The sequence below is a fragment of the Danio rerio genome, chromosome 5, assembly GCF_052040795.2.
Source record: "Danio rerio strain M-AB ecotype USA chromosome 5, GRCz13ab, whole genome shotgun sequence".
Classification (NCBI taxonomy): domain Eukaryota; kingdom Metazoa; phylum Chordata; class Actinopteri; order Cypriniformes; family Danionidae; genus Danio; species Danio rerio.
In genome coordinates, this window is record NC_141025.1 from 57,250,581 (window position 1) to 57,311,528 (window position 60,948).

The window sequence follows — 60,948 nt, forward strand, 5'->3', positions numbered from 1 at the left end:
GGTGCTTTTTTACTGATGTGGATGGATGTTTTTTTTTACATCTATGGTTCCACAAGAAGCCTTGGATTATTCATTGAAAAAATATCACTATAAAAGTAGTTTGTTTGTTTTTAAAGCTTCTCAGATTATGCTTTTTTACAACTACACTGAAAAAATTATGAAAAGATGATTGCTTTGATTTACTACATTATTTTAATTAGTTGTAAACAATGTATTTGGGCTGAGTTTAAACAAATAAACTACGTTGAACTTTAATAATTTTAGGGGGTGTCATGTTGGCACAGTGGGTAGCATGATGGCCTCAGCAAGAAGGTCACTGGTTCCAGTTGGCATTTCTGTGTGGAGTTTGCATGTTCTCCCTGTGTTCGCATGGGTTTCCTCCAGGTCCTCTGGTTTCCCCCACTGTCATGTGGTAGGTGAATTGGGTAAGCTAAATCGTCCATAGTTTGTAAGTGTGAATTAGTGTGTATGGATATTTTCCAGTGATGGGTTGCAGCTGGAAGGGCATCCACTGTGTAAAACATATACATATATATATTATAAACTTTACTTGAATAAAGTATAAAAAACAATGGTTATTTTGACAAAAATGTCCTTGATCAGGATGCAGAGGATATTATGATTTTTAAAAATAAGCTCAAAATCAGATTTTGTATCATGTTTATATTAGCAGTATGATATGCAATCTATTGAATTAAATAAAGGAAAAAAATATATACACACACACACACACGCACGCACGTATACACACATCATTTTTTGTATATGTTTTTTTTAATATTCTGTTCATCAAGGCAACATTTAATAAATGTAAAAAATGTTACATTTTATTAAACTTTTAAATACCGCTTTCTTATTGTATGTGTAGTTTCAAATGGAATTATTACTCCAGTCTTTATTGCTTTTATTACTATTACCAAAAATAATAATAATAATAATAATAATAATAATACTGTTAATAAAAATAATACCTAATATTAGAGATTATTTCTGAAAGATCAAGTGACTCTGAAGACTGGAATAATAAAGCTGAAAATTCACCTTTAAAAACACTGGAATAAAATATCAAATAAAATTATAAACTACTTCTGAACAGTTGTTTTGTAGTGCAATAACATATACTAACCAGTTACCCTACCTTACTTAATTAAGTTTTGTAAAAAAAAAATGTACAGGGTTGAATACAACTGAGAAATACGGTAACTAGTTCATTTAAATATGCATATAAGCCCAATGTAAAAATGACACAAGGGTAACTAAGTAAAGTTTAGAGAACACATTGGATTTGTTGGAAACGTATATCAATTTATACCAATAATAAGTCTAAAATTACATTTATAAAGAAGAGAGAGAGGTCTTCTCTGTTTTGTGATTAATAAAAATGTTTAGAGCTTGAGGTTGCATTAAAACAAACCTTGTTTAGTGTTTGACCCACTAGGATGTCATGCCAAATCCAGACAAAAATAGAAAGTCTTATCACATGTTGACTAAGCATTGCCATGAAGCCAGTTTGATCTGTCACACCACTGCTGTAAAGAAACCAGGTAGATCCTTTTCTTATGTATATTTTTACCGTTCTGTCACATACAGATATTTGTATTTCCTGCAGTGGCTGTTTAAATCTATTAGACATTGTTTATCTTGTATTAAGCAGTGCATTATAAGCCACTGAGGAATTTTTCATCTAGTTTTACAGGCAGACTATTTATGAACTAAATGACATTTTGGATTTTATATGGCATGTTCTGAATGAAGTATATCACTCAAAAGGGTCAATAATTGTTAGTATAGGCATATTATAATGTAAACAATTTGTGCTTCCTAACAAAACTTATTATGATTCATATTAAAAAAGACTTATTGTCCTGAGTTGCTTTAAAGTAAAGTAGAAAAAAATAAGTTTAATGGCATATACTGTTTGATGAGAGAACAAACTATCTACAAGCTGCTTGTTTTTTTTTTTTTTTTTTTTTTTTTTTGCTTTATATTATGTTAAATATAACAGCAGTGAGTGGTGTTAACCACCACACCTTTCATCAAAGCCATTTCAAGAAATCCGTTCATTGTTTGAGTTAATGCGCTTTGACATTCCAGAGTTGAATATTAGAAATGATGAATATACACTCACTACTGATCCCATCACTGAAACATGGATTGTAGTGTCCGACATTTTGTAGAAGTAACACTTAAATTAGATACAGAACCACCAAAAGTTTGGGTCATCAATTTATTTTATTTAAAGTAAATACTTTTTTTTCAGCAAATATGCAAGATCAAAATGACAGATGTTACAAATAAATGTCCTTTCTTTTCATTGATGACTTCAGAAACGTATCCACAAAAATGTTAAGCAGCACAACAATTTTATTATACAAGTATCACAGGTTATGATTCCAACGAAAACATTAGACACTGACATTTGTATAAGATCAACATTCAACATGAAGCAGAAAGGATCAGTTATACGTATATGTGCAGTAAAACACATTTATTCAGCACACTCCAAAAATATTTAGAGCTAATAAATAAGATTTATGTATTTTGATTGCATTTATAATTACCATCTATTTAGAAGACATACTTTTTTCAAGACTGAATTACAGTCTTGAATTAAATTATATGTGATTGATAATGGTTAGTTAAACATAATATAAAAAAAGAAAAATAACAACATTTATATAATAATGTCATTAATAAATCCAATGTGCTTTCTTTTTTTTCTACAGCAAAATATGTTCATACATTATTCATATCTTTAAACAGATTAAATATTACAGTATTCGATTTTAACAGATTTTGATTAAGGATTTTGTCAACATACATTAAAAAAACCTGACAAATAAAATAAAAAATTACAAACAGTTACTGATAAATTTCTTTGTGATTAGGTTTTTTGAGTGCAAGGATAACAACTTTATAACTTTCTAAAAAACAAAAATTAAATAAATAAATAAATAAATAAATAAATAAATAAATAAATAAATAAATAAATAAATAAATAAATACAAAATCCAAATCTGTCATTGACAAAATTTCCACAACAAATTATTGAGCAAAAAATCAGCATATTAAATCAATAACTAAAACTCCTGTGACATAGAAGACTAGATTAAATATCCTGAAATCAACTTGACACCTTAAAACAAATCAAAGTTATTTAAACAAAGCAGAATTTATTTTAAATTATAGTAACATGCATAACCTTATGTTTCACCATCTGTTGTCCTTGGTAAACATAAAAGACTAAAAACAAAAACACTTTATAATAACTACACACAGGGCCGGAGCAAGCTGAACTGCCGCTCTAGGCAAAGGACGGTCACGCCGCCCTCGCGGGTGGCGAGGGTAGATTAGGGGACTCCGCCCTCTCTATTCTGCCGCCCTAGACGCGGATATAACTGAGGCGCGGGTGGCGAGGGTAGTTTAGGGGACGCCACCCTCTCTATTCTGCCGCGCTAGACGCGGAAATAACTGAGGCGCGGGTGGCGAGGGTAGTTTCGGGGACGCCGCTCTCTATATTCTGCCACTCTAGACGCGGATATAATTGTGGGCGCGGGTGGCGTGGATAGTTTCGGGGACGCCGCTCTCTCTATTCTGCCACCCTAGACGCGGATGTGGGCGCGGGTAGTTTCGGGGACGCCGCCCTCTCTATTTTGCCGCCCTAGGCGGCCGCCTAGGTCGCCTCTATGGAAGCGCTGGCCCTGACTACACACTATGAATCATTTACTACGCATTAGCATCTAGTGAATTCATTATCTGTTAAGCATTAACTCTACTTTAACAAACGTACGCAGTTTATAATTGCAGCTACAAATGTTGTACTCTTGACTTACAACCACATTTATAATGTGCCTCAATAATAATAAGAATTATAAATGTTAATTTCAATAGTTTATAAATCATTTACTAACTTATTCTGAATCTTAAAAACAACCAACTATGCTTAAATAACTGGTTTGTAAATAATGCAATACTTCATTTAGTAATAAAAAATAAATCATTAACTAAGTATGAAAGTAACATTATTAGCTACATTATAAATGTGGTTATAAGTCAAGAATAGAGCATTTGTAGCTGCAGTTATAAACTGCTTACTAACATTTATTAATGTAGAGTTATAGCTTAACAGATGAATTCAATATTTGCTAATGCTTAATAAATGGTAAACAATCTTCCAGAACATTTAAATGTACCACAAATATAAAAAGAACAGAGTAACAGGTCTACTGTTTGACACAGTTTTGTTTTACTAATGGATTCGTAGAACAGAGGCCCTTTTGTGTTTTTCCAACTCAAATAATTGACTACTAATTCAAGTACTAAAATGTTAATCCATATGCAGTCTATGTTATCTGCTTTTTTTTTTTTAATTTTGAGAAGAACGTGTTACAGTTATTTGGTAATTGCATACAAAGTTTCAAAAACCATAGAACATTTTTTAATGCTTTTTAACAGCTTATCAGAATGAAAAAGCAAAGTGATTAGCAGAAACCTGCTCAAGCAACTTAGAATAGGACCAAACTAAGTCAGAGGAATGCAAAGTAAGATTTGAACTGCATGAATAGAGGTGGAGCAACGCAAACAGACCGGCACTATAAAACCATCAGATCTGTGGCTTCATGGACTTCATTGATTCTTTCTGTAACTGGCCTCATATATGCCTGGAACACATCTAACGAAGGTAGATACACTCCTTTTTTCTCTCTCTCTGAATGTTATGTCAATTGAGTATGATAGTATCAAAACTTGAATTAAATTGAATAAAGTCAATGTTTTAATAGAAAAGTGACCCGCTGAATGTCACACATCTCTGCAAAACGTCTACTTCTACACAATATTCCAGTGCTCAAAACACAAAGGTGAGATTTTTCCTGTTCTCTTGTCTTTTGAAAAATTCCAGGAGGCAGAACACAGACGGATCCCTGCAAAGAATATTAAGTGTTTGTGTCTGTGAACATTTACAGGAGCTGCAACCACTCATGGCAAATCCAGTCCACAAAATTACAGATGAGAAGAAACAGCAGGGACTCGAGAAGATCAATTCGGGCCAGAGGTTTAAAGCAAATCTCATAAAATGGGTCTCGTTTATTTCTGGAGACATGGCTGCGTTCGGAGAATGGATGAAAGGTACAGGAGTTTAAGCTTAATTGAAGCTCGATCAAGAGCCAAGCTTGAAAAAAACAACAAGAGCATTAATTCTGCAGTGAATAGTTGGCAGAAGAGTGTTTGCAAGTCTACTTTACGTTTAGATTGACAATGGAAAAGCCTAAGCATTCCTGTTTTCTTTATCTTAAAGATAAAAATGCAGCTTTAACACTTTCTTTTTCAACTTTTGTACTTTGTAAACAAGTGGAAATATGTTAAACGTCATACATTTAATAATGTGTGATCCACACCTAATTAAAAACATACTCTTTCTAAGACGGAAATATATGCAGTCTTTTTATCATGATTTTTTTTAACTCTTAAATGCTTAAATGTTTTTCTAATAAATGGATCTATAACTGCTGCAATGTGTAAATAACTATAGTAAAAAAAAAAACAGACATCATTGAGAATTGATGTGAACTGCTCTTACTGTGTTGTCCGGCCATTAGTGACCATGTTTATAATTTTACAAACAATTGAAACTACAGTTTTAAACCTGTGGGCATTACAGGTGTTTCTAAATCCTGCATTAAAGACCCAAGCTAGTCATTTAATGGTTGATTACTTTTGATACTTAACTACAAAATGCATTCACAGACACACAGATTAGTAGCAGTTATTAATTGTTTGGTTATTATTGTTATTAGTAATTGTTTTCACTGCAGGACATTTTTCATGGCATACACACATATCTCTTTAAACCTCTGCCCTCTGCAGACATCTGCAAAGACTTTATTGGTATCAACTATGTGCTTTCTCATGTTTACCCTGTTCAGGCCAGTTTATCTTGCTCCAAATTATGGACTGGGTGTTGCGTGGAGCGGCTCAGGTGATGTTTGTGAACAACCCTCTCAGTGGTCTGATCATCTTTGCTGGACTGATCCTCCAGAATAGATGGTGGGCACTCAATGGTTTTGTTGGAACCGTGTTTGCTACGATTTCTGCACTCATCCTCTGTCAGAACAGGTATTAACACAACTGGTTCATTATGAATGTCTAAATGTTTGAGCAAGGTTTAAGTGTTGTGTTCCCTCAGAGGTGCAATTGCTGCTGGTCTGTATGGATATAACGGCATTTTGGTTGGTCTCCTGATGGCAGTTTTCTCAAATGCTGGAGATTGGTATTGGTGGCTTCTTCTTCCCAACATCTTCATGTCAATGGCATGGTGAGTTTGTGTCATGGCTCCTTCCAAGACTTATTTTAACTTGTAAGAAAGGAAATAGCTTAGAGCTGGAATGCACTTTGCAAGATTTGTAGTCTGTATGAGTTGATGCTGCTTAAAGTCAGAGCCACTCTGCAGATTCAGGGCAGAAAATTGTGTTGCATAATGATGAGTACAGACATTTTGGTTGACTAATATCGAACAATTTAAAAGATTTCTTTACTAAATGTAAATTTTATTTGTGATTCATGTTGCGGTTTGAAACTTTTTTGAACGTTTTTGTCAGTTTCTTAGTATGTGTTCATTTCTAAATTATCTGTAACAGCCTACAAATTTAGCAAGTGCGGGATGCTTAGTTTTTGTCAGAAAGATTTTAAAGACATCTAGTCTAGGAAGAACTGAAATGCTAGGAATTTGGAATCTTCATCTAGAATGTTCCTTCAGTCAGTCACTGTCATATGATTGAGTTATTAAAGTTCACACGTCACATGGTAACGGAATGTGCAAAAAATGAAATGTTCAAAGGTTTTACCACTTTATTTTTAGCATAGGGTTACATAGGGGCAAACAGATTTATCAGATCGCATTTGTATAAATATTGGTGAGTCCCACTGGTACACATTTATACAGAACACCTTTTGCAGTTCAGTTTCATTGCTAGTTTAGATCAGTGGTTCTCAACTGGTTTGGGTATTTTACAAAATATCAACTTTTTTTTACACAAGACCAAAATATGTAATCAAAACAATCTATTTAGCCTTTTTTTACTTTTATAATTTTGACCTAAATATAGACGCATATATTTTATAATTAATAATTAATAAATAAATAAATTATTTTTTTTTGTCTATTTGTTTTTTTTTTTCTTTTCCATGTTTTCCAACGTCTCTAGGAAAGTTAGAGTTAGGGTTGGGGTTAGGGTAAGAGAAGTGTGTAAATGAAGAAAACAGATTTATATTGAATGAGGCATGTGTGTTCTGTGTGGTGTTAAAATTGTGTTTTGTAATAGTGTTGTAAAGTTTTGGATGAAGTGTTTCATTTTGCAAAAGTTCTGATGTGTTCTGCTATTTGTGTGAGTGGATGTGTAAATTGTATGTAGTGTTTTGACAAAATGAGCCTTAATTTCAAAATTGTGCTTAAGCAGTCAGAAAAAAATGTAAATGTATCTGTTTACAAATCACGCACTATGGTAAAAGTGTTTTGCTGCGATGGTATTGTTCTAGGAACTGTGCAAATCTTCTTTCACTGATAATTTGTCCTGTACTCATATTTTGAAAAAGAAGGAATACAAGTTATTGGTGTTGTATAGTTTTATGCAGAGTTATGCAACAGAGAACAGAGTTATGCAAAAAAAAAAAAAAAATGTTGGTAGAGTCACATTTTCTCAATGAGGCATAGCAGTGTGCAAATTAGCCATCTGCCAGCTTTTTGATAGGACACTCACCCTCACACACCTCCATGACACTGGAAGCATTGCTTCTCCCTTTAAAAAGTATGCATGTAACAAGCTATTCACAATTAAAAGTTGCATTTTATTATTTAAAATTAAGATTCATTTCACATTCACATTACATTCGTGAATTTAACAATTCCCTCCAACTGACAATTAAAAGTCAGCAGTTTAGTGGTGCTGATTTACAGGATCCTAACACTGTGGTTTTCTTCAGTCCTATAGTATCCAGTGCCTTGGCCTCCATCAACAGCCGCTGGGATCTGCCTGTCTTCACCTTGCCGTTTAACATACTGGTGTGTCTCCATATGGTGGCTACAGGACACTACAATCAATACTTCCCTCAGATTCTCATCCAGCCAACTACATCCATGTCTAACCTGACATGGTCTGAGCTGGATTATGCACAGGTAAAAGCTAACAAGAGAACATGAGGCTATCAAAGAAGTAAAGGCTGTCTCAAATGTGGGTTTTATTGCCACTTCCCCAGAGCAAGACAGTGTTTAGTGACAGCTCTTTGCAGGAGAAGTATAGATTGACATCACATACACTAAAAAGAGCTGTTTATCTGAAACTGACAAAATGGAATTCCATCTAGCATTTTTGATCAAATGTAAAGAAAGGAAAAGGAAAGTCTGAAGAAAAATCTGAATTTTATACACACATACTGTAAAATATGACATTGCATAACATTCATTCATTCATTCATCTTCCTTTGGCTTAGTCTCTGATTTAGTTCATCTAATTCACCTATAGCGCATGTCTTTGGACTGTGGGGGAAACCAGAGCAACCAAAGGAAACTCACACTAACAAGGGGAGAACATGCGAACTCCACACAGAAATGCCAACTGACCCAGCTCGGACTCCAACCAGCGACCTTCTTGCTGTGAGGCAACAGTGTTAACCACTGAGCCACCATAACATAACATAACATGACATGACATGACATGACATGACATGACATACCATAACATAACATAACAACATATCATAACATAACATAACATAACATAACATAACATAACATAACATAACATAACAACAACATAACATAACATAACATAACATAACATAACATAACATAACAACATAACATAACATAACATAACAACATGACATAACATAACAACAACATAACAACAACATAACATAACATAACATAACATAACATAACAACAACATAACAACAACATAACATAACATAACATAACAACAACATAACATAACATAACAACAACATAACAACAACATAACATAACATAACATAACAACAACATAACATAACATAACATAACATAACATAACATAACATAACATAACATAACATAAACATAAATGTAGTTAACATGCATTTTAGATATAAAATCCAGTGTGAATTTGTAATCAAAGGCTTTAGATGAATACATTTTTTTTATTTTATAAAATTAATGTTTGATATTTTGGTGGTCATTTAGGCAGCAATGTGTGGATGTCAAATGGACATTAAGGTTTTACCTCATACCTATTTGTACACTATAAAAAGTGCTGGGTTCCACACAAATCCTTTATGTTTTACCAACACAAATCATAAAATATGACATTGCATAACATTCATTCATTCATTCATCTTCCTTTGGCTTAGTCTCTGATTTAGTTAATCTAATTCACCTATAGCGCATGTCTTTGGACTGTGGGGGAAACCAGAGCAACCAAAGGAAACTCACACTAACAAGGGGAGAACATGCGAACTCCACACAGAAATGCCAACTGACCCAGCTCGGACTCCAACCAGCGACCTTCTTGCTGTGAGGCAACAGTGTTACCCACTGAGCCACCATAACATAACATGACATAACATAACATAACATAACATAACATAACATAACATAACATAACATAACATAACATAACAACATGACATAACATGACATGACATAACATAACATAACATAACATAACATAACATAACAACATAACATAACATAACAACATAACATAACATAACCTAACATAACCTAACATAACATAACAACATGACATAACATAACATAACATAACATAACATAACATAACATAACATAACATAACAACATGACATAACATACCATAACATAACATAACATAACATAACATAACATAACATAACATAACATGACATAACATAACATAACATAACAACATAACATAACATAACATAACATAACATAACATAACATAACATAACATAACAACATGACATAACATGACATAACATAACATAACATAACATAACATAACATAACATAACAACATGACATAACATAACAACATAACAACATAACATAACATAACATAACATAACATAACATAACATAACAACATGACATAACATGACATAACATAACATAACATAACATAACATAACATAACATAACATAACATAACAACATGACATAACATAACATAACATAACATAACATAACATAACAACATGACATAACATAACATAACATAACATAACATAACATAACAACATGACATAACATAACATAACATAACATAACATAACATAACATAACATGACATAACATAACATAACATAACAACATAACATAACATAACATAACATAACATAACATAACAACATGACATAACATGACATAACATAACATAACATAACATAACATAACATAACATAACATAACATAACATAACATAACAACATGACATAACATGACATAACATAACATAACATGACATAACATAACATAACATAACATAACATAACAAAACATAACATAACATATAACAACATAACATAACAACAACATAACATAACTTAACATAACATAACATAACTTAACATAACATAACATAACATAACATAACATAACATAACATAACAACATGACATAACATAACATAACATAACATAACATAACATAACATAACATAACATAACATAAACATAAATGTAGTTAACATGCATTTTAGATATGAAAATTTGTAATCAAAGGCTTTAGATGAATACATTTTTTTATGTTATAAAATTTATGTTTGATATTTTGGTGGTCATTTAGGCAGCAATGTGTGGATGTCAAATGGACATTAAGGTTTTACCTCATACCTATTTGTACACTATAAAAAGTGCTGGGTTCCACACAAATCCTTCATGTTTTACCAACACAAATCGATATACCAACTTAATTGATTTTACAAATTTAAGTGGATTAAACATAAAACAATTAAGTCATCTCCACAAAAATCTCAATAATTGTGATGTTTCAGCTCATTTTAAATAAGGTAAAAAAGTATAGTTTAGATATTGTTTTGATATCAGTGTGCCCACTGGGATGGTTCGTTAGTGGTAAAATGCCACTGGAAGTCGAACTCACTTACTAAAGAACAATTTAAAACAATTGTTTTTAAACCTATAGTGTTAAAATATTAGAGATATGTGTAAATCATCCTGCCAGTTTCTAAAATGCAAGTTATGTTATCTTATGCAATGTTTTGACACTTAAAACATATACATAGCCTATTGAACCTATTCTGCAATGCGGAAGTGCACTTGTTTTTGCGATTCTTTTAGAACTTTCGATTCAGTTGCCTGTGGCAGAAATGACTAATAAACGTCAAAAAACTGTCAAACGAGTTGCTCTACAAACAAGTGTTTGCATAACCAGACAAAGTAAAATAATGTAATATGAATGTATTAGTTTGCGACAAGCAGCAAAACAAGCTGTTTTTAACATCTAAAAATGAATGGAGGTGAATGAGACCACGTCTCAAGCCAAAAAGATTCAAATGGCTGCGCCCGCTCGTACACGGAGAATAAGCTGAATAAATCAAATAAAAACATACAATGGTATAAAATGTATACATAATCATAATCAAGTGTAAAAATTAAGAAAAGTAAGAAATTCAGAAACAACTTTTGATATGGTTGCTAAAAATTTATATGCAAATGTAATTATACAAATTATCTGTTAGTATTTTTTGCATTTATAAACAGATAAATAAAACAAACAAAAAATGGCATGAATTATCACAAAAAATTAATTTTAAAAATTATTCTTTAAAATAAAATGATTTTATCACATTTAATGTGAAATAAATAAATGAAAGGTATGAATTGCAGTAAAAGTAACATTTAAATCTGTTAGTGTTACATAAGATTTCCTTATCTGTTACCTTATGCGTGACTGCAAAATTCCTGCTAGACTGAATTCTGGAATGTTCTTTGCTTGCTTGAATTGAGCTTAAAAAAGCAATTCATTTAACAAATTCATACTCTGAAAAAAGGTTCAAGATGATTCCTTGGATTTACTCATTTTTGAAGTGGTTGTAAATAATTTATTTAGGCTGAATTTATACAAATAAATTAAGCTCAACCCATCACTGTAAAGCATCCATACACTCTCATTGACACATACTGTATACACTACGGACAATTTAGCTTACCCAATTCACCTAGAGCACATGTCTTTGGACTGTGGGGGAAACCAGAGCACCTGGAGGAAATCCATGCAAACGCAGAGAAAACATGCAAATTCCACACCCAGGCGAGACACAAACCAGCAACCTTCTTGCTGTGAGGCGACATTGCTACCCACTACGCCACTGCGCTGCCTTAAGCTGAACATTACTATATTTAATTTGTTTGTTTAAATGTAACCCATATATGTTGTTTGCAACACTTTTGCAGAAATCTTTTTTTTTTCAGTGTCTGGTTTGTGACTCTTTTTGTGTATGGGCAGAATTTTAATGCAGTTGAATTTTTATTTATGTTTCGTTGAAACAGCTCTTCCGCTCAATCCCTGTGGGCATTGGACAGGTATACGGATGTGACAACGCTTGGACAGGGGGAATATTCATGATTGCTCTGTTCATCTCCTCACCCATAACATTTGCGCATGCAACTATTGGATCAGCAGTTGGTATGGTGTCAGGTAAGAAGAGGTCACAAGTCAATATTTAATTCTAAACATATCAAGCTTTAAAACATTGATGATTAAGGTGTAACTTTATTTTCAGGTCTAGCTCTTGCAGCCCCATTCAAAAACATCTACATGGGCCTGTGGGGCTATAACTGTGTTTTAGCCTGCATTGCCATTGGTGGGATGTTCTATGCTCTCACGTGGCAGACACATCTGCTGGCTGTGGCTTGTGGTAGGTTCAGATCTGATATTCCCTCTCCTTCCTTCCTGATTGTGTAACTAACTGCAGTTTCCTTTATCATTAAGGTGTGGTCACATTGCATTCACTGTGGTCAGATATTCAGGAAAAAAGTCCATTGTCTATTGTCAATAGTGTAGCAATGTAAATAAAAACCCAGATCACTCTTAAAAATAAAGATCAATTAATGGTTGCATTAACAAACTGTAGCATACAAGTAAAAAAAAGAAAAAAAAGAGAGTTATTTAGATGTTTTTCAAGTGTTTTGATTACATATCATTTTTATATTTTTAATGTAATTTTTTGTGATCATTTTGACAATTTGTGTTAATTTGGTTTTTATTGACCTTTTTCTTTTTTCACTTTTACTTACTGGAAGACTTTCATTAATAAATCCAGGTACGAAAAAAAATCCTCTTAAGGCTTTTAGAACAAAATGTCCCATTGAAACCTATTAAAACAGAAATATATCATCCCAGTGCCATTTAAGCAAAATAAATAAATAAATAAATAAAAAATCCCAAGTTACATGTGAAGGAAGTTTCAAAAATGATACTGGATGCAACATAAAATTTCTAAAAACCTAAGTAGACAATTCAAACACAAAGAAGAGAAAGACATATACTAATATAGACGGGATCATACAATGAATTAAGGCAAAAGGGACAGTTTGAGTCGAAAAGAATAGCTGTGCAAGAACATCAAATAATTACATAAATGGAAATATGTAGATACATGAAACCTTTATCATATGCAATATAATAAATTTTACTGTTTCATCTTTCATTTATAAAACCAATTTTGGCATTACTGTAAGCAAAAAAAACTGTAATTTAAAGTGTTAACATTTTTCAGATGGTAGATGGTGAGGAATGATGCTGATTAAGAAATCTATGTCAGTGAAAGTACAATAAAATGTAAAAGTCGGATAAATTTGTGATGATTTTTAGTCAAATTATTATTATTTTTTACATTTACTGTACACACAAACGTAAATAAACCTAAAAAAAATTTTTAGGCATTATTCCATGGAACATTTATTTTTAAGAGTTCACTCTTCTTTCTTTTGATCAACATTCCAGATTCATAACTGTTTTAAACCAGCTTTAAAATGACTAAAATCCTTTAAATGCTCATGTTTATATGACTCCTATTGAACTAAAAGTTTTCCCAGAGATGGGTTGCGGCTGGAAGGGTATCCGTTGCGTAAAAATGTGCTGGACATGAATGAATGAATGAATGAATGAATGAATGAATGAATGAACTGACAGTCATACTGTTACACTGAGTAAAACAAAGGTTTTCCAAACTGACCAAGAATTATTGTTATTATAAAGAGTTATTGCCCAGCAGGAACACAATGTCATAAGATGATAATATTAGGTTAGATTAAGATTTCTAGGTTGTGATGTCAACTGACCAAAATTCAGTGAGTAGCCAGTGTCTAAGAGCAATGCTATTTTGATGTCCAATAACGACAACAAATAATGTTGATATTTGGTCAATTTTCAGTTGTTAGAAAGTGACCAAAATCCAAATGGGAACCAACATCTTAAACCAGCGTCATATTGACGTCAGATACATTTATTTGTCAGTTATGGCAACCAAAATTCAATATCTGATAGACGTCATAGATGTAATGTTCACACAATGTCAAGCTGTAACATCATTAGACGTTGATATTTGGTTGGTGTAAGGTTGGACATTTAGGTTGGCCTGACATTGAGTTTTGACGTCAACCCAATTTTCATTTCCAAACAAAATGCAACGTCCCCATGACGTTAAGGTAAAACGTCAATCTGGCATCATGTTGACGTCTTGTGCCTTAAGGCCATGTCAGTCTTCATACAGTACAGTAAACATCTGTCACCTTCTCATTAGTGACATGCATCTACGTAAACAGTCTCTGGGTCAATGTATGTAAAGATTTTGGACATCTTCTTGGACACTTTTAATGCTTCCAAACTGTTTACTGCAATTATAAATCGCCCATGTCTTGGGGTAGATCGTTATGATGCAATTTACCTTCTATGTGCGATTTGATTGGACAGGAATTAGATTTTTCTAATCCCCATAGACAAGAAAAAAAAAGTAGTGACTGCAGGTTGATCTACAGATACTACACAAAAAATGTGCTCAAGGGAGAGTGAAAGTACACAAATTAAAAACTACTTAGTAAATTATAATTTCTGAGAAAAACGACTCAATTACAGTCATTTAAATATTTGTAATTCGTTATTTTACACCACTGGCAATTATAAGTAAAATTGTTTTTACAACAAATTATAAGCAAATCCCTAACATTCTTGTTTATTTTTCACAGCATTTTTCTGTGCATACCTTGGCTCTGCAATTGGAAATGTGATGTCTAATGTACGTATTTTAAACCTTGAAAACATCAAATATTCAGAATTTTTTTTTTTTTTAAACATAGATTTTAATACATTTGACATATTTTAACAGTTTGGACTCCCAGCATGCACCTGGCCCTTCTGTCTCTCTGCCCTCACTTTCCTGTTGATCACAACGGAAACCAAATTCATCCATAAACTGCCTCTCGCTAAAGTTGCCTACCCTGAACAAAACCTGAGATACTACTGGAAAATGAAGAAAGAGGAGAAAACACAGAAGGGAATTCAGGCCAAAGACACAGAATCACAGCTGGAGAAAGAGCAAATATCCATTTCAATGGAAAAGAAAGATCTGGATATTTGCACGGTGGATGTTCAGCAAGAGGAAAACACACTATGAGTAGATCAGATAGGACCTCAGAGGAAACTCAAATTCATTTACCTCAATTACATGTTTCCCTCACATGATGTTTGAAAATTCCTCACAATAATAGCTAAGAGACACTGTTTTGGACATTGCCCTCAATGCACTACTTTCAAAAGGTCTGACAAACACTTTTACTAGCAGAAATGCAAAAACAAAATATTATTAAAACATGCCTATATTCATGAATGTGCGTAAGCCAAACTGAAAGAACACAAAAAAGTGCTCTGAACACACACACACACTTTTTCTTCTGAAATCTAAACCTTAAAAATTGTCATCAATAAGTGTGATGACACATAAATGTATTATTTTGACTTTTTAAGTCATATGAGTTGTTTAAAGTCACTGTAATGCTAGACTTGTAAGGTTAATTTGAAAGCAAACCCCAAATATTCACACTGTAAACAAATTTTACCCTTTGCCATTCTCAAGTAAAGGGTTTTAAAGTTGACTGGTAACTCGATTCTTTAGGTGGCGTTTGCTAAAGGTTGAAGATCTAAAAGCATTCTGCTGCACACAATTTCAAGATTATTTGCAATTCATAGATTGCATAAATGTAAGAATACATTTCTGTATAAAACAGTCAGTGCCTTAAATTAAGTTGAATCAGATTAACTTTACAAGTCTTTTCAATTTATGTTGCATAACAACATCACTTAACATCACATTAAAACAACATAAAAAACTTTTTTTTCCATAACATTGATAATTCATATTTTTTTCTTTGAATCACAAAATGATCTTAGATCAAATATAAAACATTCCTGCAGCATGCAGAATTTTTAAAATGCAGCATTTTGTAAAAGTCCCTATTTCTAAATACTTTAGCAGAATGCGCACCTACACAACAAGAATGCAAAAGACTTCATTTTGATATTTAGCTGTCAAAACAACTTGTTATGCGTCACAATTCAAATATCCAAGCCTACGTCACTTTTTGCTTCCAGCTAAGGAGAAAGATTAAAGCATGCCAAATGAAAATGTCAAATGTCAAAAAGACAAAAGGTGCAGTTTGTTTTGTAACTGTTCATAATGTGTAATAGATGTGTTGAATAGAGAACCTGCTCTATTTCAGTGTTTTCACCTGTAACAAATGAGTGTTATATTTTTTAAAAAGGCTTTTATAAATCCCAATAAATTTATATTTTTTACATTAAAGTTACACTGGTGTATTTCTTTTGAATCAATAACCATTACACCCATTTAGAACATATATTTACTTAAACTTGACATTGCAGACAATACAAACAAAAATGTTTTGCCTGGTCAACTTTATATCATTTGTAAATATACATCCTTTTCTGTCATTCAGACCTGCAAAGCATTTCAAAAATGTCAGGACAGGAGCAATTTAAGGCTAGACTCAAGTAAGTTGGTTAAATAATGATGTGATTTAAAAAAGGTGATGTCAACAGGTCATTGTAATTATGATTTGGTACAAAAACAGCATCCAAGAAAAGACTGTGAGAAAACTATTGAAATGTTGAAAAACAATGTTTTTCAAAGAAAAATACAGTAGGAAGACATTTAGATATTTCATCTTCCACAGTATATAACAAAATTAAAATTTAATAAATCTGGAGGAATTTCAGTGCATAAAGGACAAGGACGCAACCTAAGGTCAGCAACCATGATCTTCGATCCCTCAGGTGGCACTGAATCAAGAATCATCATTCATCTGTAAGCGATATCACCACATGGGCTCGGGACTACTGCAGCAAACCTCTGTCAAGTACCACAATATGTAGTTACATCCACAAATGGCAGTTTAAACTACACTGTGTCAAAAGAAAGCCCTATGTTAACATTGTCCGTAACCGCGTCAACTTCATTGGGCTTGGTGACATCTGGAATGGAGCATCCCACAGTGGAAATGTGTATTATGGTCAGATGAATCAGTATGTGTGCTCTGGATCGAAGAAGAAAAGGATCATCCTGGTTGTTGAGGAAGATGATAAAGGTACTTATTTGGCCTGCTTGCAGTTCCTACCTGTGTCCAATAAAGAACGTGTGGCACATTTTGAAGCGCAAAATGTGACAAGATCTCACACTGTTGCCCACCTTAAAACTTGTTTGTCTTTTATGTGTTATTAAGTGTCATTAAAACCAATGTTTGGGATTGGCACGAGAGACCAAAGGTTTGACTAATTTTTAGACTAAATATACTTTATTGCCAGGATTCCAATACTTTTTAAATCCTATTCTTTGCACATCCCTTACTATTCTTCATCATAAAACATAATAATGCTGTAATATTGAGATGTGAGGTCATGAAACAATAGAATAGACATTCAGTTGTATTAGTCTTTTTTTGACTAATGCAATGAGTGTCCTTGAAAGTCCTGTTTGCAATCACAGTATAGCCCGGAACTGGTGTCCTGATGTTGAACTCTATGCCTGCATACCGGACTGTCAGTCTGTCATGTAAGGTTCATTGCGTGGCGTCAACAGAAGCAGAATCATCTCCTATTAAGAAGCTCCATTTTATCAGATACCATCAGCCATCTGAAGATTTAAATCTCTCACATGAGACTCAGATCTCAGATATAAAATTCTTATGCAACAGGCACTCTGGTTTGATCTTAACCTACTGTTTAGAACAAAATCTCTTTTGCATTAAATGTCAATATAAATTATATTATGTGCATTAGTGTTTCCCCCTGCAATATTCAGCAGTTTCTTTTGAAGAGCAACACTTGTACTTAAAAAGCATGGCAATTGCGTGTCTATAAATGTCATCTGGAGATTATCTTTGCTGGCAGTTTACATTTTTGATGAGTGATAATGAAAAATGGGACAGTTTGTTCTGCATTCCAAAAGAGTAATGTACCATATAACCTAGAAGTTACTGTGATCCCATTTTCTTATCATACTCTGTAATAATTGTATGTGGTGGCCAAATTATTAGAATACTTGGTATACTTTGATTGTTTCAGATGTTTTTGTAGAACTGTCCATTACAATACTCAAATTTGGGCCTAAGATAGACCTATTTCACTGTCAGTGTCACAATCATGTTTCTCATTCAAATGAAAGTTTTTGGTTTCAGTTGATATAAGTTCAAAGAAATCCAGTTGAACTCAAATTTTTTTACTATTATTGGCTTTGAAAATTTAATTCTTTGCCAAATATTTCCCAAGTTATGTTTAATATAGTTATGTTATGTTATATTTTAAAAGCATTGCCTATAAGATATGTTTAAGTTTTACAAATATAATTTTTAAGGTCAATATTACCAGTCTCGTTAAGACATTCATTCATTCATTCATTCATTTGTTCATTTTCTTTTCGGCTTATACCCTTTATTAATCCAGGGTTGCCACAGTGGAATGAACCGCCAACTCATCCAGCACCTTTTTACGCAGCGGATGTCCTTCCAGCCGCAACCCATCTCCGGTAAACATCCACACACACGCATACACAACTGACAATTTAGCCAACCCAATTCACCTGTACTGCATATCTTTGGACTGTGGGGGAAACCAGAGCACTTGGAGGAAACCCACGCGAACGCAGGGAGAACATGCAAACTTCACACAGAAACACCATCTGACCCAGCCGAGGCTCGAGCCACCAACCTTCTTGTTGTGAGGCGACAGCATACCTTCTGCACCACCATTATTATTATTATTATTATTATTATTATTATTATTATTATTATTATTATTCAAATTCCCTTATAGAACAAACCACTGTTGTCCAATAACTTGCCTAGTTATAAATCTAGTTAAATTGCTCTTTAAGCTGAATATTAGCATCTTGCAGCATAACTAGTAAGTACTGTCATCATGGCAATAACTAAATAAATTAGCTGTTAAAGTAATAAAAACTATTATGTTTAAAATATGTTGAAGAAATAAAAATCTCCATTAAACAGCACACTTGGAATATATTTTTTAAATATTTAAAATTTCACATAGAGGAGATATAATCATTTTGCAATTAACTGTATATTGACACTATTACAAACTGATGTGCTGTTAAAATTGCTGCAAAAGGTGGACATACAGTGCCAAATAATAAATAACAAATTTAGCTTGCAACTACATAATTCATGGAATTAAATCATTAAATTTTTAGAGGCAAAATATTAATCTTGAGCGAGGCAGTGGCGCAGTAGGTAGCACTGTCGCCTCACAGCAAGAAGGTTGCTGGGTTGCTGGTTCGAACCTCGGCTCAGTTGGTGTTTCTGTGTAGAGTTTGTGTGTTCTCCCTGCCTTTGCGTGGGTTTCCCCTGGGTGCTCTGGTTTCCCCCACAGTCCAAAGACATGCGGTACAGGTGAATCGGGTAGGCTAAATTGTCCGTAGTGTGTGTGTGTGTGTGTGTGTGTGTGTGAATGTGGATGTGGATGTGGATGTTTCCCAGAGATGGGTTGTGGCTGGAAGGGCATCCGCTGTGTAAAAACTTGCTGGATAAGTTGGCGGTTCATTCTGCTGTGGTGACCCTGGATTAATAAAGGGACTAAGCCGACAAGAAAATGAATGAATATCAATTTTCTCATATCGGTCAGGTGTTATAATAACATTGGCCACCACTGTAATATGATCATTGTTACAGTTTCCCTTTCCATTGTGATGCATTTACAGAAGCATTAAAAAAGTGTCTCTTTACATTAAAAAAAAACATTTCTGATTTTTAAAGTTTTTTTTTGTTTCTTTTTATAATGTTTGTTTCTTTTTATAATGAAAAAAAAATATCTCAAAAAATCTTTTAATTTTAAAAGAATGCAGTTTTAGTGGCGAGGCAGTGGCGCAGTAGGTATGCTGTCGCCTCACGGCAAGAAGGTCACAGGGTTACTGGTTCGAACCTTGGCTCAGTTGGTGTTTTTGTGTGGAATTTGCATGTTCTCCCTGCCTTTGCATGGGTTTCCTCCGGGTGCTCCGGTTTCCCCCACAGTCCAAAGACATGCGGTACAGGTGAATTGGGTAGGCTAAATTGTCCGTAGTGTGTGAATGTGTGTGTGTGGATGTTTCCCAGAGATGGGTTGTGGCTGGAAGGGTAAAAACTGTGTAAAAACTTGCTGGATAAGTTGGCGGTTCATTCCGCTGTGGTGATCCCGAATTAATAAAGGGACTAAGCTGACAAGAAAATGAATGAATGATGAATGCAGTTTTACATTTGCCGCACATAACAAGCTCTACATATATGGATTTTTAATGCTAAAATAGCAACTGTTTTATAGCAAATGTTTTTACCACATCTTGCATGTATTCATTTTTTGCGGGGGAAACTGGAGCACCCGGAGGAAACCCAAGCGAATGCGGGGAGAACATGCAAACTCCACACAAAAATGTCAACTGACCCAGCCAAGGCTCGATTCAGCGATCTTCTTGTTGTGAGTAGATAGCACTACCTAGTGTGCCATAGTGTTGCCATCTTGCATTTACATTTAGTCAAAAAGGAACAATACACACAAGAAGTGCTAATTTTACTAAGGAACTGTTTGTGCTCAGATAATTAAGTCATAGGATAAAAAGGGAGAGTTTTTTAGGATATAGATAGAGAAGTGAAGACAGGTGGTTTGTCAGACCCTCTCATTAACCTAAATGTTTTTGGGGTTTTTTGTAGTCGCCAAATGTCGTTCGCTGTAGACTTTGCTAAACTTTGTAAAAGCTAATGTCTCTTTTGCATTGAACTTTAAGCATATTACATTCAGAAATGTTGTTTAAGTTCACGCAGCTGCATGACACATCTGTGTGAAGCACATTTTATAAATGCACATTGTTTTTTAAAATGTTTTATATAAATATATATATATATATATATATATATATATATATATATATATATATATATATATTTTTTTTATTTTTTTTTTTTTTGCTCATGCTTGGTTTAGTGTATAGCAGGCGTGACCAACCCTGTTCCTGGAGGTCGACCTTCCTGCAGATTTCAGTTGCAACCCATATCAAACACACCTGCCTGTATTTATCAAGTGTTGTTCAGGTCCTAATTAATTAGTTCAGGAGTGTTTGATCAGGGTTGAAGCTGAATTTTGCAGGAAGGTCGATTTTCAGGAACAGGGTTAAGCACCACTGATGTAGAGTATATAATATATAATATTTATCTTCAGATGAAGAAGATGAAAGAGAAAAAAACCCAAAAGGCTACTTTACATTGCAAGAGTGCAGAACATTTTTCAATTCAATTCAATTCAATTCAATTCAATTCAATTCAATTCAATTCAATTCAATTCAATTCAATTCAATTCAATTCAGTTTAATTCAATTCAATTCAATTCAATTCAATTCAATTCAATTCAATTCATCTTTATTTCTTTAGCGATTTTACAATGTATATTGTGTCAAAGCAGCTTAACATAGAAGATTATAGTAGATCGAAACAGTGTCAATTCAGTTTTCAGAGTTTAAGTTCAGTTTATTTCAGTTCAGTGTGGTTTAATTTTCACTGTTGAAAGATCAAACACTGAAGAGCAAATCCATTATCCATTGATGCGCAGCTCCATGAGTCCCGAACCATGCAAGCCAGTGGCGACAGTGGTGAGGAACAAATTTCACCAATTGAAAAAATTAAAGAAAAAAAAAAATCTTGAGAGAAACCAGGCTCAGTTGGACACAACCATTTCTCCTATGGCTGGAGAACGCTGGACTTCCATCGTGGAGAAGCTGCAAGTGGGAGAGGTCACAGGTTGGTGTACAGGCTGGCCCTTCAGGATCAATGCGAGCACTCATCTGTCACTGGGCTATTACAGAAGTCAGTCTCATGCTCTCCGCTCCTCCATGACCACCAGCAGCAGCTGCTCAGAAGACGGCCTGGTCCAGGATTATGGAAATCTTGGGGAATAATAAAAACAGACAAACATAAATGCAGATGTCGTTCAAACTATATATACTATATACTATATATACTATGTCTTTAGGGAAGTGGTCCCAGCTCCGGTTGCCCTAAATAATGCAGACTAACAATCCTTTAAAGGATTTGGATTTCAAAAGCATTTGTGTTTCATGTGTATGCAACAGGGCAACCACCTAGTAACGCATTACAATAGTCTAACCAAGAGGTCATTAAAGCATGAATAAGCTTTTTGGCTTCTGACATTGATAGCATATGTCCAAGTTTAACAACATTTTGAAGATGAAAAAATGGTAACACTTTACAATAACAGTACATGAATAATGATGTATTAATATGTAAACTAAACATTACTTTATTATGAATAAATGATGAGTTAAGGTATGCACTAATCATGAATTAACTTTAAGTACAACATGAGTCACATGAGTTCATGTGTAAATAACGACTACCTTAATTACTTGTTCGTACATGTTGTTAATTAATGTATTAATTAACATTTAAGTTTAGGCTAAATGTAACCAACATGAACTCATGAGCTGTTAATGTATAGTTATGTCATGACTTTACTAGGAGTGGCACATCACTATTAACTCATCCTTAACTACTTATGAACTCCTCTTCATGTTGATGTTGACAGAACACTTTTCTATTGTTATTCAGTGTAAACTCACTAGTTGGACGTGCATAAGGAGTTCATGAGTAGTTAAGAATCGGTTAATGATGATGTGCCCCTCCAAAGTAAAGTCACAACATAATTATACATTAACATATCATGAGGTCATCATGGTTAAATTAAACATAAACTAATTTGGTAATTAATACATTAATTAACAAACAATCATGAACTAACAAGTAATTAAGGTAGCCATTATTCACACATGAACTCATGTGAATCATGTTGTAGTTAAAGTTAATTCATAATTAGTGCATACCTTAACTCATCATTAATTCATAATAAAGTAATGTTTAGTTTACATATTAATACATCATTATTCATGTACTGTTATTTTAAAGTGTTACAGAAAAAATGCAGTTTTACAGATGCTTGAAATCTGGCCTTCAAACGACAGGTTGCTATCAAAAATCACCCCAAAAGTTTTGACTGAAGACGAGGACTGCACTAAAAAACCATCAACAGTCAGACAATATTTTAGGTTTTTGTGTCAGAGGTTTTTGGGTACAATAAGCAAGACCTCAGTTTTACCTGAAATTAGTAATAAGAAGTTATTAGTCATCCCATTTTTAATATCTGCTATACAATCTGTTAATTTCATAAATTCATAAAAATTATCAGGTTGAGAGGAGATATAAAGTTGTGTGTCATCATGGACACTATGGACAATTTGGAGCATTGGAGGAAACCCACATGAACGCTGGGAGAACATGCAAACTCCACACAGAAATGCCACCTGACCCAGCCGAGGCTCGAACCAGCGACCTTCTTGCTGTGAGGCAACAGCACTACCTACTGCGCCACCGCGTCACAATGATTATTATTATTAATATTATTATTATTATTAATAGTAATAGTAATAAAAGCACTATTGACTGGAGTAATAGTTTCATTTGAAACCATACATTATGAAGGCAGTTATTTAAAATTGTAATAAATATTTAACAATTTAACATTTTATTTTTTACATTTAATAAATGCCACCTTGATGAACAAAATAATTTTCTTTATATATAAAAAAAAAAACATAAAAAAAAAACTTACCCCAAACTTATGATCGGTAGTCTAAAATATATATATATATTTTACTCACTTCAGGTACAGTTAACTTTATATGACTTTAGCATAAGTAAATAGAATATAAGAATATTATATCATGAATAGCCCTATAAGGCACAAAGTTGTATTCATTGACTTCTTTAACTTAAGCTTTATGATTTTTGGAAATACTTGAACATTTTATTGACAGTCACTGGATTTTTCAGTTGAGTGAAACAAAATAAAAACAATTCTGTGTTTTTTTATGATACTCAGTTGCACAAAACTGCAATAGACAAAATATACAATTTCGGTAACACTTTAGAATAATGGTTTGCTGTTAACAAATAACTACGCCAAAAGTATTAGGTAGTACTAAATTACTAATATAGAAGCAAAATTAACCAAGCAGAAAGTAATCGCAAGTTTAGGACAATGGTAGTTCTCTAATAACTATCTGATAATTACTAAATGAAAATACTGTCATTGAGAACTACTTGCAAATGCAGCAAAAAGTTTTTATGATCATTAATTAATAGGTTATTTTCCATTTATTAGTCCTAGTTCACAAGTAGTTTTCAATGACAATATTTTTCTTTAGTAAATATCTAATAGCTAATACAGAATTTTGCTGCTATATTAGTTATTGTAGTACTAGCTATTACATCCTACGAAGCTACTTGTTAACAATGGACCATTATTCTATGTATTACAGAACCTTTTGTTGATGTGCAGTGAACGATAACTGGAGCAATCTTGTTTTAGGTTTCGCAGAATGCAGTCAGGACATCCAAACCACAAGAAACAAACTGCATGGTTTCGACTTTATATCACTGATACAGGGCATGTACTGTACAGTACATTCCCCAAATATCTGATTAAGAAAGAACTTACAGCAAGTACAACACCTATCAGGAATGTGCTGGGTGTGCACAAGAGAAAGCATACTTACAGGCTGCTTACGGTGAATTTCTCTGTGAGCTGAAAGGACATTATTAATTATGGTGCTAATGTGTTGCAACTTTTCACACACAAGAAAAAGTGCTCTAATAATGTGCAGCTAAAGTTCTATGATATTGAGAGGTGCTTTTTCCCAAACCCACTGATTACATGGATCCTGTAAATGGCCCCTTGAGCTACGATGAAATATGGTTGAGTTAATAAAATGACTAGAATGGCTTTGTTGACTTCTTGTTTTTATAAAAAAAAAACAAAGTAGAAAGACCGGTCAGCCCTCAACTCATTAATATGGGTTTAATATGAAAAACTAGGTTCTAATGATACACTTGGTCTAATTTACACTGTAGACCACAGGTGTCAAATCCAGTTCCTGGAAAGCCTCAGGTTTGCACAATTTAGCTTTAACCTTAATTAAACTTACCTCATCAAACTAATTGAGTCCTTCAGGCTTGTTTGAAAACTACAGATAAGAGTGTTGAAGCAGGGTTGGAACTAAACCGTGCAGAGCTGTGGCCCTCCAGGAACTGAATTTGACACAATTTTGAAGTTCATCACTGCACTGTACAAATTGTCAAATTTTAGTAAGTGTGATCTTTATTGTTTTATATATTAAAAATATTTGTAAAATTATGAAATCTGTTCTTAATCCTGCATCACTCCATTAGACACAAATGACCTCTTAGTCAACACAGGCTCAGGCTGGGAAAATGTGCTCTGGAATGCATTTTTGAGAACCAAGAAATATGTGCCTCAAGGTACATAATGCATACATTTTGTGCGAAAAAGCAATGCTTTGGGTGGTACTGCTCATCAATTACCTTCGTATGGAAGGTTTTTCCAGTGTGACTGGTTTGGCAAACAATGCCAGAATTAGGACACAAGGACTTGGAAGTGAACTGGGGTTCACATCCAGTAAAGATAGCTTCCAGAAAAATACTAAATGAAACCCAAAACAAAAAGCAATGTAATGCTGTAATAAAAGCACATGTGTGAAGCTTTTCTCTTTTAGTTCACAGTTGCCAATTATTTTCAACAAAAAGGCCCTAAGCTCTGCCCGAAAGGTCACTAAAAGTCGCTAGATTATGTCATACGACAATTTGCATATTACTGACATCATCACGTTTTACCGTTTCAGTTTGTTTAACAGCCTATGCTTAATAAAGGGGTATTTATATTTGCACTACGCTTTATGTATGCATGTCAATGTAACACAATTTATTGCTATTTGAATACAGTATATTAGTATAGATGTGTAGTGAATTTGCAGTAATCTCTCAGATGCAATTAACTCAGACAAGTTGTAAAACTGTCACTAAAAAAAATCTGTGATTGTGAACAAGAAAAGAATAAATGGTCAAGTTAAATTGTTAAAATAAAGGGGAAGCAGATCGGTTTCACTGTACATGGGAAATACCTTCACACTGCCGGTGCTAAATCATTTGACGTCGGTACGCAGAGGTGTAATCTGCTCTCAGGCTGCAGGTATGAAAGACTGCTGTACGAGGACTGGCCATGTGTCAGTGCTCTGAGGCGTGGGAGGGGCCGACGGCATCACCCGCAGCTTGTTGTGAAGAGTAGGGACGGTACAGTATGGACAAACGACAGTCTAAAAATCTCAAGTAACACAAAAAAAGTCGCTAGATTTGGGGCTAGTTGCTCTTTTGAAAAATTATCGCAAGGGGGATCTGAAAAGTCGCTAAATATAGCTACAAAGTAGCTATGTTGGCAACACTGTTCTAGTTTGCTTTTGAAAACATTATCAACTGGGTTTAGGAAAGGGGGTGGGTGGATCATTTGATATCAAGCTGATACATTATGCATGGTGGACGCAAGCCAGAAAGACATCGAGAGATGACCAGAAACATACATACGGCCTCTGGTAGATGTATGAGTTTTGGAATGTACGAGACAATATGCCCCCAGTAACATATTTGAGATTGTCAAAAATGTAGACAGCAGTGTCTAGTGGTTTTGTGGAAACTAAAACTGCTAAAAAACGTAGTCCAAGGCACATACTTATTGGTTCTCAAAAAAATGTAGCCCTGGGCACATATTTCCAATGAGCCTGGGTTGTCTTTGGATCAATTAAATTCCTCTTTATTTCTATAGCACTTTTGCATTGTAGATTTTGTCAATGCATACCAGATGAACAGAATAATATATATTTCAGAAAGTGGAACATTCCAGTAAGGCAGATAAGAGTAATTGTACAATGCTGGTGTAGTTCTAGTTAACCTAATTTAATGTTTTAATTTAAGCCATGTAGACTATATCATCTGGTGTTCTATAAGCACAAGAGACCCATGTAACATCTACTTATCTCTCCATCTCTACCTCCAACTCCTCCTGAAGGTCTGCTTCTCCTCAATGAGCCTCTGGTTGGGGAGTGAGTATTGCCTTGTGGAACCATTGCATTTTGATAGTATCTGAATGCAGCTTTTATGATGCAAGCTGCGATTGCATCCATCAGTGATGTAACGTCAGACACAATGCACTCAAATGGAGCGAGTATCATCCCTGTGAGGGGTAGGGTTAGGTGAGCCCATTAAAAAGCATTGGATGCAGCTCAGATTGCACTGCACCAGGTCTGCAGCCAGACCCCTCTATGTCAGTTTCCAATGTCAGTTTCCAAAACTTTTTCATTCTCTGTTCTACGCTGAGGAATGATCTTCCTATTCCACACGGAATGCAGATTCACTAGTATCATTCAATCGACAAAAAAAAAAAAAAAAAAAAAAAAAAAAACATTGATCACGCAATCCCCTGAACGCATATAAAAAATGAATAAAAAAAACGCTCTCTCCTTATTTTAGCTCCAAATTCTTTGAGCACTAACAGTTACAATGACAACAGTATAATAGTAACAGTGTAAACAAAACATCTTTTGTGTATTGTCACTTGTTGAATCGCTAAAAGGCTTAATTTTCAGGTCAATTTGGACAAAAGTGTCTGCTTAATAACTCGTTGTAAATATGAAAGTATTTTACTACTGGAAGACTATTTGGATCATTAACTTTAAACACTGAAAACATGGGAAAGATTATTTTTACTGGTGTTCTTTACTTTTTTGTCCACAGCATCTGCATCATGTAAAGTAATGAATATTTATTTGTGAATGAAGGGAAATGTGATAGGATAAACCTGTCATCCTCCGTGGTAAAAGAAAATATTTTAAAGAATCTGTAGGTAGCCAACAGGAAAAACTGGATTTTAATGTACAACCTATAAAGAAATACCTCCTGAAAGACAGTGACAGACGAGTCTCTGCATTGATCTACTCACTCCTGCAGTTGTCCATGATAGACAACCAGCATTTTCCAGCCTCTGGCACATAGACTGCAGCTTTGCGTAAGAAGTTTGGCCAGTGTAGAATGATCATTCCCAACTGAATTTGGTTTCTTTGAGTTATTTTTTTCTCGCTTTACTTTAGTCAGTTGGTGAACTTTTGTCTTGCTTGGTTGGGGACTTGTGGAGCTGCTCATCAATGGATTTGCTCTTCTGTGTTTTGGAATTTCAGCGGTGAAACTAAACTGTGTTGGAACTTCAACTCTAAAAAACTGGACTGACACATTTTCAATTTACTAGAACTTTTATGTTAAGCTGCTTGGACACAATCTACATTGTAAAAGTGCTAGAGAAATTAAGTTATATTGAATCAAATAGTTAAAAAAGCCAGTGAGCAGTAGCTCTGTGCACAATAATAGATCACTGAAGGCGAGAGAATGGTTAAGAATGCTAAGGTAAAATTAATTAAAAAAAATATATAATAAAAATTAAATAAACAGAAACTGAAATAACCAAATATTACAGCAGAGCTCCATAAACAGCATCTGTTGAAAAAAAGCACATAGGTGAAACGCCTGTTAGTTCACAACATCAAATTGAGACTAAATGATTCTGTAGTGTCAGAATGAAGCACAACCAAGGAATGTTTCAAGCACCCTGTTGAATATACTGCAAAGTGTTAAAGCAGGTGCAAACAGGTATCTAATAAAGTGGCTGGAGAGTGTAGTTAAGAGTTCAATTGAGGCCACCTGTCACCTGTGGTCAAAATATAAATCTCAAGACAAATGAAGCAAAATCAGTAGAAGTCCAGTAGTTACAGCTACATTACCAAGCAGTGTGGGAGACAGTGAAATCAGAGAAGAGCACTTCGCATAAACAGTGCTTTCTCCATACAGTCTAAGTATCAGAGCCTAGACCTTGGCATTTGACTGAAAACCAAAGAATAAAATAAAAACAAAAAATGAAAAGCATCTGTCCACTGCAGAAAAAGAGAGAGTGTAGTATAGGTGACAATGGGTAGACTTGCAAGTGCTAACACACAGTTACATAATAATAAGAATAATAAAATAAGCAGGCCAAAACCACCTTGTGTGATAAATTGCTTGTGCCCTCAACGGTCATTTATTTTATGTATTAAAAAAAAAAAAAAAAAAAAAAAAAATAGGTCAAACATATGATTTTGGCATGCCAAACATTTCAGATACTTATCGACTTTATGTGCCTCATGATAACTAAGCATGCACTTTTAGTTTTGGAAGTACTTATACAGTTGTTAGCATGATTTGTACATGTTGTATTGCAAAACAATTTTGCTGCTATAGTGAAACAATTAATTCAGCGATGAATTAGTGGTATGGTTATTGATTAAAAATTGGTTTGTGGGTAGGTTTAGATTCAACGAATAAAGTTCCAAGACTTAAAACACTACGCTTTATTATTTGATTAGAGGCAAACACTTTTTCCTAATAGGGTTGTGTAGTTTTGCATTTTGTTTTCGCTTAATAATAAAAACTGATGTTAATTTGTGTTGTCTTTGACTTCGTTTTCACCAATTGGTGAAGTTTGTTTCTCACAACTGTCCCGCGGCTAGTGGCACTACGCATCATTGAATTTGCCTTTCAGCAGTGACATTTATATTACACTGAACTTCATCTTTAAAAACTGGACGGAAGCAGTTTAATTTTTTAGAACTTCATCTAAAGCTGCTTTGAAACTATTGTGTCTACTTATTGTAAGATCTGCAAAAATACCCATTATGCTTTCAATGCATGTGCAAGAAGGATGCTAAGAACTTCTGGTCAGCAGCTAATGAGTATAAAGAGTGACATTCAGACAGCTTTGAAACGATTGTCTTAATCTATTTTAGTTGCTATTAACATCTTTGAACTAACCCTGCTGTCGATCAGCGCTACCTCCTGGACTAATTATTTTAAAAATGCGATCTAATAGGATGGAAAACAACTGCAGCGAGGCATTTCCCCTCGTTGTCAGACGACATCTTGTGCAGTTTCAAGAGTTCAAACTTAGCTGATGATTGATTATAAGCAAGTTTGGCATGCTGTCCCAGGAGAGAGCCCTGAGCTCAAAGGTTCTTGAGCCCTGGGCTCCCTCCCGTTTGGAGGAAGAGAGGGGAGCCTCGAGCTCAGGTAGATCTCGACAACTCCCCTTTTTATAATAGCTAAAGATTAAGATTGAAGGCTATTAAAAGATATGCTGCATTATTAGATTACCTGTATTGAAATTTAGATTTAACGATTAACTTGTTGTACATGTTTTTGGAATGTGGGAGGAAACCGGAGGACCCGGGGAAAACCCACGCAAGCACGGGAAGAACATGCAAACTACACACAGAAACGACCACCGGCCTGTTAAGGAACTAGAACCGGTGACGTTCTTGCTGTGAGGCGACAGTGCTAGTCACTGAGCCACCGTGCTGCCCTATGGAGGGAAAGGTGAAAAGGTAGGGGTGGAAGGGGGGATTCTTCAAATCGAAGATGACTGTAGTGAGAAAACCCTGGCTCTTTATAGTGGTTAGGAATGGCCTGATTGGTGGATCAAGCATGCTAATGCAGAACCAGCCGTGTTCAATCATAATCACGTGCTCCTCTCGAAATTAGTTTATGAATAAACTTCACTTAAATGGAGCCTCGTCATCGCTAAAGTCAACATTTTCTCTTTCTCAAATATATAACCAACCCCAACAAATGTACACAAAACACATACCATGATAAATACTACAGGATACAAATTAACTAAACAATACATAAACCCTAAAATGCTTTTAAAACAATTAAAAACTGCTTTTATTCTAGCTGAAAAAACAAACAAACATTATTTGACATACTGTGAAAATGTCTGCTTTATTGAACATCATTTGGGAAATGTAAAAATTTTTTTTACAAAAAAAAAATAAAAATAGAATATAAAAAAACAGCATTAATTAAATATTATTAATATTTAAAATTATATTTATGATATATTAATACATATTCTATATATATATATATATATATATATATATATATATATATATATATATATATATATATATATAATATTTTTTTATCTAATGGGTTATATTAATATATAATATACTAATGTAAAATATGTTGTTTCTCAATCTTTGCCCCAGTATTTTCAGGAGAAATAAAACAACAAGAAAATAAGAATGAAGACAGTGCCATCTACTGAATGCTTGGAAAGACAACTTGTGAAATTTGTGCACAAAATGTTTTATTATAATTTCTTTTTGTTATTGTCTTATAAAGAGTCAGTGTTGAGCAACATCTTAAAAACTCAGGATCCAAACCCAATGCAAAGCTGATTAACAACATAAAATAATCAAGACACTTCCACACACAATCTGTTCAAATAAACACTTCCAATTTTTCCACAGGCATAAAAAACTTTTAAAGTAACATTTTATAAGCAAGCAATATTTTTCCTGTTAAACTAGCTGTCAGGGTTAAAAAGAAAACAAACAACAAGAGTTTTGCCAGAAATAACCAGCATTTTTTATAAATCAGTCTATTAGAGGCGAAAGAAAACATTTCAGAAAAAAAAAAATTAATAACAATAAAGAAGTACTTATTTTTTTGAACGGCAGCCAGTAACACAAACAATGCCTCATGAGGGACACATAAATCCACAGGTTTATAGGAGGACATCTGAATAATAACAGGAAATAATTCGACATTTATTTTTAACACTTTGTTCTTTAATTAGTCAGTTGAATACAGATACAAGGGAATTACAATCCTAACGCTTGTGTTTGAACAGATCTATAGAAAAAAAAAAAACACAAATACATTCATTGATGACTGTAACGTTTAAACCTGACAAAAGTGTCCATTACAGTGTAACAATGCTGCCGTTGTCCTTCCTTTAAATGCTTGTCATTCAATTCTATCATATATGCATGAATAAAGCTTATGAGCAAAACAACAACTGTTACATACAAAATATTTACAATGTACCAGCTGTATTACAATGTACCAATCATATCTGGTGTTTTATGAGGTTGACCTGCTGAGCTATAAAAAACAAAACAAAAACAAACACACCGGAAGTGTATTAATTTTTCAAATAAAAACAGATTCTCACACTTTACAGATTTAAACATCTTTTTAACCAAACTAAAATAATATCAAAAATGGATGCATAAAAATGCACAAATATTCACACTCAGTGTCGCTTTAGGATAAATACTCCATTTTTATAGATTAAAGCAAAGCATCTTGTGCGTATTTGTGGACTGTATTTTGACTTTACAACAAGGTGAATAAAAACGCATCTTTACACATGCATGATGATATTGTTTTGACCCTATTTTTGGACAAACTAAAAGCAATCTTTAAAAACAATTCCTGAATAGCAAAAAAAAAAGTGAAATTGTAAAAGAAATTTAAAAATCATACACTGCAATCCTTGTGTCATTATCAGTAGCAACCAGCGATAACAAATGATGAACAAAACAAAAACAAGTAACAACTCTCCATCAGTGATGTGACTCTAGAGACCCTTTCTATCTTGTACACATGTTCTACAATGTAACAATATTAGACTACCATTAACTAAAGATCTCAAACATATTTTTTCGTGTCAATTATGCACAAACAATAAAACAATAGACTTTAAACTTTATCTTACTATATCTTTGCCATTTTGCTTGTTTATATATATATATATATATATATATATATATATATATATATATATATATATATATATATATATATATATATATATATATATATATATAAAACAACAAAATATTAAATAGTGAAGGTCCATCAGCATGTGCATAGCAAAACACAAAATAAAATCCACATATTAGAAGGCTTTTTTTTTTTTTTTTTTAACCAATTTGCAAACCAGCAAAAACAATAGATAATATACACACTAAATTTAAAAACAAATCTTGTGCAAAAGACCAAAGTATTGAAGATTTGTAAGGCAAGAACATGTACACAGTCCTGCATACAAGCATTACAGAGCCTTAACATGATTAAATTCACCTCCACATACTTGTGGTGACACTTTTCTTGTGACATGACTTCAGCTTTCAGCAACTGAATATAGCCAATGCATGTTATAGGGATATTTAAAAGGATAGTTCACCAAATAAAAAGAAAATGTCACCCTTTAAGCCTTTCAAGAGTAAATTACTTTTTAAAAGGTTTTTCAGCTGACTAGTGATTCAAAACACAAGTCAAAAAAAAAAAAAAAGAAAAGAAAAAACGCATTCCATCAAAACAAAATGAACACCCATGACTCCTGACAAAGCATTGAGGTCTTACGAATTGAAAGGATCTGTCCTGTCCTTGCAAGAAAGTGAACATTATTTACAATAATATTACCTTTAACCCACATGTTCAATTAACAGGACCTCAATATAACATCTTGACTCTGGACAAATCCTGACACAGGTATCTCCCAAATGACAACACGACAGTGTACAAGAGGCATAATTGTGGAGAGACATATAATATTATTTTTTCTTACACTTAAGTGCCGGAAGCTGCTGACTTTCATTTTATGAATTATCATTAAAGTTTAATCTAAAATGCATTTAATGTTGTACTGAAGAATACAGCAGTTCTTCATTTTGGCGAAACTGTCCAACATGCTGATGCTGATGGGAGGTTTTGGTTTTTTAGCCACTAACATCAAGAGTTTAAATTCAACATGTAATTTCAACAACAAGCAGATGTGCCCTGAGCAAGCTGAACCTTAGAATAGTGCAAATAGTGCTTGAGGCCTGAGCCAAACTCATAACTGAGCCGGACTGCCTCAAGTGAACCGCAAAGACAACGCATCAACAAGCGCTAAGGTTATCATACAGGAAATCATATTATGCTGACTTAATGGTTTCATTTATCTCAGAACTTAAAGAAAAAAAAAGAAAACACATCGCAAATAATATCCAAACTTGTTCATTTACAGAAGTTAGGCTAAATGCTATCAGGCAGATAATTGGCAAGCTTCTGGCTAGTTCACAGCTCAGGATAATTCCCTAAGAGTTGCCCTGAAAATAAATGTTTTTTTTTTTAATGGCCCTTTACATCCAAGTAACCCTGCCCGTCTGTCTCAAGCTAAACCTAACGTTTGTACATTTCTAGCTCTGGTTGTTGACCCTGAAATCTTTTCACCTGAGGGAGTAAGAGGCATGGGACCTCTCACTCGCACTACAACCAGCTCTGGAGCGTGTTCAAGTTCTTCTCCATCCAACGCATGTTATGCTTGATGGTCTCAATGGCTTCCTGCACAATCCTCATCTGAGAGCCCTTTGCTCCTAAGGAGCTGAAGAAGTTCTGGACCTGAATGAATAAAAACAGCAATAATGTTGAACAAATATGCTAAAACATTGCATACTCACATAATGATGATATTTCGACTATGAACTGACCTCTGCGAGATGTGTTTTCGTAGAAAACTGACTTGTTGTAGATGTGATGATGCTCTGAATGGCAAAGGATCCAATAGGAAACCTAATATGAAAAAACAAAAACAAGAAAAAGTCCATTCATACTCACAATTAGAGCAGCACAATTAATCGTAAAAAGATCGTAATCTCGATTCGACCCCCTAGACCACAGGTGTCAAACTCAGTTCCAAAAGTGCCGCAGCTCTACACAGTTTAGTTCCAACCCTAATTAAACACACCTGATCAAACTAATTGAGTCCTTTAGGCTTGTTTGAAACCTACAGATAAGTGTGTTGGAGCAGGGTTGGAACTAAACTTTGCAGGGTTTCGGCCTTCCAGGAATTGAGTTTGACACCCCTTCCCTAGACGATTTCTTCAATTCTGTCAATCATATTTTCAAGTTCGGGAGAGAAGCAATGGTGTCCGCACAAGTCTTCACATTGTTTTACATACGTTGTTTAGCAATGGTGTTGAAAGAGTCACATGCTGTATTTATAGGATATAATTCACCTCAAAAATGTAATTTCTGTCTTCATGTAATGTATTTGCGACCGCAAAATCACACGTGACGTGAACTGCTGACCGTCAGCTGTTATCACAGAGAGGGCGGGAGCCATAGGCCTCTGCATGAACTAATGAAGTCGACTTTAGCGAACAGAACCTGCATATGCTGTGAATCACAGGTTGTAAATAACATTCAGTTTGTAGGACAGAGTGATCGTTTGGGAGCCGCGCAGGAAGTGAACCGCTCTTAGCAGTGAAAATTAAACTGAAAGTGCACACACAGTGTTGCAAGATGAAGCTGACTGATTCCAGCACGAAAAAGTACCCACCGAAATGCAAATATGCACGCAGTCTTCTGTATTCACAAAAATCACGTCAGTGACAGATTTTAAGCAGAAAATGACAGATTGTAAGCATAGGTCTCAAACAAAATAATTCAACATCAGAATTATGATCAGCATTAATGACCAGGACAAATCTAAAGTCTGTTCAAGTCCACCATTCCAAGTCTACACAAAATTGTGCATTTTAAACAAAAGTACAGCTACACAAAGCCTTCTGCTGTCTTACCACATGTTTGAGAATAACAATAATAATAGCCCAATCATATTAACCTTTATTTTACATCTACAGAATCGTGAGAAAATAAAAAAATTGCGATTCTCATTTTAGCCAGAATCATGCAGCTCTACTCACAATGTGCATTGTGTAAGTTTGACACCCAGTGGTTGAACTAGGTATTGCACTCCTTGTTCAAAACACATTTTTACTCACCAAAATTTAAATTAGTTAAATTTGAACCTGCCCTGATGATTATAAAGCCTAAACATTGTCCTAACTAAAAACAACGGCACGATAGAAGGAATATATATATATATATATATATATATATATATATATATATATATATATATATATATATATATATATATATATATATATATATATATATATATATATATTATACCTAACCTAAACAACAAGTGAAACTTGTACTTTAGAAACGGCTTCTATTTCTCACAGTTAAACAACAGGTTAAATGACAATTTCCTCTAAAATACACCACATGAGCTTTATTTCATGTTAAATACTAATAATGTGAGTTTAATGCTATTTTACGTGACATTTATTGTCTTAATGAAAGCAGCAGCAGATAGTTCACCTCAGATCTTGAAAATAAAAGAAACCGTTTGGAATTTAACTTTAGAACTGTGACTCAGTGCAAGCCAACAAAAATCAGTCATCCAGCAAGTACATTTATTTGTTAAAGAGGTTTAATATGTATTAATTATATTCTAAAAAATATAATTACATTAGAGTGCAGAGCGCACTATACAAATCAATTAAACATTCATATAAATACCATAAAACAATCTGTTTGTTAAGGTAAGGAAACATTTATTTAAGTTTACTTACACTTGCTTTCTACCATTACTCTGCTACCTGCCTGATATGCCAAATATGTCCCACAAACTGAAATATTTGTATGACTTTTCATCATTCATGTAAAGTAGCTTTGACATGATCTACATTTTATTAAGTGCTATAGAATAAAGGTGACTTGACTTCATTTTATTTAATGTCTATGCTCACTAAAGCTGCATCAATTGGTCAAAATACAGTGAAAATATCATTACTGTGAAATTACTGCTGGGTTGATTCTTGAACACTGTTGATTAAACATTGTGTCTCAACAGATGTGATTGTGATTGGCTCTAATTATCATCGGTATACATGAGTGCTTACTGTGCATTTGAATGCAGAGCATGGGGCTCTCACACATGGGGATCTATGCTGCACAATGCCTCGTACACCTCTTCACATTGTTTGCTATACATTGCTAAGCAATGCAAACAGATGATGAATGGCAACACAAGTGTGCATTTTTTTAACAAAAGTGTGCATATTCTAACAGAAAACAATATTTACAAATCTAAAAGACATTTCAACATGTTTTACCTCAGATCTTTAGTCAGATTCAGTATGTCTGCCATTAGCTGTTTCTACCCACCTATTTTTGTTCATTTTGTAACATCATATAAAAAATGCATAAAGGAAATGATTATATGCTTAGAAATTTTGAAAATGCTTGTAAAAAACTATCAATAATAACTTTTATGATACATAAAAATATTTTATGAAAATCATGTGATTTTGTTTTAACAGATCATGGTATAACAAAAATAGGCATGTGAAACAGGCATTTTGGTCATTCTAAAAAGTCATATTAATTTGTTCATTATACTGGCCCTTTATTTATCAGAAGTTGCAACAGCGAAATGAACTGCCAACTTCTACAGCATATGTTTTACACAGCGGATGCCCTCCTAGCTGCAATTTAGGACTAGGAAACAAATAAACACTCTCACATATACACTACAGCCAATTTAGCTTATTTAACCCATCTGTAGCGCATATCTTTGGACTGCGGGGGAAACTGGAGCACCCGGATAAAACCCACGCGAACACAGGGACAACATGCAAACTTAAAGTGGTCCAGCTGGGACTTAAACCAGCGATGTTCTTACTGTGAGCGACAGTGCTAGCCACTGAGCCAACATGTCGCCCTAAAGTCAAATTAAAGTCATATATTGCAAACAATATTATTGTACTCCTAAAGATTGGTCTCATTTGGCACCAGATTATCAGGAAGTGACAATTTTGTTCTCTTACACTCATTGAATGAAAACTGTGCTTTATTCTCAAAGACATTATATGGTATTCCTGTTTTGCAGATAAATCAACTTTGAATGAAAACATGCACCGTTTTCGGACAGATTACTGTGATATGATAATATGATGACCCTATCATTTACGTTTCCCTATCATTCCCTACTACTCACAGATTTCCCTGTTCATTAAGGTGGCATTATTTTTTTAAATATTGAGGTAGACATGAAGTGAAAGTGTGTGTGATGGGGGTGGGGTCATTACACTTTATTTAAAACAAAATACTTCAGTAACTCAAAGTTCTCTTGAGTCCTAAACTGCCACTGTAAACAACATCCATAAATTAACAGTGTTCATGTTTTTATTTTTCCCCATTTATTGATGCTTTTGAACTGCATTATGGGCACTTGATCTTTATTCCAACAACTTTTTAACCTTGAAAAGCGGGAAAAAGTGACTTTTATGAAAATTTTTAATAGTTTAAAGTGATATATTGTCTGGGTTGGTGTTGTATATTACGCTACAAAAACATGTAAAAAACCACCAGTACAATTTCATACTTCTTTATAATTTTTTTCTTATACATTATATGATTTCAAACTACTAAAATGTCCATAAAAGTCAATTTGTTAAAATGTAAAGTTGAATTTCCAACATCAAAAGTCGACAGCAGAGATCAAGGTCCAATAATGCAATTCACAACTGTAAATATATTGAAAACACAAATACGAAAACTGATAATCAACTTTTTTACATTGTGTGAAAAATTCCTACTCACTTCTGGGTGATTTTTTCCCAGTTCTCCTTCATAAAATCCCAAGCATAGAGGTAGCCAGCAAAGTCCCTGCAAACTGTGTGGATCACCAAAGGAAATTCTTGATTTTGAATCTCACTCCCATCAAGACTTTTCTGCAGGACCCTAAGACAGAAAGCCAAAATAAACTTGGTATCGAGTGTGCTGACAGAAAGAATTTTCCATTCAACAGAGCAGATCATCCAGGCTTACCAAATGATTTTCCGTACATCCTGAGTGCTTGCCAAAGCTTCCAACATCTTGCGCTTCTCTGTGTCATAGATGGAGTGTTTATAAGAGCCTAGAAGCTTACTCCATCCTTCATCTGTTTTGGCAGCAACTTTGAAGACTGTTCTCATCAGATCGCTGGGAATCCTTAAAAAGAAAAATAAGCCATATTATAAGATGATCCTCTGTTTTCAAGAAATATTGCAATGAGGATTCAATAGCTGTTTCCATTCAAAAATGCAAATTAACTTTATGCGTTTATGCATTTATAATATAATAACACTAATACTGACATGGTTAAGGCATTTTAGAATGACCAAAACAACGTTTTGATGTTTTACAGTGTGCTCAGCCTGCTAGTTTATCCATTCACACACATTTTCCCCATCACATGATCTCTTATATCAATATCACTTGACTTTTTAACGCGCATACTGGAATTTCTATGGTAAAAGTGTTTCTATTGTAGTTTATGTGCATTTTTTCTTATCGAATAAAAAGGTTATCCTACTCAGTTATTTTAAAAATGTATGCGCACCTTGGCGTTTCCATCAACCAGTTTTTTATGCACATAACCAAAATGCACAAAAAAATAGGTGGATGAAAATGTAGCTATTGGCTTTATGGCAACATACATACTGCAGCTAAATTCAGTTTCATTTCCTATTTTAGTGCTTAATCCTGTTCTGTACAAACACAGACAAAATTAATTACTTAAGAATTCAGATATAACAAAAGAATTAAAGAAAAATCTACACAGTTTGTACAGAATTTAATCAAATAATTAGTTATTGTCATTGTAAGATGAGTATCAATTATATAAGCAAAGTTCAATAAATCCACAAACAATGTGTTTCTTGACTTGACGGTACCATATTTACAACAAACAAACAAACAAAAAAAAAAAAAAAAACAATAAAGCAAATAAAGCAATAATAATAATAATAAAAACAATATAGCTAATAATAAATTTAAACCCAAATGCTTCACCCTGATAGAGGTCAGGATAAAATTGCATAGTTTTGAAATCAAATCAAATAAAAAAATTATTAAATAAGATTCAAATATGTAATTAAAAGATTATTCTATAAAAATGTATAGTTTAGGGAGGAGGAAGAGGAGAAGAAGAAGAAGAAGAAGAAGAAGAAGAAGAAGAAGAAGAAGAAGAAGAAGAAGAAGAAGAAGAAGAAGAAGAAGAAGAAGAAGAAGAAGAAGAAGAAGAAGAAGAAGAAGAAGAAGAAGAAGAAGAAGAAGAAGAAGAAGAAGAAGAAGAAGAAGAAGAAGAAGAAGAAGAAGAAGAAGAAGAAGAAGAAGAAGAAGAAGAAGAAGAAGAAGAAGAAGAAGAAGAAGAAGAAGAAGAAGAAGAAGAAGAAGAAGAAGAAGAAGAAGAAGAAGAAAGAAGAAGAAGAAGAAGAAGAAGAAGAAGAAGAAGAAGAAGAAGAAGAAGAAGAAGAAGAAGAAGAAGAAGAAGAAGAAGAAGAAGAAGAAGAAGAAGAAGAAGAAGAAGAAGAAGAAGAAGAAGAAGAAGAAGAAGAAGAAGAAGAAGAAGAAGAAGAAGAAGAAGAAGAAGAAGAAGAAGAAGAAGAAGTGGAACAATTCCAGTAGGGCCTATGCACTGTACGCATAATTGAGTCAAAGTTCACTTTTCAAACACTTACTGCAAAGTCTTGTTTGAAGCCAGCCACTGATCAAACAGACGTCTGGCCTGTGTTGTGCAGTTTGGTCTATTGAGAGCACATGCCGTCTCCAGCAAGGCAGAGCGAAGCGTCATCTTGGACACAGAAGTTTCCACTTCCCACGACTGACTCTCCATCAAACTCCCAAAATGGCTCTCGATGTAAGTCTTTAAAGAACACATTTTAAAAAGGTTTTAGCACTAAATGCATTGTCGTAAGATAACAGATTGGACTACAACAGTTAACTTTTGTTTTCGTACTGTCATACTAGAAGCCAAATTCAGATCTGATCTTTTGTCCAGCAACCGGTAGATCTGACCAAGCTGAGAGAGAGCTTCAGTCAGAGGGGCAGTCTCGGTCTCATTTCTGATGTAGTCCATGAGGTTTAAGACCTGCCTGAAGGACACTTTGCCCAATCTGTGGAGGAAAGAGGAAACAATTTAGCATTCCTAACATACACTGTAAAAAGGCTATTGTAAAAACTTGTTTAACAGCAAGTTTCCTTAAAATAAACAGTAAATAATTATAAATTCACCCTTCCTAGAACTCCCTGCATGACTTTTTATGCTTTTGTGTTGACAATACAATGTTTCTTTTAACTTTTTTCTCTTGAATTGGGCACATTAGAGTTTTAAGTTATTTAAAGTTATTTTATGTTGATAAATAATGTATATTGCATTACTTTAACTTTACGTGTGTTACAATGATGTGTGTTTAACAGTTGTGTGCATGACACAGAGTGTTCTTTATATTATTATGCTTGTTCTCTGCTTTTGAGAAAGTTTTTTTGTGATGAGCTTTGGTTTATCAAGACTTTCTCATCCACACTGGCTTATGGTTGTGATTTTGTCTGTGTGACAAAGTTAAGTTGTGTAGATATTAGAACTTCAAAACATCGATGTCTGAAAATGTTGAAATTTCTTTTACGTTCCTAACATTTTTTAACAGTTAAATTCCTGTAAATGTATGGATTTATTTTTTCAGTGTATAACAAGAGTAATAATTCATTTTCAGTGTAGAGCAGTCCAGAACATGCTTACCATATCTATATATAGAAATTACAGTTATAATTTGAGGGATAGTTCACACCAAAATGACAAAGTCATGTTCTGTCGTCATTCTCCCTCCCTCAAATGGTTCCTAATCTATTTGAGTTTCTACTGTTGAACATACTATTTTATATTAATTGTTTTTCTGTGTTCAACAGAATAAAGAAACTTAAAAAGGGTTGGAACCACTTGTAAATAGTGAGTATATTTAATTTTAGGTTGATCTATGCCTTCAAAACCAATGGTCTCAAACTCAATTCCTGGTGGGCCACAGCTCTACAGAGTTTAGCTCTTGAACACCTTGATTAGTTGAATACGGTGTGTTTTTCTATGCCTAGAGCATTTGTGGCTTTTAAAATAGATGTGATGCAGTCCAATCAAACAATGAGCTACAGATGAGAATTAATTTTATTTACTAATTTTTTTAAACACTTTTCGGTAAAAAAGACGCAATAAAGAATTCAAAAATGATTTTATAATAATGAACAGAACTTTGTCAATAATTTTGAAGGAGATGAACACATATTCACATTTTGTTTTTAATAATTACATTTTGTATGTATAAGTGGCCAATTACTACACGTCGAAAGTTGCTACACGACCAATTTGAAAAGCTGGAGCTAGTGGAAATCAGAAACAACGGTAACTTAATAAATAAATAAAAATTTTTAAAGAAAAAGATGTCAAAGTTTCATCTCAAAGCTAAACCACAAAAAGTAATTGCAATTCTGTATCATCAGCTCTTAAAAAAACTCATGCAATAACCTTTCTTCAACATTTCTTTAAAAGAAGATGTACCTGGAGAGAGCGAAGATGTTATTGATGAGAGCTGCCTTGTCTTCAGAGGGGAGGACATTCACGTCCACCTTCAAAGCACTAATCAAGTCGCTCCATCCCTGCTCATCATAATGCACTATGTAGAAGCCATCACTCCTAAAGTTAAACTTTAACCATTTCACCTGACCTGGAAGCTGTAACGTGGCTAGAAAAGATTTGAAACAACAAACAACATTACGCTGCATATTTGCGGTGGTTGGAATGTTTCGTCTGTGTCAGCACATTGTCACCTTCTTTGTCCTTGAGATGAAAGACTTGCTTGCAGGAACGGAGCACACTACAGCTGTCATTCACATACGTCAGTGGAATATGCCACAAGCTGCTATGGGCAACAAACATATTATTCATTTTAGTTCTTTTTTTCCTTCAATAGATCAACATTTTGACTTTGTTTATTGAAATGTCTGCCTTTAAACAAAAAAGACTATCAATAAAAATAAAAAAATCTCATTAGTTGGGTGGGGGGGGGGGGGTAACATTTGCATTTGTTTTTGGAAAGATTCTCAATGCTCACTATACACACAGATTTGAAGAAGGCCTGCACAATACATCGTTTCAGCATCAATATTGCAATGTGTGTGTGTGTCCAACAATAGTCGCAGGAGCAGGACATGCACTGCTGAGTTGGGATTTTAGTTAATCAGCACAACAATTGAGAATACTTGATTTGTGGATTCTTTGCTAAACATTCCTTTAGAGTAACATAAATTTAGAGTAAATTTATCATTTGCGTGTGTTTTAAAGGCATTTTAAGAGAGTTTAACGCATTTGGGGACAAAAAGTACATTTGAAACTTCAATGAAGAATAATTTTACTGGATTAATAAAATAAAGATTATCAGTCTTATTTCACAGTTTGTACATGAAATCTTTTTGACTCGCACACAAACAAAAACCATATAGCACTGTGTCTTTAACATTTTTCGTTGCTCCATTGTAGTTATTTTTTGCTCGCAATTTGTTTATTATTTTTAATACATGTTCGCACCCTTACAAATTCAATCAAACTAAATGAATGACCTGGTAAAATTGTGTTCATATCGCAATATATATCGCCGAAAAACAAAATGTTGCAATCTCCGATTTTTCCCATATCGTGTAGCCCTAATTTGAAGCTAAGAAAGTTAATAATTTCTTATTTTTACTCATGGAAAAATCTGTTCTGCTTAGTAGTTTGTGAAAACTTCATTTCAAGGGATAGCTCACCAAACTTGAAAATGTACTCACCCTCAAGTGGTTCTAAACCTTTATGAGTTTCTTTCCCTTGTTGAAGAAAGCTCAAAATGTCTAACCATTGACTTTCATAGTAGGAAAACCAATACGATGGAAGTCAATAGTCACATTTTTCTAGCTGTCTTTAAAATATCTTCTTTTATGTTCAACAGAATAATGACATATGGCATTTTTAATTTTTGGGTGAACAATCCACTCAAGTATCGTTTGCTGAATAATTTAACATCTTAATAAATAAATTATTCAATAACCAATTAACTTATCAACTTTAAGGTTTATTCATTCATTCATTCATTTTCTTTTTGAAAATGTCGCCACAGCGGAATGAACCGCCAACCTATCCATCATATGTTTTACTCAGCGGATACCCTTCCAGCTGCAACTCATCTCTGCAAAACCTTTATGTTTATAAACAACCATATACAAAAGCTCTAAAAAACATCTACAACATTAGGCTTTAAAATAAAACTGCACAATTTACATTTCACATTTAATCATTGAGCAGATGTTTTAATCCAAAGTGACTTAAAATTTCATTCAAATTCATCATAAAAAGGTAGATAATCACAATACATGCCATTAACGTTAAGTTTCATTCACTGTTAATAGGAAAAGGCAGGCTAGGATAGAAAGGGATTATGAAAACTGAGACTTTTCTTTTGGGATGTATAATTTCACCCACAGACGATCGAATCTTCCTGCTCTAAACAGCATTGAATGAATCAGGAAACATTGCTTTAACCACAATACCATAGACTGGACATTTTCCACAATACAAGCTACTTCTTTATTCTAAAACATAATGCTGAAATGTATATTCCAAATAGGTACAGTCTTTACAGTCAAGTCATGCTATGAGGAGAGAGCTATGTGTCTCGAGTTTATTTGTATAGCGCTGTATTTACTTTAAATAAATTGATTCCTACTGTTTTTAATACCGTAGCAAATGCTTTGTTTATTTGCAAGTATTTAACAAACAGTATAGTGTGTTTAAATTATTGTCTTAAAGTTACCAGTATTTCTGTTTACATTTTACACTAATGCCTGTGACAAGTAAAAAGTTAGGAATCAGAAAGATTGTTTAAATGTTTTAAAAGAAGGCAAACCTGCTTACCAAGGCTGCAAATGTAAAGTATTTCTGTAATTCAAAGCTTTATTTTTTATCATAACTACTCTTTAGTTTCACATGATCCTTAAAAAAATAATTTTATGATGATTTGCTGTTATGATCCGTTATTATTGGTATAAATCACTAATAGTTTTGTGAAAAAAAATTGTTACAATTTACTTTCCAGAAAAAAAAAAAGTTTAAAATATTCTTACATTTTTTTTACATTATAGATGTATTTACTTGTTTTCATCACAATAAATTGTTCAAAAGTAAAAGTAAATCCATTTTTAGTATATATATTTTTTTTGGTAAATCAATATTTGGCTACTTTTGAAAGGAACTGTATCAGTTTCTGAGCTTATCATCATACTAAAATATGTGAAGGATTAAGTGAAACTAAAGATTAATCATGCTTAAAATTCAGCATTAGACCACCAGAATCAACGACATTTTAAACTACTGTACATGTAATAAAATAACAGTTATTTCATATTGCAATAACATTTCACCGTTTTTGCTGTATTTTCTATTAAATAAATTTTCTATTAAATAATTTTTAGCAGAATAAACTTATTCCAAAACATTAAAAAACAATCTTACTTACTCCAAACTTATGACTGGTGTGTTTCTTTTTTCACAATTCAATTTTGACTTATTGATTGTCAGTTGCAACTTATTGACCAGAAAACGCAGCAGCTTAAATTAGAACACAGAGCACTGCCAAAGCGGACAGATCTAATCTTGCCCTAATTTATTAGAGAATTGCTCACAGTAGCAGTAAAAGTCCTTTCCCTACCTGTCGTCTGTGCCGTTTTCGGCATTCAAAAGGAAGTGTTCTTGCGACAATGTCACTTGAGGGCCGTTTCTCTTGACTGTGACCAGAGGAAAGCCCTTATGAACAGTCCAGGTGTTCATCATCTCAGAGACATTTAAACTTTGTTTGCTCACCTATGGAGAACATGGTCAGTGTGTGCTAATAAATTAACAACACAGCTCATCTATCATTATGTAAAACACATGACACTGAGAATAACAGTTTATTATGAAAACATTGAAATGTGCCGTTTAGAAAATGTCTAACCTGGGAGAGACTGTTCCATAAGTCTTTGCTTTCTGTGTTTGACAGATTATAGTTTTGTAAGTACTCAATCACTCCTTTATGAAACTCGCCATCTCTGAGGGTTGCGTTGAGCATCAGCAGTATTGAGGCTCCCTTGAAAGAAAAGGCAGAACAAAAAACAGGTTCAGCTTCTGAGAATAGCTATACCATCAATTGGTAGTTTTCATAAGAATGCCCCCCTGGCGGGCAAAACATAATCTCCTGGGGCCTCATGTATCAACGCTGCATATGCAAAAAAAACTGTGTACGCCAGATTTCCCACTCAAGTTTTGATTTACTAACGATGAAATGAATGTGAGAATGTGCGTTGGTGTACACCAACTAAATGCCTGCCGTACGTGCTTTTCTTGTGTGTTTTTGTTTTATTTCCATTGCCGACTCCTAGAGGCAATTAGGTTGAATTTCACGCTACAAGCCGTGCAATGGCAGCTGTATGGGACGGGATCATCCGCATGTCTAGCAGGTATATAAGGTTTCTATACCATGAAGTTGACAAGCCAAACATTAAAGTGCAATTTGCAGCGATCGCCGGTTTTCCCAATCTAAGCAGATCGATTGACTGCACGCACATTGCTATAAAAGGCGGCATCTGAAGATGAATTTGCATACGTGAATCAAACATTTCAATTCAATAAATGTGCAAATAATATGTGACGCTCAAATGCGCTTAACATAATACACACACTTATTAATGATTCCTACTTGTCTTCTTCGTGATGAAGAGTAGGCAAAATCTGATATGCGGTGGGGGAAAGACGAATGAGTTCATCAGACGCTGGATTCAAACCGGTTTTATGATCGAACGTGTTAAAACATGTTGCCATGCACTTTACGAGGTACGCCACTCACGCTGCTGTTTGTCACCCTCTTTAGTTATGTTGTCTCTGTCAATCAAATGGTAAAGTGTGGGAATCACTCAACTAGCTTAGTCCAACAAGGTATGCTATTTGCACTTAGCCTAAATAGACACAACAAAATTTTACACCTTTACATCAGACCATTTCTTTTTAAATTCACTAACAGTGCAATATTTAGACCCTACTGCGTTAACCGCGTCAGCTAAATCTCCCACTCAGTTTTTTTTCTTTTGTTATTAATTCCGAAGGACAAACTTGCAAATAACCCTGTTTTTCTCTGGTCTACCTCCGTAAGGAGCACCCCCAATTCACATTCTGTTCAAAGTTTCTCTTTGCTTGCTTTTGCCATTACTTTTTTGTTTGGTTGTGCCTGAGAGAGAGAGATATTTGAATTTATTGCTGTATCAGCTTCACTGGCTATTTTATGCCAAAACTAAATCAAATTTACAACATCTCTTTTCTATGTTAAAAAAAAAACTTATAACAATAAAAAGACATTAACAGCAACATAAAATACATAAGAAAATATACATAAATAATAATAATACATACGATCAAAAAACATTTTAAGGTTAACTTTTGATAGAAATTGTGGTATTTTTGAAGGATTCTCATTAAAGTCTCTCCATATAGCATTAAAAATAGGGTTCTTTAAAAGCATATGGTTTGTGTTGCAACACTGACATGTTCAGGGAACTTCTTGTTCTGCAAATATTCATGAGTGAGTCTCGTGTGTCCAATAAGGCATCTTGTGTAAACATTCTTATCATGTCTTGAGTTAAAAAAAAGAATTGTTAAATTTTCTTTTTACCACTTTACCATTTTCAAAGTATAAATTGAAGTCTAAGTAAAAACAGTAGAAGTGAATGAATAGATTACCAGTAAATATAAATCTAAGTGAAGTAAACTACCAAATTTAAAAACAGACAGCATAACGCCACCTCCAATAACTAAATTGCTGAGGATGGACCCTTTTCACAAGCCTGTTATAAAGTGTTTAACAGTCATCAGCATCTTAAATACTAGACAGTTTTTAATATTTAGATTTAAATAAAAACGTAAGAATGTTTATATGTAAAGTATATATGCATATAGTATTTAATCTTTGCTTCAAACGACAAAAAACAAATTACCACTTATGTGAGGCACTTCTAATGTAGTGTCTATGAGAAGGAACAGTAAATATGATGTTATTTTCTCTTCTTGCAGTGTCAGTCTCAAACATTTTTCTTTTTCTGAAAGTCTTTATAACCCCATTGTGGAGTTTTTCTTTTATTATTTGAGCAAATAAGATTGTAAAAAAATTCTTTGTTGTATTGTCCCATTTACTGCGCTCCAAGTTTTCCCAACTATGACGACTTCTGCTACTGAGAAACCTGGAAATGTGAAAAGGGTCTATTAGAGTTGAATTGGAGCTGTGATAGGGACATGAGGGTTTTAAATGGTTGCTGGTTGAGTATATGATTCGGAAGTGCCCATATTTTACAGTTTGTGATCATATCTCTGTTTTGTTTTGTTGATCATTCATTCATTCATTTTCTTGTCGGCTTAGTCCCTTTATTAATCTGGGGTCGCCACAGCAGAATGAACCACCAATTTATCCAGCAAGTTTTTATGTAGCGGATGCCCTTCCAGCCGCAACCCATCTCTGGGAAACATCCACACACACATTCACGCACACACTTATACACTACGGACAATTTAGCCTACCCAATTTACCTGTACCGCATGTCTTTGGACAGTGGGGGGAAAACCGGAGCACCCGGAGGAAACCCACGCGAAGGCAGGGAGAACATGCAAACTCCACAGAGAAACCAGCGACCCAGCAACCTTCTTGCTGTGAGGAGACAGCACTACCTACTGTGCCACTGCCTTGCCTTGTATTGTTGATAAGTGATCAAAATATTCATAACTTTACATAGATGAAAACATGAGCACTGCGTTTCTAAGGAGATTCCAGTGTAGCTGTCGTTACGATCCACTGTAATTTATTTAATTTTTTTGCCCACCAAGTTAATCGCAATGGTCATGTGGCTATCAATGGCATGAAAACCGTCAATGACAAACGATGACACCGAGACACTGTTAAGAAGAAGGGTTAACTGAAGTCACTTCACAACAAGATAATTTATGACATACCTTCTCATAAGAAACAGAGTCAAACATCTCTTCCACCTGCTCTGGTGTGCTCACAAAAGTAGACACTGGATGGGACGAGTTCAGCGCATCTTTGGCCAGAGCTTTAAAACGCACATTTAAGAATTCAATGTCCTGAAAAACACAAATATAGGCATTTTCAATAACATGCATTCCAACAGGTCGTCTTTATAAAGCTAAGAAATACTGGATTTTGTAATAGGTCAAATAAAGTTTAGATTCTGTTGCCTTAGAAAAAAGTTTGATAATTTAATTCAGAAACATGTTAAAGTAAATAAACAGATTGAACAACACGTGTAAATCTCCTAAAATTAACTGTATTCAGAAAATAAAAAGAACTAAAAAAATAGAAGAATTGTAGATATTGCAGTGTCACAGATCAACAAATTTCTTTAAAACTATGTTAAAACTAGTTGCATGTTAGAAACTTGCTAAACAAAAACTCTGTAAAACCTGTATATATCTCATCTGAAATTCAATTGGATTTATACTAGAATGTTTTTTTTTTTTTTAAAGTAAAAGAAAAATAAAATAGAAAAAGTGTAATAAAATAAAAAGTGACTATATATATATGTATTATTTATATATATATATATATATATATATATATATATATATATATATATATATATATATATATATATATATATATATATGTATTATATATATATGTATTATATATAGATGTATTAGAGGAACACTTTGTTGGTGAAAGTATAGCAGCATCCCTCTGCTCTTATCAAGGCAGTGCCACTGGCATTTTATTTCTTTGGCAAGGTTTCCGATTTATGTATGCAAATTCGTCTTCAGATGGTCTTTATAGCAATGTGCGTGCAGTCAATCACTCCAATTACATTAGGAAAACCGGCAATCGCTGGAAATTGCGCTTTAATGTTTATTTTTCCTACAGATTCGACCATTGACAATGTCCTCTAATAAGGCCATTGCCATAAACTAAGGGTTGTATACATTTGCATATATTTTTATGTTTTAAATCACATAACTGGTAAAAAAAAAGTGTCAATTTACCCATTTTATCACTTATAAATTATTGTTTTTCAAGTGCCTTGGTGCACTTTGTAGTGTGCATATAACATAATTGCCTCTAGGAATCTCCAATCGAAATAAACACACACAAGAAATAAACGTACACCAGACATGAAGTTGGCGCGGACCAACGCACATTCTCACGTTAATTTCATCGCTAGTAAATTTAAAATGGAAGCGCGAAATCTAGTGTATGCAAAGTTTTTGTGCATACGCAGCATTGATACATGATTCCCCTGGAGTTTGACATCAACAATCTGTGACACTTTCACTATGCTATGTTATAAAATGATTGCTCATCGCAGACGTAATCTATCTGTAGCGGCAATTTTGCAGTGTGCCTCAACAATAAAACCAGGAAGAAAAAAACTGTTTTGACATTTCCCTGTGGTCATTTGAATTGTCGCGAGGATTGCGATTGAGGATTCTGTGCTCCTATTGGTTCTTGGACTAACGCTCATTGAAGCTGTTGTCCCACTGCAGGAAAGTGTCTGAAATCTTTTGACACTGCCAGAACTTAATCGGAGGAAAAATCTGATCGCAACAGCATTAAGCGCTTGTCTGTGAAAATGTCAAAACAACGATCAATGATCACAGCTTTTAGCCTACAATTTTAGGAATCTTTTAGAATTTCCCAAATTTTTCTCAAATGACCAAATCGTGGCTGAAATCTCACAGTGTGAACAGGGCTTTAGATGTAAACTTACAATGTCAAGATCTGGGAAGACATTTTCAATGGACATGTACTGCATGTAGGTTGCAAATCCTTCATTCAGCCAAAGATCATTCCACCATCTCATAGTAACCAGATTTCCAAACCACTGAAATGGAAAAATATACTATATGACAAAATAAACACAAAATGGCTGACAAGCACAATCATTTGGGGTGAATGCCAAACTTTTTTCTGAAAGAAAAACCTGTAAAATGTGCACATTAAACAACAATACTTTAATAAACTTCAATAAAACTAGCTGTTAAAGAAATAGCTCACCAAAATTATTTTACTTCTGTCATCATTTACTAAACTTTTACTTGTTTTAGATCTGATTAACTTTCTTTATTCTGGAAACCTAGAACCATTGACGTCCATCGTATTTCTTTTCTACTATGGGAGTCAATGGTTAAAGGTTTTCAGCTTTCTTCAAGATAATCTTCTTAAGTATTCAACTGAATAAAAAAAATCTTAAAGGTTTGAAACCAGTAATAAAAAGTAAATGTTCAATTTTGGTGAACTAACCCTTTAAAAGCAATACTTCCCACATGTTAAAAATGCGGGGTTTTTTTATAGGTAGACTTAATTTGACCTTTTAAAATCATGTACTAAATGTGACTTTTAGTATCCTGTCATGAGAATATTTTTTTTTAATAAAGCAAATTACCTGGTGGGCAAGTTCATGAGCAATGACTGAGGTCACTAGTTGCTTGTCAAAGCGAGAGGATTGGTTGCCTACTAGCAAAGTTGTCTCGCGGAATGTGATTAGCCCCCAGTTTTCCATGGCTCCAGCGAGGAAGTCAGGAATGGCCACTAAATCTATTGATTTAAAAAAGAAAAAAAGAAAAAGAAAGAAATCTCCGCCATGTCAAGACTTTTAAATTGCTTATTTGTACAAATGACATTAGCATGCATGCTCATCTGGCTATTCTAGAAACCTAATAATCCCTGTTTGAAAAGTCTACATAAGAAAAGGCGTTTTACCTAGTTTGCTTAAAGGGTATTCTATCTCAAAGAACGTATTGTAGAACTTCAACAGTTTACAAGCTGTCTCCAAAGCATAATGCACTTGGTCCTTTTTGTCTGGAACAGCATACACCGACACCTGCACAACATTTGAAAAGATAAACTATACCATCACGCTTCCATATTTTTCAAAACAAGAAAATTATTTTGAGAGAAATACATACCGTAGTTTTAGAGACGTTTTTACTGTGACTGCTGAATTCAGCTACGATAAACGCAACCAGGTAAGTGCTCATTTTTACACTACTCTCAAACTCATCTTCCTGAAGGCCATTTTCATTCAAATCTGTGGTTTTGATCTAAAGAAAAATAATAACCAAAACAATTATAAAACATGTCTATTCTAAAAATGAGAATTTGGAAGACTATATACCTAAAACTAAGCTAAAAAGTGAAAGAACTGTGAAAACATGTTTTTTTTCATGTAATTTTTATATTAAAAATGAATATGTAGTTTATGTATGTAAAAAATTAAAAAATAAATAAAAGTAATAAAATTTAAAAAAATAAAAATAAAAGTCTTTAAAATATTATTAAAGATGTATTTGTAATTATAATTTTTAAATAGTCTTCAAAAATAGATGGCTGAAAAGAAGGTTAAAATGCACAAATGCAGTTTACAACCATTATCAAATTAGCAATTATATATATATATATATATATATATATATATATATATATATATATATATATATATATATATATATATTACCCTTTAAATAAATAAACGGATCAAGAAATGAATGAATACACATTTACTTATAAGCACCTTGGGCATGTTTGAAAGGCTGATATATTTGGCTTCTCTGGTCATTTTAACTACAAAAGTTGATTTAAAGGCTGGCTCATCGAAACAAGGGAAAGCTTTGCGGGCTGCCAGAGGCTCAAATTGAGTAGCGGCCAAAACTCTAGAAGAAAGACATTTTGAGTTAGAGAAAGTGTCTCAGAAGCATAAATATTTAACAAAGCAGAAGTAATTATTAATCAGCACAAAAAAGCTAAATATTTTTCTGAATTGTCATTTTTTGGCCAGGCAGCAAATACCTCTTTGTACCAGCTGTGTCGACATAGGAGCTGTTGTAAAAGCCATCGTAGCTGTTGGAGAGGTTTGCTTTGTAGGAAAATTTCAAGACATATTGCCCCTTCTTAAGATCTTCTGGAAACTTGATGGCGATCTGCTGCCATGGTTTGTACTCCAGGAAGCGGTACTCTTTATCGTCAAAAGTGACCTTGATTATGTTCATATCCGAACTGTGTAGAACAATATTTTTCGTCTCGTGCACGACTAGAACTACAATGGACACATTGCCTTGAAAAGTCATTGAGTTTAGGTCAGGATGAAGTGAAATATTATAATGCACAGGATGCACGCTGACTGGTAACCTCAGGTCAGTCCATGGGAAAAGTTCTCCGCTTGTGGAAATCGGATAGATGCTGCTCATGCTTGAGTTGCTCTTCTGACAGCCCTTCTTGGTGAAAGTGCAGCTTGGTACAAAGTAGATGACCATGAACATTGAGACCACCAGCACCAGGATGAGAACGCCTACCGCTGTAGTCTTGGTTGAGAGCGGTGAACATGAGTTGGAAGGTTGCTGGCGGGTGTAGGAAGAAGCAGCACTGCGCTGACTGGAGCTGCGGTTCATAAAGGACATGCCAAGAAGACGGGCAGAGGATTCATAATCTTCCTCGTCTTCATCCATGTCATTTTCTCCAAGCCCTCGTACCAACAGTCGTGAACTGCGGGGTTCATAGGTTACATCATCTGAGTCGATGTGATAGGATGGGGACTCTTTTGCCAAATCCACTACATCTGGCTCTTCCTCAAACATGCTGTTCTCGATCATGTTCCTGGGCAGTGGAGCTCTTTCTGTAGGTTACATAAAAGACAAGTGGTTACAAACCGATGGTTTTTGAAAGTGGCTTCATGTTGACAAGATAAAGACAAGTAACAGTGGGTAAAAAAAGAAGTATTGAACACTTCAGGATCGTTCTTAGAAAGCATGTTTCTAAATTTTTGAAGTTTTCGCCAGATGATAGTAACAGTTGAAGTAATCCATGCATACAATGAAAACTTTGGAACTTAAGTTAATAAAACGAAAATGACAGAGGGACACATTATTAAACGCATGAGAAAAGGGAGGTGTAAAGAAGCATGGAATGCCCAGACAGCAGCTGAAATCTGCCAGCAGTTAAAAATGAAAACTTAACTTTTGTCAGTGTAAATGAATATTAGCATATTCTGCATTACCAGGATGATGACTAATAAATCAGTGTGGATATTTCAGCAAGACAACGATCCAAAATGCAGCCAATAAAACTCTCAATTGTTTTCAGAAAATAAAATAACCTGCTATATAAAGGCCCAGCCAATCATCTGACTTGAATTAGATAGAAAATAAGTACTAAACCCACAGAGCACTCAAGACTTGACTCTTAAAGTATGGGAAAAAATGTATGCGACTTCATTCTCAACATACTGTAAGAAGCCGATTAAAAAAGTTAAAAAAAGTTTTTTATACGTATTTAATAAATTTGAGTAGTTCAGTACTTTCTCCTTGTATTGTTACATTGTTATTATACTCATTTATGGATAAAATATACAAATATATATATATATATATATATATATATATATATATATATATATATATATATATATATATATATATATATATATGTTTATTTCATGTAAGCAGTTCCTTTAGAAATATATATACCAGGAAAAATCATGAAGTGTTTAATACTTATTTCACCCACTGTATCTGCAAAGTTGAGTGTTTTTGTAGGAAGCCACAAGTTGTTTTTGTCAGAGAGTAAAAAGCAGAAAACAAATGAAAGTGAAACTAAGCATAAAAGGCAAATCACTTTTCATGCATATACATGTTATGATTGTTCCAGTAAATCCTTCTAGCTAAGACCACAAGTTGCCATACAATATAACATATTTCATAAAACATATTCAATGCTGCCAGCAATGTGTTTCCATAAAGAGATAGTTTGCTCAGATTATAAAAACGTTGCTGTTAATTTACTCACCCTTTAGCCATCTAAGATGAACGTGATTATTATTATTGTTATTATTTTGTAGAAAATAAATTAAGATTTTTTTTGTTGCTACAATTGTGGTCCTTGGTGATAAAGAAAATGCAACTTAATGTTGACACTTTGTGATCAAAACCATATAGACAAAACAAATTAATATCCATGACTTATGGCAGTACATCAAGGTCTTATGAAGCAGTACAATCTGTCTCAAACTCAATTTACAATACTGTCACATTTAATTCAGACCTCAATAATATATAATCTGACTCTACGTTATTATAGCCGTTGACTTGTATTTTATAAAACACCAAGAAAACCAGTTCCAGCTAAAGCTAGATTGAAATTGTATGGCCTGAATGTAAGCTTTTTTTTTTTTTTAACTGTATTTCTAAAGATTTCTCAATACCTTGGCGGAAAATAAAAATACCACAAGAGTTCCTCTTTTATTTGCTTGTTCACAAGAGAATAAAACTAAATTTACTTAAATCAAGGCACTTGAGTAAACACTTATCAAATTAGCTCTTGAAAGCACTGATGTGCTATACCTTCTGACCTGAGGTTAAATTGGGGTCTGTTGTACACTGTACTGCTGCTCTTTTAGGTAACTGGTTTAAGCATTTGTATTCTTTCCAACGTTCATACATACTGAATAGAGACAACTTTCATTCAGGAAGCCAACAAAAGCAAGTAACGGAAGACTTTTTTTCTCTACTGCTGACAGACAGATAAATTCAGGGGCTGTTAGATTAAACTCTTTTTATGTTAACTAAATAGAACATAGCAAAAGACAGTTACCAAAGTGACTGCCAGCTGACCATCTGTCAAATTTAGGCAAGACCATAAAGACACAAAGCACCAAATGTCATCTTGGAGACATTATTGCAAGATTTTGTGCAAACATGAACCTTGGGGCTTTTTGGAAACTTAAGATTGATGCAAGTAGACTGACTGATGTATTTACTTTAAGGGCATATAAAGTCATATGTGAGTGCTGAGTGTGAATGCAGACATCACATGAATAACAGTAACCACAACAAACAAGCCATTGATTTAATTTACTGGTATTCCCTCCTACTTATAAAACACTAGACTGTTTTAATCTATTCAGATGTCCTGTCCGTTAAAGCACCATATGAACTTCAAGAAGCTCTCGTGGCTACTTAAACGTTATTCACATCAGTAAGTTGAAACTTTGTATATACGTTATCTATGATTACTTACCCAAAACAGCTCCATAGCTAAAGTAATCATTGGCACAGAACCAGGGCCATGATACAAACAACTTAGCAAAATCCAAAAGCAATGCTTTATAACATTTGCTTGCATAATATCGTTACATAAAAAGCATTCTGCGGCCAGATGTAGCATGTTAGCTGGCAACTTTTTGCAGTGCACGACCTGGCGTACACAGATAAACAGTCCATATTAGCTGGAACCTTACCGCTTTCAAACGTCTCCATCCTTAAATTTTGAAATGCAAGTATGGAGTATAAAAACAAATCCCGTATCAGCTGAAATTGCAGATGTTTAATCCCAGGAAAGGTGAAGAGTCACACATTCACCCAACGTAGGGACACATCAGATCAACTGGTGTTAGCTTAGCATCGTTAGCTTGATCTACAGCCCTAACATTTCACCGCATCAAATAGATCGATCAGCGGTTTATTGAGTCATCGCTGCACATTTATTTATCGATATAACAACAGACACAAGCTGGAAATGGCATTCGGTGTTGTCAAAAAAGCGACAAGAATTTAACTTCCCCTTTAGCTGAAACGTTTAAAGGGACAGTTCACCTCAAAATGGACATGTTCCAAACTAGCATGGTTTTCTTTATAAAACAGATGTCACGCTTGTCACCCCAAATTTTGCGTTTAGACTTGAAATACATGCGTGGATGTACTGAACAAAGCCCCAGAATTTAATTATGGTTATTGTTATCCTGCCTAAAATTCACTTATGTTCTATGCTTACGAAGTCAGGTAGAGAACTTAAGAAAGTATATAGGCAACTTGGTAAGTTTAACTTTCGAGGTTGGTTGGAGGTATATACTTATTGTAATTATTATCATAACCAATGCAAAGTATTTACAGATCTAACTGGAGTGTAAAATAAAGCACCAGCGACACAGCAACACACTCGATTTTCTTTTTGTGAGAACTATCCCTTTAAGACGCCACTATACCGACGTAGTTCTTAAGAAATGACAGGCTAATTAGCATATTTGGCCCTGACTAATAACAGTTTCACATACACAATAACAATTATATGGAAAATATTTTTGAATGAAATGTTCAATGGTTAATTCCTCTAAAAGTATTAAACATGATACAGAACCTAAAATTCCTTTAAAAATTAATTTGCAAATAAAATAAAATTGAATTCATACCAATAGCCCCATATTCCTGTTGATTTAAATGATTTGCAGATTCCATGGGCTGAGACAGACTGCCATTCTCGACAGGGAAAACTGTAATAGCGTCTCTGTTTAGCAATTTGGACAATCACATGCAAACAATTTGACTCAGAAAACACTACAATAGGCTGTTTTTTTAAGAGCCTGCAGTGTGCAGCACATTTGGGCACCAGTGGAACTGATATAAAATAGTCGGGCCATTGTGTTCTTAGAACAGCAGAATACTGTGGAGAAATAGATTCTGTGAAAAAAGTTTTCAGTTGGGCAGTGGCTATTTGCACTAAGTGAAAATGGCAACAGCGGCTATTTGCACTTATTTTAACAATGTCTTTCTGCTTGGTCAATTCATTTATTTTCTTCTACAGCGAGCACTCTGCATTCTGGAAAAACAATAGATTAATTTGTTAACTAGTTGTCTTTACATAATAAAGTTGCTTTCAAACTGCCAACAACATTGTAACATGTTCCAGCTCCTGTTTCAATGGAGAGCTAGGAATTTCCAACACAAGTAACAGTGATCTTTGGTGACAAGATGAAGGCTTGCCTAATGTGACAAGGTGAAAAATGTTTGTACACTAGTACTGCAGTAGATTATACAACATAAGTGGAGCGTTACTTTAACAAGAAACGGTCAAAATATAATATCAAGTTGTATAATGTAAAGTATATAATAAAGTTCTCATCAATTTACAGGTGCATCTCAATGAATTACAATGTTATCAAAAAGTTGTAATAATTGTAGTTGTAATTTCAGTATTTCAATTAAAGAAGTGAAACTCATAAATAGATTTGTTACACATAGACTGATATTTCTGTTTACTTCTTTTTATTTTGATTATTGCGGCTTACATCTAATGAAATCTCAGAAAATGGCAATATTACTTAAAGGGTCATGACACCCCCACTTTCGGTTCAGGTCCACCTCAGAATTAAAAAAAAAAAAGATGCATCATAGTGGGCGTGGAGCCAAAGAGCTTAGAATTACCAAGAGGCGACACTCAATAGAACGTTCCATTGCAACATTAGCGGCCAGCAACAGTCCCGGATTCCACCATTTTAGAGTGAAAGTAATCGGCTGTCCATTGGATCTTATTGCTGCGATTGCAAGCAGCTACTTTGTTTTTTATTTATTTATTTAAAAAGTGCAATAAAGAGGAGCTACAACCTGAAAGACGACAATACAACACTTCCTATCACAATTATTAACACTTTTAATAGTTTATTTTATAGACTTCTAATGTGCTGTTGATCTATTGGAGTTTTCATTCCAAAATGGCCGCTGCAACATCTAGCGGCTGTTTCCCATATTGCACTAGAGTGTCGCCTCTTGGTGATTCTATGCTCTTTGCTGGAGCTCCCCGAGCAAAGGGCAGGAGTAAGCATAGTCAGCAGAGCAGGGGAGAAGGAGGGGAGCGAGCAACTGTCAGTCGGTTCACAAGTTAAAATGCAAATAAATAAACAGTAATTTAATGCCCTGCTACATTTGTAATTTCATACACACATAATCACAATTTATATCATTATAAAGATAATCGTGTTCATATAAACACTTAATGAGGACTTTTCCCTCAATCCCCTGGTCTAAATGCAGACTCAGTGAAGCAGGTCCCTGCCATGTCTATTTTAACCTGCTGGTAATCAGGAGGATTTAGGTGAACACAGCAGTACGGTATTAAATGTGAACGAACTCCTGATAAAAGACAAAAGTCCACCATTCTCCAATTCTCGTACTGCTCTCCCGACAAAAATGCTTGCAGCACACACAACTTTGCTGTATTGGCCCTGACAGAATCGCGGGGAAACACATGCAACAAACCCTGTGGATCATGGAAACAAATACATACGAGCCTTCATGAACGGCTAAATACTGTGTGCCATGGATCTGCTGACGCGTCTCACCCAGTCATCAACGTAGGATTTCACAGCTGAGCTTGGGACTGGCAGCCAGTTCTGCTTTGTCTTCGGAAAGCACATGCTCTCATGAATATTTAAGAAGCCGGCTCTTCTCATAGGATAAGAAAACTCCGCTATGAATAATAATGAGAAACTGATGCGTCATCTTTGCACTTGCAGTTCTGCGCTACGTGGCCGATTTTGATCCCGCCCCAAAAATCCTTTTAATCCCGAAAGCTGAAATTAGCTGACAAAAGCTGAAATTTACCCGGTTTTCCCCACAATTAAAGCTAAAGGGTGCTAACATTGTCCTAACTGATGCTCAAGACACTCAAATCTGTTAAAATCTCAAAAAAAGTACTCTAGGGTTTCGTGAATCTTTAAGCCTAATGAAAAAAGGCAGAGAGCTCTGCATGCTGCTTCAAGTGCCTGTCTAGGCAAGCAACCGTTCTGCGACAGCCGGCCACCAGGCACAGCGTCTTCTGTGTGTCCACGCGGCCAGTGGCGAGAGCGAGCAAAAGCCTCTTCTCGTCCGAGTTGGTCACCTTGTGAACGGCTGACAGGTGTAACGAGAGCCGGCTGTAGACGTTGAAACAGAGTGCACATTAGACCATGACCGTCCAAGACCAACGCTGGAGGGAAAGAGACCCACATGCAGTGTGGCGCTTTCTCTGTCTCTCTTTCCCACCAAGGGATTGTTATGAGCCCCATCGAACACGCAACGTTTTCAGGGCAGCTTCACTGCACCATCAGTGGGAGCTTTTGCACTGCTCCTTTTCCTTCTTTCCCCAAAAAGGATTGGTATGAGCCCCATCGCATTGTTTAAGGGCAGCTTCAACTGCACCAGCTGTGGGAGCTTTTGCACAGCTCCTTTTCCTTCTCTTTCCCCAAAAAAGGGATTGGTATGAGCCCTATCGAACACGCACCGTTTCAGGGCATCGCCACTGCGCCGGCTGTGGGAGCCTTTTTGCACGGCCTTCTAGAACTATATTTATCCACCAACCATCAAACGGGGGCCTGACCGTAAACCCCGGCACCACTGACCCTGGCTTGTTTCACTTTGTCGAAGACTACTAGCTCCCCCACCAACCACCCTGGGAGCAGGTGCGACAAAAGCCCGCGAGGATGAACCCAAGGAGTGGGTGGGCTTGCAGACGGAGGGGAGTAGCAGCACTACGCATGCGCACACAGGGGAAAGAGCCTGCCCCACCTTATTCCCCACGCTGCCACTGGGCTTGATTCACCACTCTACAGAGCCCCAACCCCCCCCCCCCCACTTTACCCGTGGGGAACTCAACTCTCCATGGGGGGCCAGGCTCCATGTTGGAGGGGCTGGAAACCTTGACCTCCATAGCCACGAGGGGCACCCTCTCTGCCCGGGGACCCACACCCTTTCCGGGCAGCAAGGATCCACGTTTATAAATGGGGCTTTACAGCCCTGACCTCTATAGCCACGAGGGGCACCCATTTCTGCCCGGGGACCCACACTCTCTCCGGGCAGCAAGGATCCACATTTATAGATGGGGCTTTACAGCCCTGATCTCCACAGCCACGAGGGGCACCCTCTCCGGGCAGCAAGGATCCACGTTTATAGATGGGGCTTTACAGCAAAAGGGCACCCTTTCTTCCCACAGCCAAAGGCCAGAGGAAACAGTTACTCTCACTCGGGTATACAGCCTGGCTGAAGACCCCCTGGT

The 60,948-nt window shown here is 34.6% G+C and overlaps 2 protein-coding genes across 7 annotated transcripts; one reads left to right on the forward strand and one right to left on the reverse strand.

The window, feature by feature from the left end:
* The first annotated feature begins 4,621 nt into the window (after positions 1 to 4,621).
* On the forward strand, positions 4,622 to 16,837 carry slc14a2 (solute carrier family 14 member 2). Of its 3 annotated transcripts, none has more exons than XM_087251299.1 (10): positions 4,622 to 4,681; positions 4,767 to 4,859; positions 4,965 to 5,127; positions 5,925 to 6,114; positions 6,185 to 6,313; positions 7,978 to 8,170; positions 12,524 to 12,671; positions 12,757 to 12,891; positions 15,221 to 15,270; positions 15,361 to 16,837. In XM_087251299.1, the coding sequence occupies exons 3-10, from the start codon at positions 4,980 to 4,982 to the stop codon at positions 15,646 to 15,648; spliced, it is 1,281 nt and encodes a 426-aa protein (XP_087107425.1). In that variant the 5' UTR covers positions 4,622 to 4,681; positions 4,767 to 4,859; positions 4,965 to 4,979; the 3' UTR covers positions 15,649 to 16,837. The 3 variants fall into 3 exon arrangements, with proteins under 3 accessions (XP_087107425.1, XP_087107426.1, NP_001018355.1); NM_001020519.1 differs by having other exon boundaries at positions 4,642 to 4,681; positions 4,782 to 4,859; XM_087251300.1 differs by lacking the exon at positions 4,767 to 4,859 and having other exon boundaries at positions 4,901 to 5,127.
* Positions 16,838 to 31,657: 14,820 nt separating this feature from the next.
* Positions 31,658 to 57,543, reverse strand: lnpep (leucyl/cystinyl aminopeptidase). 4 transcript variants are annotated; one of them, XM_087251261.1, is made up of 18 exons: positions 57,332 to 57,543; positions 52,942 to 53,764; positions 52,667 to 52,805; positions 52,062 to 52,196; positions 51,856 to 51,976; positions 51,539 to 51,690; positions 50,864 to 50,977; positions 49,092 to 49,223; positions 46,057 to 46,188; positions 45,772 to 45,923; positions 42,863 to 42,951; positions 42,594 to 42,777; positions 41,007 to 41,163; positions 40,729 to 40,913; positions 39,056 to 39,217; positions 38,828 to 38,968; positions 34,858 to 34,939; positions 31,658 to 34,768 (listed from the first exon to the last, which is right to left on the reverse strand). In XM_087251261.1, the coding sequence occupies exons 1-18, from the start codon at positions 57,375 to 57,377 to the stop codon at positions 34,637 to 34,639; spliced, it is 3,078 nt and encodes a 1,025-aa protein (XP_087107387.1). In that variant the 5' UTR covers positions 57,378 to 57,543; the 3' UTR covers positions 31,658 to 34,636. The 4 variants fall into 4 exon arrangements, with proteins under 4 accessions (XP_087107387.1, XP_087107388.1, XP_087107386.1 ...); XM_087251262.2 differs by lacking the exon at positions 57,332 to 57,543 and adding an exon at positions 56,384 to 56,698; XM_087251260.2 differs by lacking the exon at positions 57,332 to 57,543 and adding an exon at positions 56,384 to 56,698 and having other exon boundaries at positions 42,863 to 42,954.
* Between the last annotated feature and the right edge of the window lie 3,405 nt (positions 57,544 to 60,948).

Coding starts and splice junctions, on each gene's coding strand:
- lnpep (XM_087251261.1), bottom strand. CDS start 57,377: ATGGAATCTGCAAATCATTTAAATCAACAGGAATATGGGGCTATTG. Junction 52,806..52,941: donor GACACAGCTGGTACAAAGAG/GTATTTGCTGCC, acceptor TCTTTCTTCTAG/AGTTTTGGCCGCTACTCAAT. Junction 42,778..42,862: donor TCATCTCAAGGACAAAGAAG/GTGACAATGTGC, acceptor AATCTTTTCTAG/CCACGTTACAGCTTCCAGGT.
- slc14a2 (NM_001020519.1), top strand. CDS start 4,658: ATGCCTGGAACACATCTAACGAAG. Junction 12,672..12,756: donor AGCAGTTGGTATGGTGTCAG/GTAAGAAGAGGT, acceptor CTTTATTTTCAG/GTCTAGCTCTTGCAGCCCCA. Junction 15,271..15,360: donor TTGGAAATGTGATGTCTAAT/GTACGTATTTTA, acceptor ATATTTTAACAG/TTTGGACTCCCAGCATGCAC.